At 39.6% G+C, this 72,089-nt stretch overlaps 1 protein-coding gene across 1 annotated transcript; it reads left to right on the top strand.

Moving 5' to 3' along the window:
- Positions 1-13,505: 13,505 nt before the first annotated feature.
- CENPF (centromere protein F) lies at positions 13,506-69,667 on the top strand. Its single transcript, XM_059904253.1, has 19 exons — positions 13,506-13,667; positions 14,656-14,852; positions 20,605-20,726; positions 21,145-21,236; positions 23,255-23,546; positions 24,676-24,878; positions 32,826-32,951; positions 33,900-34,028; positions 38,003-38,125; positions 43,956-44,091; positions 46,030-49,424; positions 50,718-53,459; positions 54,697-54,849; positions 57,775-57,951; positions 58,298-58,459; positions 60,717-60,879; positions 62,099-62,575; positions 64,001-64,179; positions 69,193-69,667. Exons 1-19 carry the CDS (start codon positions 13,506-13,508, stop codon positions 69,394-69,396), a joined length of 9,234 nt encoding a protein of 3,077 aa, XP_059760236.1. The 3' UTR covers positions 69,397-69,667.
- The last annotated feature ends 2,422 nt before the right edge of the window (positions 69,668-72,089 follow it).

Genomic DNA, 72,089 nt, shown 5'->3' with positions numbered 1-72,089 from the left:
TCTATGTGTCTCTGTCTCTGTGTCCAAATATCTCCTTTTGATAAGGACATAGTCATATTGGATTAGGGCCCATCCTAATGACCTCAACTAACTTAACTGATTATATTTGAAACGACCCTGTTTCCGATTAAAGTCACATTCTGATGTACTGGGAGTTAAGACTTCAACATATGAATTTATTGGGGACACAATTCAACTCAAACAGTATTAGACCAGCTACTTCCAGAAAAAAGTAGGATATGGTAGAACCAGCAAATCCCATGGTCATGTACACATTTCTCAATAAAATAGGTCCCTTGGCGCAAGGCAATATTATGCAGGATTCTATGACTGTTATCAGGTATTCTATAAGCCCTTCATAGAGTATTTCTGGCAGAGGCACTGCAGAAAAAGAAGATAAACCCATATCAGGAGTAGGTATCAATTCCTTCAGACAGGAAGGGCTCCAATACTATTGACTTGCCATCAAGAAGCTGGTTGGTTGTTTTTACTTGGGATACTGAGGACACAGTGTCAGTCTGATGATGACAGGTTGATTACTCAGCAGAAATAGTGGCTAGACCAGCTTTTTTGAGAGGGAGCCCATGCTGTTGGGCCCATCTATAGCCACATCCCTGACACCATGGCTATTCTGATGATGGGACCATTGTGCACTCGGGCGACTGAGGGCATCCACTGGGCAATCCACCAGACCAATCATCCTGTCCATCTGGTTGTGTCTCCTCTGTGGTGGTTGCTCTCTAGAGGGCACTGACATAAGACCCAAAGACTCAAACTCTTTGTTCTCTTTTCTGTAAGGTCTACCCAAAACCCTCTTCTCTAAAACTCTATGTCTCTAATAATTTAATCCTGCTCCTTCAAGGCCCCTGACCTGTCAGCCAAATCATTTGCCCAGAGGTATATCCTGAACTTGGGCTACCTTTTCTTCCGTGTGAAGCAGACAATCAACTGTTCTGCTCACAGCTCTGCACACTGGAATCCCCCCTTGTGGTGCTGTAGGGAGCAGCAATTTATTTTCAGGACACCCCAACATATTAAGCCAACCCATCTGTGAATGAGGATCAGGCATTTTCTCCTCTGTTGGCTTGTTTGGGGGAACCCACAATGAGACCATAGATGTGCATTGAGACAAAGCATTGGTGAAACAGAACAGGTGACTTGTGGCCACTTATTTATGTAAGTTATTTGTGGCTTGGGCTCCATCAGAGAATGGCTTGCTGCTGCACCCACTAGAACCCCTGACTTGGTGGATCTGACAATACTCAGCTAGTGATGGACATACCTGATATTCCAAGGTCAGGTGCTCAGTCTTTTATAAAGCCAGTAGCACATCAGGAGCCTTTTTTCAAATGGTGAGTCATTCTCTACTGGAGGAAACATGGCTTTGCTCCAGGATGTTAGGGAGTCTGTGCAATGAATTTCTCCTTGAGGCTTGCCAGAGGCTTGGCCTTATTGGCCACAGTTATCTCTAGTATTATTAGGCTTGCAGATGATATGGCCAAATGCAGGGCCCTGCCTTGATTTTGCACTGTAGTGGCTCTCAGCTTTCTGCTGGGCCAATGCTTGAATATTTCTGGTAATATAAATCAAGTGAAACCCAAGTGTGTTGGCCATTTATCTGTCACCTAGGAATACAATCTCAATCAAAATTCCAGAAGGCTTTTAGAAAAATTAATATTCTTATTCTAAATTTTTTTGAAAGATAAAGGCCCTAGAATAGATGACACAATTTTAAAAAGATCATAATGTAAATCAAGGATTTACATTACCTGATTTCATGACTTACTATAAGGCCTACAGTAATCAAGACAGTGTAATACAGGTGTAAAGATAGACATATAGATCAGTAGAACAGAATAGAGAGGCAGAAATATATCCATATTTGTATATTCAGCTAATTTTCAACAAAGGTGCTTTCAATAAAGAAAGGATAATCTTTTCAACAAACTGTGGTAGAATAACTGGATCTCTATATGGGAAAATGTAAATGTTAACCCTAACTTCATACCATACACAAAAATAAACTCAAAATGGATCATGAACTTAAATGTGAAAGCTCAAATTATATAATTTCCAGAAGAAAACAGAAGAGACAGTCTTTGCAAATTTGGGATAAGAGATTTATCAAAAAAAAGCATGATGTATAAAGGAGAAAACTGAATAGGCTCCATCAGAATCAAATGTTTCTGCTTTTCGAAAGACAGCATCAAGAAATTGAAAAGACAAGCAGTGGACATATATCTGACAAAGGCTTTGTATCCAGAATATATGGGAAATCATACGAAGAAAACCAACTTAATAAAAACATAGGCAAAATATTTTAATAGATACTTCACAAGATATACAACTAGATAATAAGCATGTCAAAAGATGCTCAATGTCATTAGTCATCAGAGAAATGCAAATTAAGTCCAGTGTGAAATACACACACCAAGTAGAATGACATAAAGACTGACTACCACATGTCGGTGAAGATGTGGATCAGAGATAGAATACTCATGCATTGTGGCAATGTGAAATATACAACCACTTCGGAAAAGACTGAGGATGTTTCTTAAAAAGTTAAACATCCGGGCTTCCCTGGTGGCGCAGTGGTTGAGAATCTGCCTGCCAATGCAGGCGACACGGGTTCGAGCCCTGGTCTGGGAAGATCCCATATGCTGCGGAGCAACTAGGCCCATGAGCCACAATTACTGAGCCTGCGCGTCTGGAGCCTGTGCTCTGCAACAAGAGAGGCCGTGATAGTGAGAGGCCCGCGCACCGCGATGAAGAGTGGCCCCCGCTCGCCGCAACGAAAGAAAGCCCTCGCATAGAAACGAAGACCCAACACAGCCAAAAATAAAAATAAATAAATAAAAGTATCTGGTCAATTTGGTAATTATTAAAAAAAAAATTCAGTTACTAATTGTGATATAAATTTTTAAAAAAAGTTAAACATCCATGGTAACTATACTTATTGTGGTGATCATTTTGAAATGTGTAGAAATATAGAATCACTACGTTGTGTAACAGGAACTGCTTCACAAAGATAGGATGTTGGAAATGGAAGCAGGCTTTTCAGTGCTTTTGTGGCAATCTCAGGATATTCCGCCTTGACTTTAATCCAGAACGTATGGAGATTTGAAGTTGTCTCAAACATATATTTTTTTAAATTTATTTATTTTAATTATTTTTATATTTGTCTGTGTTGGGTCTTCGTGCTGCACAAGGGCTTTCTTTAGTTGCGGGGAGCGGGGGCTACACTTTGTTGCGGTGCACGAACTTCACGTCGCGGTGGCTTCTCTTGTTATGGAGCACGGGCTCTAGGCGCACAGGCTTCAGTAGTTGTGGCTCGCGGGCTCTAGAGCACAGGCTCAGTAGTTGTGGTGCACAGGCTTAGTTGCTCCGAGGCATGTGGGATCTTCCCAGACCAGGGCTTGAACCCGTGTCCCCTGCGTCGGCAGGCGGATTCTTAACCACCGCGCCACCAGGGAAGCCCAGTCTCAAACATATTTTTAAGGCCACCATCATTTGCGATCTCAAGCAGTTGATCCTCTTCTAGGACGGACAAAGTCGATTCACCTGGCTTATTCACAAATGGGTCATGGATCCATTCCTTCCCAGTTCGGGGGTCTTTTGTGGTTGGGAAGTAATGCTCAAACTCTTTTGAAAGCTGAGATAGCTGATCATGCACCAGCTGGGAGAAAGAAGGCCCTGGCTCAGTCTCTTTCAAAATCTCTGCTAATGTTTGAAACATGTCAAAAATCCCAGTGTGCACTCATCGCCCCCAGAATTCCAGTTTGGCTTTGAATGCAGCCATTTTATCTGCTGACTTGAACACAGTTGTCGTTCTCCCCTGAAGTGACAGATTGAATTCGTTGAGTAGGAATATGTCACACAAGTAAGCAAGTTTTGCGACCCATTCTGTGCCACTGAAATGTGTTGCCAGTGGTGACTGTTTTTCTAAAAGAAATCTCTGGAGCGGCTCTCATAACTCAAAAACTCTGGCCAGTGATCTACCTTTAGAAAGCCATCTCACTTCTGTGTGTAAGAGAAGACGTGTGTGCTCTGCGTCCATCTCCTCACAGAGCTGCGCGAACAGATGTGAGTTAAGGGCATGTACCTTAATACGTGATAATATTAATTGATAATAATATTAATAATTGTTAATTATCAACTTAATCACATCCTGCAAACGTTGTTAAGTTCAGGTGACACTTTTCGGCTAGCCAGCATTTCTCTATGTATGACACAGTCTGTAGACTCACATTCAGAAGCGACCTCTTCGACCCGAGTAGTGAAACCAGAAAGCTGTCCAGTCATGGCAGCTGCTCCGTCCATGCATATATTGACACAAAATGACCAATTCAGTTTTCCTGATATGTAATCATTTAAGGACTTGAATAGTTCTGCAGCTGTGGTGTTGGTTGGCAACAAAAGTGCGCATAACATATCCTCATGCACATCCTCCTGAAAAATATATTGCACAAAAACAAGCACTGTTGCCTTGTTGTCAACATCGGTAGACTTGTCAACCTGGATTGCGTACCACAGTGACTCATTAATCCTCTCCAACAATTGTGCCTCAGTATCCTCTGCTATTTCATCAATTCCTCTAGTTATGGTGCTAGCCAAAAGAGGAACACGTGCCACCTTTTGAACTGCAGCCTCTCCTAAAAGTTCACGACAAATGTCCTTAGCAGCAGGCAGGATCAACTCTTCACCAATAGTAAAGGGCTTCTTAGCTTTAGCAAGGCGGTTAGCCACTAAGAATCATGTTCTCAGTGCAGACACATTTGATGAAGTGGTGGCCTTCAATAATTGCTTCTGTTCTTTGTGTTCACATTTTTTTCTTTTGGAAAACTCCAAAGGCTTGTCTTTTAATGCAGGGTGCTTGGTCTCCATGTGGCGAAGCAGTTTGGGAGGTTTCATGGCTTCATTGGATAGCCAGTCGCCACATATTATTCAAACTGGGCTTGGAGAATGTGAATCACCTGTTGCAATGAACCCGTAATTCAAGTAGGACTCTTGGTATTTTCTTTTAAATGCAGCTTTCTTTTTGTTGGCAGTCTTAGAGTCTTCTGCTGTCTCCTCATTGGGTCTTTTCCCCTTTTCAAAGAAGCTCTCCAGTGATGTTTGTTGTTTACTCATTTTGGCTAGGGTTAGCTTGTGGGCTTACCAAAACTGTGACTGAGACAAGTGTGCAGTGCAGGAAAGAGGCGCAGATGGAAATGGTAAATAAAATAATGGGCAGGCCATGTATGGACTAAAATAAGTGTCGGATTCTGACTTAAAGCCTGCCAGCACGGTACCAGTCCGTGGCCCGCGGGTTGGGGACCCCTAAGGTCTAGTGACAGAAAACAAATCAGTGGTTGCCTGTGTCAGGGAGGTTTTGGTGTAGATAACTGGGAAGGGGCACAAAGATACCTTTGGGCATGAAGAAATGTTTTTTAATTTTGGTGTTGCTTAGAGAGGTGTATATAGTTTTCAAAATTCATCCCATTATACACCTAAAATAAGTGTACTTTATATAGTGTATACCTCAATAAAGATTTTTTTAATAAGATCTAGATTTTCAGAATGGATAAAAACAAAATAAATTCATATGTTGCTTACAAGAAAAGCATCTAAACTGTATAGGCATATAAGTGTTGCAAATAAGAAGATGGAAAAATATATTCCATCTAATACTAAAAACAATTGGTTCCAAATCAAACCGACCACCATCATCACCACCACCACCACCCAAACAGGGTTCTTTCCTCATGGAACTAACATTGTAGTGGGAGACACAATCTCACAGTTAGATAGATACATGGATAATTGTAAAGTGCTTTTTGTCTTCACATAGCTGAAACATTAATATGAAATAATGAAAAATAAACTGCTGCTTAAAATAATAGGTTATACTGTCTTCATTATTTAGAGATAGAGACAACTTTCACTAATAGAAAGTACTTTTATGGATTTTTTTATTTTGAGAAAAAATAATGGATCAAAAGGAGTATCACAAATTTAGTCAAGTCTAAAAAGGAAATGAAATGTGATAAGAGTTACGATGATCACTGGAGGGGAATGTAGATTGAGAAAGCATTTCTTTTTTTTAAATGTATTTATTTATTTTTGGCTGTGTTGGGTCTTCGTTTCTGTGCGAGGGCTTTCTCTAGTTGCTGCAAGCGGGACCACTCCCCATCGCGGTGCACGGGCCTCTCACTGTCGCGGCCTCTCTTGTTGAGGAGCACAGGCTCCAGACGCGCAGGCTCAGTAATTGTGGCTCACGGGCCTAGTTGCTCCGCGGCATGTGGGATCTTTCCAGACCACGGCTCGAACCCGTGTCCCCTGCATTGGCAGGCAGATTCTCAACCACTGCGCCACCAGGGAAGCCCAAGAAAGCATTTCTTTTTAAAGGGAAAGATTTGAGTAGTTTAAGTACTATGAGGAAGACCCAGGAAAGTAGTAGTTAAAAATTCTTGTTTGCAAGTGCATAATTGAGAGTGAAGTTCCCGAGAAACAAGGGGCTCCAGAACACAGATTGTTTAGCCTTAGAAGGAGTCAGAAATATATTTCCTATGATTGTAACAGAAAAATGGAGGGAAGAATGGGTTTAGGTCTTGGCAAATTTGTAGATTTGGGTGGCAGGAAGTAGAAGATGTTCCTGTCAGATGTCTTACATTTTCTGTATACTAGGAGATGAGGTCATTTTCTGAGAGCCTGAGTGGAGATGGTGGCTAGAGGAGATAAGAGAAATTCTGGAATTGGGAGAAAGGGCTGGGGAGCAGCATTGAGGCCCCAGTTAGAACTTATACATTTAAAGGCTTCTATCTGCACAGTCCTGGGATTTTTCTCCCGCCTCATTTTACAGCAACAGTGCTCTTAGTTGGGGTATGGAGAGTTGCATGCACACAAGTTTGGGGAGATTGAGAGAACAGGGGTAAGAGAGTTGAGGACACTAGCAAAAGAATATTCATGGATCGGAAGAATTAATATTGTTAAAATGACCATATTTCTCAAGGCAATTCACAGATTCAGTGCAATCCTATCAAAATACCAAGGGCTTTTTTCACAGAACTGGAACAAATAATTTTAAAATTTGTATGGACACACAAAAGACACCAAATAGCCAAAATGATCTCGAAGAAGAACAGAGCTAGAGGTATCATACTCCCTGACTTCAGATTATACTACAGTAATCAAACAGTATGGTACTCACACAAAAACAGACATATAGATCAATGGAACAGGATAGAAAGCCCAGAAATAAACCCACCCACTTATGGTCAATTAATCTATGACAAAGGAGGCAAGAATGTACAATAGAGAAAAGACAGTCTCTTCAATAGGTGGTGCCAGGAAAACTGGACAGCTACATGTAAAAGAATGAAACTAGAACATTCTCTAACACCATATACAAAAAATAAACTCAAAATGGATTAAAGACTTAAATGTAAGACCAGAAACATAAAACTCCTAGAAGAAAACAGGCAGAACACTCTTTGACGTAAATTGTAGCAATATTTTTTTTTTGATCTTTCTCCTAAGACAAAGGAAACAGAAGCAAAAATAAACAAATGAGACCTAATTAAACTTAAAAGCTTTTACACAGCAAAGGAAACCAAAAACAAACAAAACAACAACCTATGAATGGGAAATATTTGCAAATGATATGACCAAGAAGGGTAAATATCCAAAATACATAACTCAACATCAAAAAACAAACAACCCAATTAAAAATGGGCAGAAGACCTGAGTAGACATTTTTCCAAAGGAGACATACAGATGGGTAACAGGTACATGAAAAGACACTCAACATAGTTCATCATCAGAGCAATGCAAATCAAAACCATGATGAGATATCACTGCACATCTGCCAGAATGGCTATCATCAAAAAGACCACAAATAACAAATGCTGGTGAGGATGCAGAGAAAAGGGAACCCTTGTACACTGTTGGTGGGAATGTAAATTGGTGCAGCCACTGTAGAAAAAACTAAAAATAGAAATACCATCTGATCCAACAATTCCACTCCTGGGTATATATCCAAAGAAAACAAAAACACCAGTTTGAAAAGATGCATAGAATAGATAAATAACAGATAGAGAACAGAGATAGAGAACAGAGATGGACAACAAGGTCCTACTGTTTAGCACAGGGAACTATATTCAATATCCTGTGATAAACCATAATGGAAAAGAATATGAAAAAGAATGTATATGTATAACTGAATCACTTTGCTGTACAGCAGAAATTAACACAACATTGTAAATCAACTATACTTCAATAATAAAAAAGAAAAAAAAGATACATGCATCCCGATGTTCATAGCAGCATTATTTACAATAGCCAAGATATAGAAGCAACCTAAGTGTCCATCCACAGATGAATGGATATAGAAGATATGAGACATATACCTATATATGTATACACACATACACACAATGGAATACTACTCAGCTATAAAAGAGAATGAAATTTTGCCATTTGTAACAACATGGATGGATTTTGGAGGGTACTATACTTAGTGAAATAAGTCAGACAGAGAAAGACAAATACTGTATGATATCACTTATATGTGGAAGCTAAAAAATAAAATAAAATAGTGAATATAACCAAAAGGAAACAGACCCAGAGAAAAATTAGTGGTTACCAGTGGGAGAGGGAAGCGGGGAGGGATAAGATAGAGGTAGGGGATTTAGAGGTACAAACCACTATGTATAATATAAATAAGCTACAAGGATATATAGTAAAACACAGGGAATATAGCCAATACTTTATAATAACTATAAATGGAGTATAACCTTTAAAAATTGTGATGGGCCCTGCATCTTAGCTGGAGAGGAAAAGTTAGAAAGGCTCAAGAGTTCTGATTCATAGGTAGAAAGCAGAGATGGAGGATGAACGGTCCAGAGTGAGTGGACTGGCCCAGTGAGGGAGAAGATTTTGAAAAAGAAGGGCAGGGAGCTGAAAATGGACTCTCCAAAAACATGTACATTGGGTTGGTTAGGTTTTACCCCCTTCTTCCCCTAAAAAAACAAAGCTGGGGAAAAATAGAGGCAGGAGAAGGGAATCATAAAATTGAAGTCACAGAAATATCACCGAAGTTGCTACAATAGTCTCCATCACATAATTCCCTTGTTCAAGAAGTGAATGTATTTCTTTATTATTTATTATAGAATAGTGTAGCACAAAGCTTGGCTATACAGGGGTCGCTAAGAGACATCTGCTTAGTAATGAATGAAAGAATAGTAACTGCAAATTTCTCATTCAAACCTTGAGAATCCTCTATTACATGTCTTTCTAGTTCTGTTTTCCTTAGGCAGCTAATACATAGTTGAATAATTACCCTGGGAAGCAACATAGTTGGAATTGTTGTTGGCATCAGAATTTGGTTCAAATCCCCAAACAGCCAGATACTAGACTGATAAGGAAAAGTGTCTCATAAAATTCTCTTCCCTTACCTGCTCCCTCCTCTGTCCTTGGGGCTTCAAGGAGACTGGAGAACAAGGCCTTTCTCCAGCTGGCAGTTTTACCTCCCAAGATAATTTTATTTTTAAGTTCTATGTGTAAAATTACTAGGGAGTTACTAGGGATGCAAAGATGAATTTAAAAAGATTTTACTCTACAGGAATTTCTGAGTCTGAAGGGGAGTCAGACATAAACATAGATATCTATATGTATAACTATATTTATCTACCCATCTATTATAAGACACGGCAAAAATCCTAAAAGTGAAGTATAAACCAAGCTCTAGGAAAGGCCTAGGAAATTATTATTTCTAAGGGGTGGGTGGGAATAGTGAAATTTTAAGAAGAAAGTGGCATTTGAATGGTGTACTGAAGGATGAGCAGAATTCAGTGAAAGGTAAGGGGCTGCAGGAACAGTCTAATGAAAGGTAAAGAGAGGGAGACAGAAAGACTGGAATCTATTGAGGAAGAAAACAGCATCAGAGATATATTAACTTAACAATTCATTGTTTTGCTCCTGCCTTTAGAAGCTTATTTTTAGTTGAGAGAAATAAAACGGGTACATAAATACCCACAATACTAGTGAGCTTCATAGAAAAGGAGGGGTTGCATCCTGTTTCGACGATTCTTCTGGCTACAGTGTTCTCCCCTGGAATCCCAGCTAACACATGTTCAGAATCACCTCTTTAGAATATGATCAATAGAGAACAGCAGTTAAGAGTGAGATCCTGCATGCTCTAGATTCAATTTCAAATGACTTAGCTTCTGTGTGCTTCAGTTAACTTTTAAATAAAAATAAGAATATTTTCCTCAAAGAATTGTTAAGAATGACACGGGATGAAGAACACATGGCAGCACAGTACTTAGTATTTATGTCCTAAGTTATGTATTTAATAAATAAGTAGATATGTGTGTGCAGTATTGAGTTTTCACCAGACAGCGCACTCCCGCGGGCTGTAGCCGATAGGCCTCACCCTCCTAATCATTCGGCCCATCCCTGGCTTTTGCGGAAAGAGCGGTTCATAACGCCTCCCAGCCTCAGCTACAGCACGTGGGCTCCGCCTCCCCACAACAACAAAAAACACTGTAGCACCAGCACCGGCCGCTCTGCTCTTGTGGCTTGATTTTTAAATCCATCCAAAAGGACCAATCAAAGACGGCAGTCCGAGTGCGCAGAAGCGGATTGGCTGACAGCTGCTGACAATGACCAATAGGTTTTGAGATGAGTTTGGTCTGGGCCGGAAGCGAGCGAATCGAAAACGGGTGTCGGTCGCGGGCAGTTTGAATTGGAATCTGTGCTCCAGCCCGCGGCGGCTGTACTAGGACCCGACTCTCTGAAGGGTTGTTTTCCCTTCTCTGCCAGCAAGGTGAGCGTTGTGCTTGGGTCCCGGCTCTGGCGGCGGGAGTGAGGGAGCTGTTGGCCTTCTGCAGGGGGTTACTGGGCGGGGATGCCTGTGGGATCGCGCTCCTAGGCACTGAAGGTGCAGCGGGCCGCCGCCTCCTCCCTCCTGACGGAACTGGGGAATCTGCCCCGGGCCAAGTTCTTTGTGGTGTCGGCCCCCCTCTGCTCCTGGTGAAAGTGGGCTCGCACTAGTGTCCGGAGGCCCTGCTCGGTCACGGGCTTGCCTTTGGAGGATCAATGTCCTCCTTTGTAAGGTAAAAGACTTGGGAGATCAGCAGGTATTTACTAGCAGCCTTCCGCGCCTATTTGAAATTTGGACATCGGTCCTTTGTTGCGTGGAGGAAATGCAAACTTTAGTTTTGAGGGTTTTGATCCGGGCAGCGGGTTGGTGTGCCTATTGTTAGTTGCGAGAGCATTTCTTTCTCGCCTTCCACGTTTATTTGGCTGCGCCTGTGTTCCTGGCTCCGCTATGGGATGAGGACTCAGAAATAAATGACTTTGAGCCTGGTCTAGAGGAGCAGGCAGAGTTTTCATTCACAGGCTCCGCGGTGGCACTTTAGGCGGGAACTTGGGTTTCTTGGTGGAGATGGGGAATTCTGATAAAGGGAAAGCGCAAAACGGGCCTGCCGTGCCGGGGGTGGGCGGGTCACACGGTCACAAAAGAGCTTCCTCGGGCACTTTCCGGGGTTGAGTGATTCGGGCATGGAGAGTGTCCTCCCCACGGTTAAGACAGAAAGAGCATTTTCTGGAAGGAGCATAGTCCTGCAGATCCTTTTCGCAGGAACCTAGATATCCAGGGCTTTTCTTCATCACCCACCCCCGCCCCCCACTCCCATCACTTTGCCCCTCACATCTTTGAGGATTGCATTTTTTGTCCTTTTCTCCCAGTGGCTCCATAGAGATTGTTGAATGGTTGATGCCTTAATCTGTCAAAGTCCCCTCTAATGAAAATTAGCTTGGGTCTGGTGATTGCTTTAACCATTTATTTGTTGCTGTATCTTAGACTTCGGAAGTGGAAAAGCATTTAACTTGCCAGTCTTCCTTCTGTTTATTTCCATCATCTCTATCATCTTTTTAAATTGCTCCTTTTAATATTTTGTTCGCTATGGCGTATGGATGTCATGATTTCAGTGGCTGGCAGAATTGTTTAGGAGTTGTAGTTGTGTGCCTCTGAGGTATGATAAACCCACCCGTGAACCCCTGAATGAGCAAGCTAGTTTGGAATAGAAGGAGTAGCCTATTGGGGCAGTGTAAATTGTCCTTTGTTGGTGGAGTGGCATGAGACTCCTTTAAGTAGTTTTTGGGTAAATGGGAATGGAATTTAAGATGTTGTGTTCAAAGAACTAAAAGGGTGGGGTGGGAGGTGGGAATGGCAGAGAAAACAGCTCTCCAAGGCTTGATACTAAATTATGTGTTTTCCGAGACCCTTCCTTCTCTTTTAATATTTGGAAAAAAGTTTTATTATACTTAGTACTTTCATCAACTATTTATTAATTGTTCTGATAAAAAATTTCATTGATAAAGTCGACTGAAACAAAACGCTAAAATGGTTGTGGACTTCATTTAGTAAAAAACGGATTCTCATCCTGTTGCTAAAATAACTGGAAAATGAATGCTTTTTCTTTCATTTAAGTTCTAAAGGCTAATCAATAAAGAATAATTGCCATACTTTTCTCCCAGCTGATTTAAATTTTCTAAGATATGTCTGAGAAAGAGGTAGGCCATTTCTGTCTTGGTGCCATAGGCATCAGTATACAAATGAAAAAGCATTTTCAGTGACTAATATAATAGCTAATATGTATGGAAAGCTTATCAGGAGATACTGTTCTAAAGCTTTAGGGAACCACCACCATTATTATTCCCATTTTACAAATGAGGAAACCAAGGCACAGAGGTGTTAAATAACATGCCCAAGGTCACACATCTTGCAGGTTGCTGAGCAGGGATTTGAATCACTAAGGCTATATACCTGATTCCTGGTCAGGGTCTGTCTGGAGAATGACTTTACTGCATTTTGCAGTGACTCTAGTGCTAGTATGGCATTCACCCTTTGTTCATGCATGCATTGACTCAACAAATGATAACCACTTGGGAGGAAAAGGAGGTACCTGTGCCATGAGAGACTCTGATGGGGAGATATGACCAGATTATGATGGTTGTCCTCAGGGAAGGCTTCCTGGAGGAAGAGGGACAGAGTATGAGTGGGAATTAATGACATGAGAGAGGAAAGAAGAGCATTTGCAAAGTAACTTATCATGCATTTTATTTGTCCTGTAAGACCTATTTCACCAGAAACCTTATAGCAAAATATTCATGTCTTGTACAATGAAAACAAACTGAGTGGTAGAAAGCAGGTAGCCATATAAGAAGTCAAAAATGAGATATAAGAAAACCAGAAAGCAAGGGGAAGCCAAACAAGCATATTGTGTACTATTGACACTTCACAGTCAGTTATTGGTAGTCACCTTGCAGAGGGTGGAGAAGATGGATGTTATACTTTGTCATCTTTTGAAACATGAAGTTTTGAAACTTGATTCTTAGAGGTGGTTATGTAGATTAGTTAGTCTCTGAGACTGTAAGTTTCTTTTTACTCTAGTAAGACCAACAGTCTGTTTATTCTTTTCAGTTTATTTATAAATGTTTGAATAATAAACGAGAGAAAAATGAGCTGGGCTTTGGAAGAATGGAAGGAAGGCCTGCCTACAAGAGCTCTTCAGAAAATTCAAGAGCTTGAAGGACAGCTCGACAAACTGAAGAAAGAAAGGCAGCAAAGGCAGTTTCAACTTGAAACCCTGGAGGCCGCGTTGCAGAAGCAAAAACAGAAGGTATCACTGAAATGCTGGTATTTAAAACTGTTCTCTCATTATTTGGATGAATGGTTCTGTCCTGGTCTTTTCAATTTAGAGAAAAATGATTTTGCGATCTTCAGGTGGTAATCCCCCCTCCTCTCCTTTATTAAGTCTTTTTTTTGGCCACACCACATGGCATGTGGGATCTTAGTTCATCGACCAGGGATGGGACCGCGCCCCCCTGCAGTGGAAGCTCAAGCGCTGAGTCTTAACGCTGGACTGCAGGGGAAGTCCCCTCCCCTATTGAGTCATTTTAATTTTAATTATCTCATTTTCTCCATTCTTTGTTTTCATTTCTGCTAACCTGCTAATGTGTAGGGCTGCTGAGTTCCATTTTCACTTCTGTTTAGGACCAAGAATTGGGCATTGCTTTTGCATTCTGCACCAACATGGCCGAAAGTCTCTGGCTCTGAATCTGGGATCAATATTAGAGCACTTTGCAGTCCAAATAGCTATCGCTTTCTGAGAGTGAGCTTTTCACCTTGGTATTCCCACCTCTCTCCAGGACTAGTAAATGGAAACTTAAATAGTACTTCCTTCATACATTTGCATTAGCCAACCCATAGTAATACAATTACAGCTCCTAAAATGTTTTTGCTAGTGGGAGAATTTTTCAGTTTCTTACAGTAACTGGTTTTAGCAGCTGAACTTGAAAATGAATAGCTAAGAGAGGGTTTATAAGATTTATTTTTGATTTTTTAATTCTCGAAAGCATACTAAAGCCTCTCTTTCTAGGATGGGTTTGTGTAGCCCTAACCAAAGACTGTAATACACGACTTTACAAAACTTTTCTATCAATAGGCTTCAAAGTGAGATCATCTAAAATTTCGGTGTACATCAAGCACTGACTTCTGGATTTTTACAACCGTATCTCAGAAAATTAGTCATCAGTGTTAGATTAACAGATAATATTTGGTAAATTCATGAGTAAGAGACCTAGTTCCTTTTGAATAATCCGCATTAGGTTGAGAATGAAAAAACTGAGGGTGCAAACCTGAAAAGGGAGAACCAAAGCTTGATAGAAATATGTGAAAATCTGGAGAAGACTAAGCAGAAGATTTCTCATGAACTTCAAGTCAAGGAGTCACAAGTGAATTTCCAAGAAGGACAACTGAACTCAAGCAAAAAGCAAATAGAAAAACTGGAACAGGAACTTAAAAGGTAACTTTTTTGGGAATGGTATTTATTATAGATGTCTTTGTATATATTCATCAGATGCAGCTATCTTTTCCTTTTATGGTGTAATTATTACACATTGCAATTTTTTCTTTCCAGTGGAATGAACAATGATTTGAGGAAGATTAATTCTTTTCTTATATGCTTCAGTCCTATTGTTGCATGGCTCAGTACTATATAAATTCATTAAATGGTTGCTAGCTTATTCATTCACTTATTCAGTATATGTTTATTAAGCTGCTTCATGTGCCAGGCACTGTGTTTGTTACTAGGGTATGCAGTAATAAATATTCCAAAACTATCAACAGTGGTTACTGAAAAGATGGAGGGAAGTTAAAGCATGGCTTATATTGACGGCTTCTGTTTCCTCTGCGTGGAAAAGCTGTTGTAGAGAATGAGAGAACTAGGGAACTTCAAAAGGACTGAGGAGTGCTGAGGGCTCAGCTGAGATTGGAGGCCAGGAATTTATAGTGGGACCAATCTATAGCGTTTAATGAGGTTTTTTTTTTTTTCCTTTCTTTAGTATATAAATGCTGAGAAGGTATACAGGAGGATCGATTTAGGGTTTTGGGGCAAGGGTGATGGGATAGAAGACAGTGGAATAATTCAGGATATTGGAAGAGAGTGATTGAAGTCAGGTGCCATGGAATCTCAGCTGGAGAGGAGGGAAGTGAAGTCTAGAAGACTTTCCTACTGAGATCCCCATCCGAGAGACCCATCTTCCATCTTAAGCATTACATAATCAATTCACCAATATCAATTCCATATTTAGGCAATAAAAAAAGTGTTTATTACTACTTTTCCATTAAAAAAAAAATCCCCCAAACAACTAGAGGCATTAATCAAAATAAATTTAATGGGCCTTGAGCACTGCTAGCTTATAAATGGAATCTTCTTCTTCTAGTAGTGGAATTTTGTCAAAATAACAAGGAGTGATAAACACTAAAAGCAAAAAAGACTTTAGCAAATTGCCCTATTGTTAATTCCATGAATATACACCCAGAAATTTTAAGAAAAAATTTTATTTTGAAATAACTTTAGACTTCCAGAAACAATTGTTAACATCTACATAACCAGAGTACAATGACCAAATCAGAAATAAACATTAATTCAATACTATTAACTAAACTACAGACTTTATTGGAATTTCGCTCATTTTTCCAGTAATGGCCTTTTTCTGTTCCAGGATCTGATCCAGGATTCCACATTGCATTTACTTGATGTTTTCTTACTTTTTTTTTTTTTTAATATTTATTTATTTATTTGGCTGCGCCGAGTCTTAGTTACTTTTTTTTCTAAGCTCTGATGGTTTCTTGTCTTTTGTGACCTTGACATTTTTTTTTTTTTTAATAAATGTATTTATTTATTTATTTATTTTTGGCTGTGCTGGGTCTCTGTTGCTGCGCGTGGGCTTTCTTTAGTTGTGGCGAGCAGGGGCTACTCTTTGTGTGGTGTGTGGGCTTCTCATAGCAGTGGCTTCTCTTGTTGTGGAGCCCGAGCTCTAGGCATGCGGGCTTCAGTAGTTGTGGCACACGGGCTTAGTTGCTCCATGGCATGTGGGATCTTCCCGGACCAGGGTTCGAACTCGTGTCCCCTGCATTGGCAGGCAGATTCTTAACCACTGTGCCACCAGGGAAGTCCCGTGACCTTGACATTTTTAAAGAGCACTAGTCTCCTTTATTGTAGAATAGTCCTCAATTTGGGTTCGTCTGCTGTTTTTCAACAATGGCAGAATTGACATTTTGGACTGGATTATTCTTTGTTGTGGAAGGCTGCCCTGTGCACTGTAGGGTACTTAGAATTCCTGGCCTCGACCACTAGATGCCAGTAGCACCTACACCATCTCCAAATTTTGACAGTCAAAAATGTTGCCAGGCACTGCCAAATGTCCTTTGGGAGGGCAAATTCATCCTGGATGGAGAATCACTGGGTCAGATTGAGGTTATGAATTTTTGCTAAGAATACCACGGAAGTAGTGACGCACCTTTATAGTGACGTGTATAGTAGTGACATGCATCATATCAGAGTGTACATGATTTAATTTGACTTTTAAACCGATGGCTTGTTAGGGTGTTTATCTGGGTTTCTGCATTATAAAGTTACTATTTTTCCATTTGTAATTAATAAATATTTTGATGCCAAGAATTTTTTTCCTGGCATAGCTGCAATAATCTTAATTCTACCTACAAAGGAAACATACTTTTGAAAGTTAAAACGTTTAAAAATTACAGTTTGCTCTCCATATCCATGAGTTCTGCATCCACAGATTCAACCAACCAAGGGTCAAAAATATTTGAAAAAAAATTCCAGAGAGTTCCAAAAGCAAAACTTAAGTTTGCTGTGTGCAGGCAACTATTTACATAGCATATACATTATATTAGGTATTATAAGTAACCTAGAGATGATTTAAAGTATACAGGAGTATGTGCATAGGTTATATGTAAATACTACCTATGTGATTTTATATGAGAGTTGAGCATTTGCACAGTTTAGTATTCAAGGGGGTCCTAGAACCAATCTTCTGCAGGTACCAGGGACAACTATATGCTTGTCTTTTGGTGAAGCTGATAATTTAAGTGCACAGAAATCTTTTTCTAATTCTGTTTCCTATCCATGTGGGAAGGTGGCTGTCTATAATTTGCAATGTTAGAATGATAAATAAATTTCTGTCTTGTTGAGTTCTTTGTTTTCCTAAACTCTATCCTGGTCTGTGTTGTTCATCACTGTATCCTAGCACCTGGCAATTGTAGGTCCTCAAATATTTGTTGAATGAATGAATGAAAGAGAGGCATTTATTTTGGAAAGCAGGTGCTCGGGAAGTAGGAAGCTCACTTCAGTATGCTAGAATAATTATTTCTTTGAAAAGAACATTTTGGCTGCCAATGTTAGAAAAATTGGTTTTAATAATTTATTAATTGGTTATTAATTGGTTTTAAAATATTAATTTAATTTAGACAGAAATGTTAGTATTTTTAACATTTGAGGAAAAGATGCTTTTGTATACATTTCCCTATTTCATTGAAAAGTGCCATTTGGTAGCAATGCCTGCAGATATAAAGTGTTCACGGTTGTACCTGACATGTAGCAACGGTTAAATGTTGGCATTAATATTATCATTATTATCAGTTGTTAGTTATTATCATCATCATCATGGGATTAGGATACCCTCATAGCACATTTAGTTTAAAAATATTTTTATTATCTATGATGTTGATAGATATAGATGTTTATAAAAGTTTACAAACTGTATAAACTTTAGACTATAAAAACTATTGAGTAAACTCTTCTATAGTATAAAAATTGTTAAGGGTATAAGACCTATAGATTACAATAACTATTGAGTATAGTTTTTTTTTTTTTAGTATAGTTTTAATTAATTAATTAATTAATTTAATTTTTTGGGCAGTGTTGGGTCTTTGTTGCAGTGCGTGGGCTTCTCATTGTCGTGGCTTCTCTTTTTGCAGAGCATGAGCTCTAGGCGTGCAGGCTTCAGTAATTGTGGCACACGGGCTCAGTAGTTGTGGCTTGCAGGCTCTAGAGCGCAGGCTCAGTAGTTGTGGCACACGGGCTTAGTTGTTCCGCAGCGTGTGTGATCTTCCCGGGCCGGGGCTCGAACCCGTGTCCCCTGCATTGGCAGGCGGATTCTTAACCACTGCACCACCAGGGAAGCCCTGAGTATAGTTTTAAAATTTTCACTGGTAACCTTCAGGTACAGGGCAAGAACTTATTTTTTCCATCAATGGCCACCGATTTCAGGTACATCTTGAACGAGTTAGGTTGAACGTTTGAAATGTTGGTCAAAAACTGGTGAATAATAGATAGACACAGAACACAGACTGGTTGTTGTCAGGGACTGGGGGAAGATGGCACTGGGGAGAAATTCCTTAATGGTTAAAGAGCTTTACTGTGGAATGATAGAAATGGCTTGTAAGTAGATAGAGATGGTGGTTGTACAACACTGTGAGTGTAATTAATGCCACTGCATTGTTCACTTAATCTGGTTAATTTTATGTTACTTGAATTTCACCTCAACAAATTATTTTTTAAAACAAAACAAAAACAAACAAACAAATAAAAACTGGTGAATATTAGCAATCTCATATAGTTAAATTAAACCTAGGAGAAAACAGCTTAATTTAGTGCTTTTTTTTGTTTGTTTTGGTGGTGGTGGTTTGTGTTTTTTCTCTCCCTAGGAGACAGGAGATACAAAGGTTTATAAAAATAATAGGGTATACTTTTACCTAATATTTAAAATTAAAAAATTTTTTTTTTTTTTTTTTTACTGAAAAGATGTGAATTTGAGAGGGCAAAGAAACATCAGTTTTGCAAAGTTCTTCAAAATTTATCTCTGGAGTTACCAACCTTTTTACACCTTTGGAAGTCTATAGACCTGCAGTGTCCAATATGGTAGCCACTGGTTACGTGCGGCTGTTGAACACTTGAAATGTGGCTAGTGTCAATTGAGGTGTGCTGGAAGTACACACAACACAGTCCAAATTCTGAAGATTTAGTACAAAAACATGTAAAATATCTTACTAATGATTTTTGCAATGATTATAAGTTGAAATTACAATATGGAAAATATTGAGTTAAATATTAAGATTAAATTCATTTATTTCTTGTTACTTTTTTCATGCTAATAGAACATTTCTGTTGGAGGGGGCTCTTACCTGTTGTAAATTCGAATGTGACAGTTTGATTTGCTGAGTAGCCATTTTCAGCTCATACATTACTTCTTCCTTCCCGGATTGAATTTGGAGCAGGCGGAGCTAGGGCACTGAGGCACTTTCTTCACTACTTTCTTCACTCCCTGCTTTGAGTAATGTGTCCTTGGCAAAGAGAATGGTGCACATCATTAGCCATTCTACTAGGGTGTTCATTTTACTTCTGGTGTTAAGTTAAAATCAGAGACATTGGAGACTTGCAAGAATTGAGTCCTCTCTTAGGTTTGCTTCTGAAGGGTGTTACAACGGAAATGGTAGGGATACTCTGTACACATATACAATACAGTCGGCCCTCGTATCCACAGGTTCTGCACCCACAGATATGGAGGGCTGAGTGTACGACTGCTGTTTCATATAAGGGACTTGAGCATCCCTGGATTTTGTTATGTGCAGGTGTCCTGGGACCAACAACCCACAGATCCCAAGGACGACTGTATATAGCTCACTTTCTCCAGTTCTTTGGATCTGTTTCCTGCCAGTATCTTTTCTAGATGTATTATGTTAACTTGATTTTTAATATGCGTTTTAAAAATATCACAAAAGACATGATATGTATATCAAATCTGTTTTTATAATGGCAATATTATAAGTAATGCCATCCAGTTTTATGATTTGAGCCCATGCTCCAATTTTCTCCTGTGTTTCTGAAATTCTGGGTTTTTTGTAGCACTGTGTCTTTCTTTGGCCTAGAATATAAAATTTGATTGGAATGTGTCCCAACCCTCCCAACTCTTCTTTGCTACTATGGCGGTTATTACAGATCTTCATTATTGTCTTATCACATTGTAATTACTGGTTTATATTTCTGTTTTCCTAACTAGACTGAGTTCCTTTGAAGACAAAGGACTGTCTCATAAATTAGTTCTTATTAAATGTCTGTTGGATAAATGAAGTGGTAAGAATTCTTAGAGGGTTGGTTTTTTTGTAAGTTTATCGCTTTCTGAGAATGTATGGTGTTGGTATTCTACAGCTGTTGCTCTGATTTGCCATCCTCTCGGGTCCTTTTCTCACAGGTGTAAATCTGAACTTGAAAGAAGCCAACAAGCTGCACAGTCTGCAGATGTCTCTATGAGTCCATGCATCACACCACAAAAAATTTTTGCAACTCCACTCACACCAAGCCAGTATTATAGCGGTAAGGATTTTTTCCCTTCGTATAAATAGCTCTTTTATTGAGATTTTAATTCTGCCAAAGAAATGAATTCATTCAACTTTGAATTCAACTTCTAATTTTAGCATTAAAACAAAAAGCAGCCATTAGTTACATATACATTTGTGTATCTGTTGAACTATGTTGAGCCATCAGTAAGCCTTTAAACTTTTCACTTTATCCTTCTATGGTATTTTAAAACATAATTCAGTTTTGGAATATTTAAAACGCCTATGTTTCCATGTATTTTGATATTTGAGTAATTTGATCAGTATCGGTTGCCTTAACCGAAATGTTCTTTCTATCTGATGTACTAAGATACTCATTTCTGGACGATCTATCATAATGATTCTTTGCAAAATCAGTGATCGAAGTAAAACTGTATCTCAATGTCTGTGTTTAGGTTCCAAATATGAAGATCTGAAAGAAAAATATAATAAAGAAGTTGAAGAACGAAAAAGATTAGAGGCAGAGGTGAAAGCCTTGCAGGCAAAGGTAAATTAATTATGGGCCTTTTAATAGAGTATGCAGTTGAAGAAGTACTTTGATATAGGATGCAACAAGGATAGAGAAAAATTTGCTTTACATAGGGCTGACACATTTTTCTTACACTGAGAAAATAAAATTCCTGGCTCATTGGTTATGGTATTTTTAAATTTAAAAATAGGTAAGAGTGGAGTAAAATAGATTGGGGAGATGACTTTATCCCTAAATATTAAATGTTCACCTAATTCCATGGAAACTGTGGTAATGTAATTATTTCTCTGTTAAGATCTAATGATAAAGAACAAGTTTGAAGAGGGTGAGGCCAGAGTCATAACTGACACTCACTAGCTTTGGAACCTGGAGGCGATTGCTTCCTGTTCAGGCCTTCTGATGGAATGTGGTGATTGCAACCAGGGACGTGAGGTTTGGGGGTCATTATTAATGAACTATTTATTTCAGGTGAGAATGTTATGAACGTAATCTCCCCAGTTCTTTTAAATAAGTTGCTGACAAGTGTTTTAAATTACATTTTGATAGGGGTAAAAAAAGCAGAGAGAGGTGGGTGAAAAGATTTGTTTAACATCAATAAAATAAACAAAATGCACATTTTGGAAACCCCAGCTTTTAGTTTCAGGACTGACCCTGAAAATACCTGGTGTCTATAGAATATACCTTTCCCATTTCTGCGCACATGATGTTATTTATTTTTTAAAAAATTCCAGTTTGGCACTTAATGGCACAATTCCACTAAACATATGAACTTGGTGAGATGGCACAACTTAGCAAACAGTTTAAGGCTGAATTTAGACGTAGATGCCTTAAATACTGAGGATCAAAAAAGTACCTATTGGAGCTTTAACAATTTTAATTCTTTTTACGCCTTTAACCCTTGTTTTGAGATCACCAGGGTTTTGATATGTAGCAAAGGCGTTGCTTACAAGATGAATAAAATTAAACAATAATTCTCTGGTCTGACTTGGAAATATGTGCTTTGTTATCCAGTTCAGTCATTGGCATCAATTCTGGCTCTGACATCTGTTCCCAGAGTTATTTTGTGGAGGACTATGGGTCTCCAGAAGTATTAAACCTTTCCCTGTGGCAAGAAAAGCCCTTGCTATAAAAAATTTAACTCAGCTTCTATAGCCACACCTTGATAGTTGTCAGAATGCAGGCAGAGAGAAGAACAAAAAGAAGAATTCAAAACAGCAGAAAATCCACAAATGTGTATTATATAATACCAAATACCTCATATGACATTTCTAGGGGGAGAGTGTTATGGTGGAACGTGAGATTCTTGAAAGAATTCTTTGGGTTAGTATTGAATTTTGAGTCTCTGTGTGCAAAGCTACAGGGGGAGGTGACCAAGGATGGGCAAAGGAAAATCAAATTTCAGAATTCAAAATGGCAGTGAGTACTCACATGTGTTTTTATGAAGTATATGAGGGATGCAGAATAAATACCAAAACTGAGCCCATTTGAAATAGATCGGGCCTCAGATGGTACTGGTTTCACCCTTCAGTGCTAAGTCTGACCGTTAGAACATTTCCTCACTGGTTATTGGGACTCAGTGGTTCCCTTGACTTGATGAATGTTCTTTCTTGGTACACAGTGGAAGTGTTACCTTCTTGGCATGGCTTTATGTTCTATTTGAAAATAAGTACATAGTCTTTTTTTTTTTATTGTAGTATCGCTGATTTCCAATGTTGTATTAGTTTCAGGTGTATATAGCAAGGTGATTCAGTTATATATATATTATATATACATATATACTTTTTCATATTCTTTTCCATTATAATTTATTACAAGACATTGAATATAGTCCCCTGTGTGTAAGACCTTGTTCTTTATCTATATTATATGTAGTAGTTTGTATCTGCTAATCCCAAACTCCTCATTTACCCGCCCTCCCACCCCCACTGCTTTCCCCTTTGGTAACCATAAGTTTGCTTTTTTATGTCTGTGAGTCTAGTACATAGTCTTAAATATTTTGACTTCTAAAGGGCTCTAAAGAGTTTCTGTTTTCACAGAAAGCGAGCCAGGCTATTCCCCAAAGCACCATGAATCACCGGGACATTGCCCGACATCAGGCTTCATCATCTGTGTTCTCATGGCAACAAGAAAAGACCCCAAGTCGTCTTTCATCCAATGCTCTAAAAACTCCAATTAGGAGAGATTTCTCTGCATCTAATATTTCTGGGGAACAAGAAGTGACTCCGAGTAGATCAACTTTGCAAATAGGAAATAGAGATGCTAATAGCAGTTTCTGTGATAATTCTAGCAATTCTCATCTTTTGGATCAATTAAAAGCCCAGAATCAAGGTAACTTCTTGAGCTAAATTAAATTTTCCTGAGATAATTTCAGAAGTCCAGAAATTTCTAGACATTTTTAGCCCTAGAAAGTGCTAATGTGTTTTGTTAGACCCATCAGTGATCAACATCCCAGCCTGGTGATGTGAAATACTGTCTTTGGGATAATGAGAAAAGATATCACCATTTGGAAAGGTATCTTTATTTGTACTATAAAGCTGGTGCCATGAAGACTTGAAAAGTAGGGTGAGTGGCTTTGACTTTCCAGAGCGGGGCAAGTAGGTGGGTTACAGTTGACACTCCCCACGGCTCTCCCCTGGCTCCTTTTGTGGCCCATGAAACAAGCCAGTTTTGGCCAGAGGTGTGGCATGTGTCTGTAGGACAGCTTTGCTGTGTGCTGCCAGGTTGTGTGTGTGGGAGAAACCTGTAACCTTGGCTGCTGCACCACGCTGCTGCTGACAGCCAAGGGTGCCAGGTGGTGTTTTGGAATCTAGTCTGCAGACTATGATAATTTCCAGTACTATGATAGATTGAAAATCACCATCTGTGTGCACTGGTGAGACCTGTCACATGGCCAGTGCCATTGGAACCAATATTGTGTATATGTGGGGGAAAAAAATGAAAAAAAACATTGTTGTTAATTTTGGCAATACTGGAGGTTCACACTGTCTTGCTGTTTACTGGAGGACAAGCTACTAGAGAATATGGGAGGGTGAATTTTTCACTGCTTAGCACTCATTTGCATTGATATGGGCACAAAAAAAAAATATTAGTTTGTGGGTGTATAAAACCAAGTGGTAATTTTAGTGCAGGGTGTTATATGTGGTACACTTTTTGCAGTCTCGATAAGATACAATTCACGATTTTAGAAAAACATTCCCCCCCCCCAAGTTTCTCTGTGAAAACTTAAAATTTGTTTCTCCTGCTTTCTGTAGGGTTTTTGAATACAAATAACAATAAAGACTAAACATTGAAATTAAATCCAATTAAAGTAGCTTCTTTGTTTAATGTGAATTGATTTATGTTTGACTGACCAAAGATTTCAGAGCAGAGTAACGTTGGTACATTCTGAGTTTAGTTTGTAAATGTCCTCGTGAAAAATATATATTAATTGAAGTGTGGGTTTTGTTTGTTATTTAAGAGCTAAGGAGCAAGATGAGTGAGTTGGAACTACGTCTGCAAGGACATGAAAAAGAAATGAAAGGCCAAGTGAATAAACTTCAAGAACTCCAACTCCAAGTGGAGAAAGCAAAAGCGGAATTAAACGAAAAAGAGAAAGTTTTGAACAAAAGCAGGGATGAACTGGTGAGAACAACTGCACAGTATGACCAGGCATCAACCAAGGTACTCGACTTTTCATGAGTTATTGATAAATCTCCATTTTTTTCATATAATTCTTTGGAAAGAGTACTCTGCACTTAGACTTGTGAAATAAATATTAGTAATGGACATTATTATATACTAGGCAGTATTGATGCAGTTGAACAGTAAGTTCTTTTAGAGTTGGGTAGATCTGGGGTCAAATCTGGACTGCACATTTTCCCAGCCAAGGGACCTGGGCAAGTCACTGATCTCTTTTATATCTCAGAGGGTGGTGAAGAATAAAGATTATTGTATGTACAGCGCCTGGCAGGTGCCTACTATATAAAAGAGGCACTTAAAGTCATGGAGCTTTAAAAGAGGTTTAGGACATACGATAGAATTGAATAGACCTACTCCTGGGATCCAGTGTATATACACTCCTACCATTTAATCTAAGGCTCTAATTAAGGCCAAGCTTCGTAGCCTGTTATTTGGGGGTTGTTTTTGTTGTTGTTGTTGTTGCTTTGCCCCCAACCTGCCTCTCTAGTCTTTTCTTCTCTTTTTTCTATGATTCATTCATTCACTGACTCATTTGACAAATATTTATTGACCGTCTACTGTATGTCAGCCACTGTTCTAGACCTGGGGATGCAGCAGTGAGTAAATAGACAAAAAGAACAGCCCTTGTGGAGCTTCATCATAATGGGGCACGTAACGAAGATGTACCAGTCACGTAGATAGTGTGCTATATGGAGAAAAGTGTAGAGCAAAACGACTTATCTTCTAGGACCACCTGCAGTTATTTGGTGTTTCTTGAACCTAATCTTTGTCTGGGTCAGTGTTCTGCTCACATTTGCCTTTCTGCTTGGCACACCCGCCTCTTGGAATACTCTTGACATGCTCTACATCCCGTGAGCTCCTTCTCTCATCTCTTAGTGCAGTGAGGTCTTTTCTCCTGGCTTCCATCCCCATTATGACCCTTTTATTGTCGTTATTTATGTTCTAGCTCTTGTAGTTCCCACACTTGGCTAATTGTCAGAATCACTGAGAACCTTGCAGAATTAATCTTCTTAGACTCACGTCTGAAGTGGGCCTATGGAATTTACCTTTAACAAAATCTCTAGGTAAAAACCACTGTAGTAGGTAGACCTGTATCTTCTATTTGCTTCCTGGGAACAGGCTGTTTCTTTTTTTTTTTTTTCCAAATTAATCTTTTTTATTTTAAGATAATTATAGATTCATGTAGTTGTATAAAATAATAGCTTGTTAATAGGATGGGTTACAATGATTGCTTCTCAGATATTTGAATGTCTTTCATCCCTGGAATAGACCATACTTGGTCACGGTGTATGATTCATTTTATATATTTCTGAATTTTATTTGCTAATAATTTGTTAAGGATTCTCGTGTCTATATTTGTGAGGGATGTTGGTCAGCTGTTTTCTCTTTTTGTACTGTCTTTGTCTGGTATTTGTATCAGAGGTAATACTAGCTTCATAAAATGCATTGGGAAGGATTCCCTTCTCTTCTCGGAAGAGATTGTGCAGAATTGGTGTTATTTCATCTTTATACATTCGGTAGAATTCTCTGTGAAACTATCTGGGCCTGGAGATTTCTTTTTTGGGAGATTTAAAATTATAAATTCAATTTTTAAAATAGTTACACAGCTATTAAAATTATTTATTTCACATTGGATGAGTTGGGTTAGTTTGTGATTTTAGAGGAAATTTGATCTAAATTGTCAAATTTGTGTATGTGGAGTTCATAGTATTTCCTTATTCTTTTGATGTCTGTAGGTCAGGTTTATTCCCTGTTCATTTCTGATATTTGTGTCTTCTCTATTTTTCTCTTTGTCAGTATTGCTAGGAATTTGTCAGTTTTGTTGCTCTTTTATTGATCTTACCAAAGAGTCAGCTCTTTAATTCATTGATTTTTCTCTATTTCCTGTTTTCAATTACATTGATTTTTTTTTTTTTTTTTCCTCTCTGTTATTTCCTTCTGCTTGCTTTGGGTTTATTTTGCTCTTCTTTTTCTAGGTTGTTGAGGTGGGGAGCTTAGCCTACTGACTTGAGACTTCTTCTTTTCTAATGCAGACATTTAATGCTACAAACTTCCCTCTCAGTACTGCTTTAACTGTGCTCTGCAAATTTTGATATATTGTATTTTTTTAAATAATTTTTTAAAAAATTTATTTATTTATTTTTGGCTGTGTTGGGTCTTCATTGCTGTGCACGGGCTTTCTCTAGTTGCGGGGAGCGGGGGCTACTCTTCGTTGTGGTGCATGGGCTCCTCATTGTGGTGGCTTCTCTTGTTGCGGAGCACAGGCTCTAGGTGCATGGGCTTCAGTAGTTGTGGCATGCGGGCTCAGTAGTTGTGGCTTGTGGGTTCTAGAGCACAAGCTCAGTAGTTGTGGTGCATGGGCTTAGTTGCTCTGTGGCATGTGGGATCTTCCCAGACCAGGGCTTGAACCCGTGTTTCCTGCATTGGCAGGAGGATTCTTAACCACTGCACCACCAGGGAAGTCCCTGATATATTGTATTTTAATTTTTATTCTTTAATGTACTAAAAAAATTTTTTTTTTTCTTGAAACTTCCTCTTTGGCTCATGGATTATTCAGAAATCCCTTGTTTAGTTTCCAAGGGTTTGGAGACTTTTCTCTTTTTGTTATTGATTTCTAGTTTGATTCCACTGTGTTCAGAGAATATACTTTATGATTTCAGGTCTTTTAAATTTGTGGGGGTTTGTTTTATGGCTTAGTATATGGTCTATCTAGGTACATGTTTCACAGGCACTTGGTAAAAAATGTATATTCTGTTGTTGGATGGAATGTTCTAAAAGTGTCATTAGCTTCTGTTGGTTAATGTTCTTTGTTGAATTCCTCTGTATCTTTCCTGATTTCTTGTCTAGTTGCTCTAGCAGTTGTTGAGAGAGGGATATTGAAGTCTCCCATAATTGTTGATTTGTCTATTTCTCCTTTCAGTTCTATCAGTTTTTGCTTCACTTACTTTGCAGTTCTGTAGTTTGGTCCATACACATTTAGGATTGCCATGTCTTCTTGGTGGATTGACCCTTATCATTATGCAATATCCCTCAGTGTCTCTGGTAATTTTTTTTATTCTGAAGTCTACTTTATCTGGTAGTAATATAGCCACTCTAGCTTTCCTTTGGTTTATGTTTCATGATGTATTTCTTTCTGTCTTTTTACTTTCAGCATATCTATGCTATTAAATTAAAAATTATGACCTAACTATAATTTACAAAATAGGCCTAATGTGAGTTTTGTGTGGACAGCGTATAGTTGGGTCATATTTTTTAATCCACTCTTTTACAACACTATTCCCTTTTAGAAACACTATGTGTCTTTTAATTAGTGTATTTAGATCACCGATATTCAATGTAATTATTGATATGTCATGGCTTAAGTCTTCCATCTTATTTTTTGTTTTTTATTTGTTTCATTTTTCATTTCTCTGTTTCATTTTTCCTGCCTTCCTGTAGTTTACTTGAACATTTTTTAGAATTCCATTTTGAATTATCGACAGTGTTTCTGAGTGTATTTCTTGGTAGAGCTTTTATAATGATTGTTCTAGATAATGTATATATACATACAATTTATCACAGTTTATTGGTGTTGTCATTCTATCAACGCTAATAAATTATCGAAAATTTACTTCTCTTTTTGTCCTTATACCCTCCCACATTTATAGTATAATTTTCTTCAGTGTTTTCTCTATATACATTTAGAACCACATCAGACAGTGTTATAATTTTTGCTTCACTTGTCAAACATAATTTAGAAAACTGAAGAAGAGGTGGAAAGCCTATTGTATATATGTTTATTGTTCATTAACTTATTGTTCCTTCCTTCATGATTCCTTCCAAATTTCCTTCTTTCATTATTTCCTTTCTGTTTAGAGAACATCCTTTAACCATTCTTTTAGTGTAGTTACAAATCCTCTAAATTTTCTTTTGTCTGGGAATGTTTTGATTTCCTCTTCACTCTTGGAAGATATTTCTGCAGGGTATAGGATTCTAAAGGTTAACAGTTTTTTTCTTTCAGCACTGTCTTGTTTTTCCTTGGGCCCCAAAGTCTCTTGTTCATCTTCTTTCTTCTCTTTTTTCAGAGATTTTTTATGTTTGTTTTAATGTAATGTGCAAGGTTTTGGATTATTCTTGGTGGGAGGTATAGGGAAATGTTCATCTCTTCCATCTACCTGGAAGTGGTAGTCCAGGTTCATTTTTAGAATTCTTCTAGTGCAGTGCTTTGCACGGAGAAATTCTTGATAAATATGGGTTAGATGTATGAACGAACATGACCTCCCTTGATCCATATATTTATTCTCTTTGTGCAGTCTGGGTTTGTAATTTGGTTTTCTAAGTTAGAAAGACTTGGATTCAAACCCTGGCTCTACTACATCCCAATTGTGTTGCTTTGGAGCTATTTAATTAACTTCTGAACTTCAGTGTCTTAATCAATAAAATGGTGTTAATAATAATGCCTTTGTCATAGGATTGCTGTAAAGTTTGTGATAATTTTTAAAAAATATTTATTTATTTTATTTATTTATTTTCCTTGTTTTTTCTGGCTGTATCGGGTGTTAGTTGCAGCACACGGGGTCTTTGTTGAGGCATGTGGGATCTTTTCGTTAACGGTGTGTGGTCTGCTGGGGTTTCTTTCTCGTTGTGGTGCACAGGCTTCTCTCTAGTTGTGGTGTGTGGGTTTTCTCTCTCTAGTTGTGGCACGTGGGCTCTGTAGTTTGTGGCACGTGGGCTCTCTCTTTGAGGTACACAAGCTCAATAGTTGTGGCACATGGGCCTAGTTGCCCCAAGGCATGTGGGATCTTAGTTCCCCAACCAGAGATTGAACCCGCGTCCCCTGCATTGGAAGGCAGATTCTTTACCACTGGACCACCAGGGAAGTCCCTGTGATAACTTTTATAAAGGTTTTAGCATATAGTGCCTGGCACATGGTGAACTTATAATAATAGTTGTTATTATTATATCAATTAAGTTCCTTGTCAATTAAGCTCATTTTCAGTTGCATTTCTGCCAAGTCACGCCTTCTCATATAGGAAAATTATACTTATCCTTTTACATTTTGTCTTGTTGGTTTTGGTGTGACAAGGTCACCAAATCCTTGTACTGACTAGCATATTTGATGAAGTCTCTTCTTACCAGATCATGAATTAGAATTTTTTACTAGGACAGTGTGGAGAACATAGCTCTGGCTTTCTTTCTATTGGAGACTTCCCTCCAGGTTCTTAAGACTCATTCGTTCAATGCTTTTTGTATTCCATTTTTTTCCTGTAAACTACAAACCCACCTAACTGAAAATTCAGTCCACCTTTCTCCATCTTGTCTCTAAAGATAATACGACCTTGTCCAATATGTTGCTGAAATCAGATTATGCTTTGTTTATGCTATTCCCTGATGTACCATTAGAACTACCTATTAAATAAAATGGAGCTAATTTAGCCAAAATCAATACCATGTGCTTTAGTGAACATATGCTGTTTCTCCTATGCTTCTTTTCCAAGTATTTACAAACCATGTGGGATGCAAGGTTTGAACTCACGTAGAAACAGAGTGCTGGGGCTGGCAGCAAAGCTGGACTTCAGCACCTGTATTTTACAGCTAAAAACTCATTGACCCAGAGCACTGAGTCTCCAGGGTCATATGCTGTGTATTTTTAAAGGACTTGAGCTCTGGACCCTTTTTTAGAGTATTACGGAGCATTCATGACACCTAGTGGCCAGGTATTTGCACATGGATTGTGCATCATAAATATCAGCATAAAAATAATCTAAATAAAATATAAATTACTCCTAAAGTCTCTTTTTGATTGATTGATTCTGAGATCCTGTAGTGGGACATGTTGCAGTTTGAGGGAGTGCCAGCAGAGGGTGCCAAGGGTTCATTCATCTACTCTGCCATGCATTTTTTTTTTCTTTCCCCTGAAAATTGTCAGAATTTTATTTTATTTTACTTTTTTATATTTATTTATTTATTTGGTTGCGATGGGTCTTAGTTGTGGCAGGTGGGCTCCTTAGTTGCGGCTCAGGGGCTCCTTAGTTGCGGCTCAGGGGCTCCTTAGTTGCGGCACGCAGGCTCCTTAGTTGTGGCATGTGAACTCTTAGTTGCGGCATGCATGTGAGATCTAGTTCCCTGACCGGAGACTGAACCTGGGCGCCCTGCATTGGGAGCGCAGAGTCTTAACCACTGTGCCACTGGGGAAGTCCCTGTCAAAATTTTAGACCATCATTTAGGCAATGATTTTTGTCTGAGTTTTTTACTGCTATATCCCCAGTGCCTAGCATGGTGCTAGACATATTTGTTGAGTTCATATTTATTATTATTAGAAATAATTTCTTTCATACTTTTCCTTAGGGATTTAAAAATTCAAGAACAATAAGGTTAATGACAAAGGTGTCTTAATGTTCAAAGCAGTGGACTAATTTGAACTACTGCTCAATATTTTACTTTTTGAATTCAGTATTTTAAAGTTAGGATATTTGCAAAATCAGACCAGCTTTATCTTTTCATCTTTGGTTAGTTAATAGTTGGTGTCTGGTCTTCCAGGAAAGTCTTATATAACGTTTTCTTTTCCTCTGAATTCTCTGTTAAATTTCTAATAGTTCTAATACTTCTAAATGGGACTATAATGAGTCTCAGAGAAATACATTAGTGGAGAGATTTGCCAAATTGGGGCACATTTCTTTTGGAACAGGAATTCTCCCCCACTAATGTGAGTTGTTCTTATTCTTTCCTGGGATGTTAGAGTTGCTTTGTAGAGCAGTTCAAGGATTTGAACACCACAGGGAAGCATCAGAGGAATGGGTTTTAACACTTGAAGATTTAATTTTAGAAGAGCATCCTAAATTTTGATGTAGTTCATGTTTTAAAAATTATTTTAGAGATAACTGGCTATGCATAAAAACGAATGAAATAATGCCATTTGCAGCCACATAGATGGACCTAGAGCTTATCATACTAAGCGAAGTAAGTCAGACAGTGAAAGACAAATATCACCTGATATCACTTATATGTGGAATCTAAAAAATGATACAAATGAACCTGCTTACAAAACAGAAACAGACTCACAGACACAGAAAACAAATTTATGGTTACTAAAGGGGAGAGTGGGAGGAGGGATAAATTGGGAATTTGGGATTAACAGATATACACTACTATATATAAAATAGGTAAACAGTAAGGACCTACTGTAAGGCACAGGGAACTGTATTCAATATCTTGTAATAACCTATAATGGAAAAGAATCTGAAAAAGAACATATATGTATGTGTGTGTAACCGAATCACTTTGCTGTACACCTGAAACTAACACAACATTGTAAATCAACTATACTTCAATTAAAAAAAAAGATAACTGGCTATGTAAAAAGGCAAATGCATGTTCTTCGTGTTGCCTCTGGCAGCTTGGTTAAAACCCATTGTGATATTCTTTGGCGTGCTGTGAACCTCCAGACATTTAAAATGGCATAGTGGGAGCATTGTGGAAAGATGCATATTAATATTTAAGTTTCCCACAAAATCTGTTGTGCTTGAAAAACACTATCATATGAAGATAATGGGTACCCTCTGGTTATTTTATAGCCTCTAAATTACGCAGGTCAACATCACTGCATTTTAACCTCTCATTCCTGTGCAACAAAACATTCGGTGAATCATTATTCAGACATGCTGATTTCTTTCTTCATGGCACAAGTTATGAAGTATTTATTTAAATGGTCTAATGCTTTACATCCTTGCTAATATTTCCCAAATATAAATTTTATGTGTGCTAAAATAATTGTAGTGGTTTTGGTATTTGACTAATTGTTTTAAACCCAACTTTTTATGAAATAAAAATGTCAAAACACTATGTTAAACTTGAGCCAGATCATGGGACTAATGTTTTCTAAAATTCAAAATGTTTGCTTCTTTCCAAGAATAATTTTGTTTTGTATTGAATGTCTTAATCTGTTGTTAGTGTATTGCTTTGGAACAAAAACTGAAAAAATTGACTGAAGATTTGAGTTGTCAGCGTCAAAATGCAGAAAGTGCCAGATGTTCTCTGGAACAGAAAATCAAGGAAAAAGAAAAAGAGTTCCAAGAGGTAAGGTAAATGGATTCATGAGGAGTTTGTCCAGAGGGCTCTTGTCGGCATTTCCTCGTTTGATCATTTGAAAAGAGGAGTGTCTGTCATTATTTGGGATGTTCCACTAGAGGGGAAATGCTTTGTGCGGAAAAGGCACTATATTTTCCTTCACACTTTTCCATCTTTTAGTTTTTGCCTGGAGAAGGGACTGAGAATGTTCTTTTTTATCCACATTTTTGATTTGTTTGAAATTTGATGCCAAGTAGAAAAGGATTGTATTTCTTATTTCAAACACTCTGTGTTGTAAAGGATATTGTATTACATTCACCAGGTGTTTTTAAAAGGCTGTGAGTTGGCAAATACATTAGGAAGGTAATTGATGGGGAGGGGAAAGAAGTTGGCAGACAAATTAGGGCTGAAGATGCCCTTGCATAAGGCTTGGTATCAGTTTCAGGTGAGTTAGCCTTGAAATGGGTCTATAGTCTTTCAATGAGAGTGACTGGAAATGTTAACGTGGTGTCCCTGTGTGATTATCCAAGTTAATTGGTGGCATCTCCTTCCTGTCATTCTCAATGGTCGGTGGCATAAGCTATTTGACATTTTAAACTCCATTTTTGAGTGTGTTGATTTCTCAGCCGAGCTGTGACCGGCTACAGCTCGGCTCTACTCTTTTGCCCCTGGATACTTCAGAACAGAGGTGATTCATTTAAGTTGGGGATGAGGCGGGAACAGGCCAGTTTCCATGTGTTCTCCTGGCGGACTCCTTCCTCTTCCGCTCAGAGACCCGGATCTGATGCCCGGGACCCGTGCTAAGGCTGCCTATATCAATCATCAGGTAGTCGCAGACCGGCTCCCATCATCTTCTGCTCTTACAGGAGAGCATTGCCTGGAGGAAGAATGGGTCTCGCCCTAGGATCTCCCTTGTTAACCGGCATCAGTTTGATGCATTTGTCTTTTGCTTTTTAGGAGCTCTCCCGTCAACAGCGTTCCTTCCAAACCCTGGACCAAGAGTTCACTCAGATGAAAGCCAAGCTCACCCAGGAGCTACAGCAAGCCAAGAACGTGCACAACATCCTCCAGGCCGAACTGGATAAAGTAGGGTGCTAACTGATTTCTCCCTCCTCCGTAACCTCCCCACCACCCCCTTTTTAATACATGTCATTTCTATACCACAGTGGGCATATGATACCTTTAAAGAAAGAAAAAAAAAAGCTCTATCCTCACTTTCCTTACTTATCAAAGTGGAGAGCAAACTGAACCTTTCTGGGTCTGGGTTTTCTTGTTTAGAGAAGGAGTACGGTGAGTGAGGATCTCAGATCTGAAGGTCTGTGGGCGTCTCTGACGTTCCAGTGGTTCTTGGTCATGCCACCAGGTGGGAGCTATCCCAAGTATTTATGCTTCCAAATAGTCAAAGCACTGAAGATTATAATTTACTTATTTAACACTCACTGCACAAATGACCTCATCTGCTTTTATGGCTTTCTGTATCATCCATGTGCTGATGACACCCGTGTTTACATCTCCAGCCTGGATGTCTGGTCTGAACTTCAGACTTGTGGGTGTGCATCTGATATTTCCACTCACACATGTAATAGGCATCCCACACTTAAAACATGTTATTAATGGAACTCCAGCTTTTTTCAGACTTGCTCTTTGCTTAGTCTTCCTTGTCCCGGTAAATAGCAATTCCGTTCTTCACATCGCTCAGGCTTAAACCTCAATGTCATCTTCACCTCCTCTTTTCCTCTCAACACCTCAAAGTAATCCATTAAAACTCTGCTGGCTCTACCTTTATTTATTCACACACACACATATACACATGTGTGTGCACGTGTATTTGTGTATTTCTGTGCATATGTATATTTGCATGCATGTGTATATGTGTGTATTATATGAATAGTATAAACTTTTTTGTGTGTTAGAACACAAAATCTATATAGAACAAATGTACAACAATAAATTACTATAAGGCATGCCTCTCTTGTGACCATTATATATGTCAGAGGATAGAATCTTGTTGGCCACCCCAGAAACCCTTCATGTACCACATACCTCCCTGCTAAGAATAAGCCTGACTTCTCTGTTTGTCTTTATGTTTTATACTGGATCTGACTGCTTTCACCATCTCCAGCTCTTTACACATCATCTCTCACCTGGGTTTCTGTACCAGCATCCTAACTGGTGTCCCTGCTTCCACCCTTCCTCCTCACAGTGTGTTTTCAATCAGCAGCCAGAGTGAGTCTTTTCAAGTGTAGGTCAGATCATGTCACTCCTCTGCTCAGAAGTCTGCAGTTACTCCCCATTTCTCAGAGTAAGAGTCGAGTCCTTCCAAACGTATGCAGGAGCCTAGGTGGCCTTCCCACCACCTCACCTGCTCACCCCATCTCCCACTCTCCCCTTGTTTACCTGTCCATGTGGCCTCCTTGCCATGGGGGGACACACCCAGCAAGTGGCAGCTTTGGGCTTTGCTCTTGGGGGTGCTCCGTCCCCAGACAGATCTGTAGGGTGTGAGCCTTCACTTTCTGAAGGCTTCTGCTCCAGTGTCACCTTATGAATGACATCTTCCCGTGGTCACTACATAGACCCCTGCCCTCAAGTACTTTCTGTTTCTTTACCTTGCTTTATTTCTCTCCATAAGGTCTATCACCTGACGTATAATAGAGTTATTTGTTTATTTAAATATTATCTTCTGGGGCTTCTCTGGTGGTGCAGTGGTTAAGAATCCGCCTACCAATACAGGGGACACGGGTTCGACCCCTGGTCTGGGGAAGATCTCACATGCCGTGGAGCAACTAAGCCCGCGTGCCACAACTACTGAGTCCGCGTGCTACAACTACTGAAGCCCGTGCACCTAGAGCCCATGCTCTGCAACAAGAGAAGCCACCTCAATGAGAAGCCCGCGCACTGCGACGAAGAGTAGCCCCTGCTCACCACAACTAAAAAGAAAGCCTGCGCGCAGCAACAAAGACCCAATGCAGCCAAAAATTAATTAATTAATTAATTAAAAAAATATTATCTTCCTTCCATCACTCAGATCTTTGCACAAGGACAGGGTCTCGTCTGTTTAGTTTCCTGCTCTATCTGCAATGCGGGAGCACTAAATATCCAGAGCTTTAAACTGTCAGAAGAAGCAATGTGGTCATTCATTCTTTTCTTCTTATTTTTTTTTTTTGGCCGCGCCCTGAGGCTTGTGGAATTTTAGTTCCCCAACCAGGGATTGAACGTGGGCCCTCAGCAGTGAAAGCGCAGAGTCCTAACTGCTGGACCACCAGGGAATTCCCAATTCATTCTTTTCTTGACTTCACCCATTTTCCCTGAGAGGGTGACACATTTTAGAGTTTTACGCTGAATATGTCAGGTATTCACCTGTTGTCAGAGTTATACTTATTTTCTTAGTGTTTATTTCTTTATTTTCTAAAAGTGAGGATTTACCAATTAGGTTGTCTCATTATATGAAAAATACAGGTTAATTCCCAAATGCAAGATATAGCAGTGTAGGACATGTTGATTTCTAGTAGCAGAGGAGCTGGGGATGGGGGAATGCAGGTGAAATGTGGAGAGCCAACATTTATTGACATCTCTTACGTACAAGGGATTATCTGAAGTTCTAATAGAGTCATTCCTTTATCTATCCATCTGTCCAAGTTGGGAAAAAAGAAAAAAAATTTTCCTGTGCCAGGATAAATTGTTATGAACTATTTATTGGATGTCCTCCAAGACTTTTAAAAATATACATTTGCAAATATATAATTTTTGTTTTGTTTTGTTTTAACTTTTGTTTAAAAGGGAACATTCTGTTGGTAGTGTCTGAGCCTTGTTTTTATCAGATGTTTTGTAGTTTATTTAGTCATTCCCCTACTGATGGGTATTTAGGTTCATGTAGCACCATTGGTAGTATCATTGGGCAGGTAAAGGTGTGTGTTGCTGGTGCTTCTGTAGGACAGCTTCCTACATGTGACATTGATGGCCTTGAGGGCATATGTGTTCTCACGTGTGATAGGTACTTCCAAATTGCCCTCCAGAAAAGTTGTAGCAGTTCACCTGACACCAGCTGTAAGAGGCCTGTTTCCTCCCATCCTCCTAATAGGAGATAGTCCAGGTTTTAAAAATTTTGCCAACTAAGGAGTGAAAAATGTTATCACTGTTTTAATTCACACTTTTAAAATATATTTATTTATTTATTTATTTGGCTGCCTCGGGTCTTTGTTGCGGCGTGAGGGCTCTTCGTTGTGGCGCACGGGCTTCTCTCTAGTTGTGGAGTGCGGGTTTTCTCTTCTCTAGTTGTGGCGCATGGACTCCAGAGCACGTAGACTCTGTGGTTTGTGGCACGTGGGCTCTAGTTGAGAGATGCGAGCTCAGTAGTTGCGGCGCGTGGGCTTAGTTGCCCCGCAGCATGTGGGATCTTAGTTCCCTGACCTGGGATCGAACCTGCATCCTCTGCATTGTAAGGTAGATTCTTTACCACTGGACCACCAGGGAAGTCCCAATTCACACTTTCTTGATTACCACTGAGGTTATTTCTTTCAGAACGTGATTTGCCATTTGTATCTTTTGTATAACATTTCTGTTTCTGTCCTTTGCTCTTTTTTTAAATGGGCTTGCCTCTTTGTATATTGAATCAGATATGCTTTATGTGCTGTATTTTGGAAATACCGTTTTTATTCTGTTGTATTTATTGCAAATATGTTCTCCCAGTTTGTTTTCTCAACTTTTGTTGTTTCTTATCTCATTTTTTAAAATTTAATTTATTACTATTTATTTTTTAAATTTAGTTTATTACTATTTAGCAGTTTTATTTTTTGTGGTTAATTGTTTTCCTTGTGGCTTCCTCCTCAAACCCAGCCTTTTTCATCAGCATATGCTGCTGCCAAGTAATGTCACAGTTTGACATGATGGTATTTTAAGTTCAACTTCTAGGGCCTTATTAAGCTGTGACATATAGTGTGTCTCAACCAAAATAGATGGCATCAATTCTTATATTCCATGACCTTTTTATTCTTTAAGAATAAATAGTTATTTAAAAAGTAAAGAAAATAAAAATGAAGCTTTGCTTTGTTTTCTATTCGTAGGTCACATCTGTAAAGCACCAGCTAGAAAAAAAATTGGAAGAGTTTAAGGAAAAGTTCAGTAGAACTGAACAGACCTTACAGGCGAGTCAGACCAAGGAAAATGAGCTGAGGAGAAGCAGTGAGGTAAGTGAGGGGTAGAGAAGAGTATTTGTCCACTTCTGTACAGGAGGAAGTGGGAGGGTTAAAGAATTTCTATACCATTTTCTAGTAGTTTATTATAGCTACATTTTTGTTTTTGATTTGCCAGAAGTATATATTACAAAGTGTTTTGTGTATAATCTATGACATAGAACATGTGGTTTTTTTTTTTCACTTTCTATTCTGATATAACTTACTAATATGCATCTAGCAATTATAGGAAAGTATGACTCATATTAAGACCATGTACTACTCTTGGTTTTTTTTAAGATTGTTTTAGACCACCTGTGAGGTGGAAGGATGGAAGAAAGCAAGGGATTTTCTAAATGGAAAGAAACAAAACTGGTGATGGGGGAGGTATAATTTAAATCCCTTTTCCAAGGGTTGGCTTTTGAATCATCAAATATTAAAAACATTGTGCAAAGTGATGGACTTAAATGTAAAATTGTTTTACAGATAAAGAGTTTCTAGATTTAATATTGTTATAAAAGCATCAAGTAACTGTAAATTATATTACTCTGGTTTTAGCAGTCAACATTAACTTTCATGTTGAGTGTGTACAGGCATGGGTGATGGTGTCTTTGCTGGTTTTTTTTTTTCTTTGGCCACACCGCATGGTATACGGGATCTTAGTTCCCCCACCAGGGATTGAACCCGCGCCTCCTGCAGTGGAAGCGTGGAGTCTTAACCACTTGACCACCAGGGAATTCCCGTGACGGTGTCTTTGGAGAGTCATGGTAACAATACAAAATGGTGGATGAGGTTTCCCAATGGCACGGATTACAAGGTGTACCCTGATGTTGCTTCTACCGATAGGAGTTTATCTGTACTTACTTACTTTATTTATTTATTTATTTATTTTTTTATTTATTTATGGCTGTGTTGGGTCTTCGTTGCTGTGCATGGGCCTTCTCTAGTTGTGGTGAGTGGGGGCTACTCTTCGTCGCGTTGCTCGGGCTTCTCATTGTGGTGGCTTCTCTTGTTGCGGAGCATGGGCTCTAGGCACACAGGCTTTGATAGTTGTGGCACACGGGCTCAGTAGTTGTGGCTCTTGGGCTCTAGAGTGCAGGCTCAGTAGTTGTGGCGCACGGGCTTTGTTGCTCCGTGGCATGTGGGATCTTCCCAGCCCAGGGCTGGAACCCATGTCCCCTGCATTGGCAGGCGGATTCTTAACCACTGCGCCACCAGGGAGGTCCCTGTACTTACTTTAATTTGCTTCTCTCTTAATATATTTAGTTGCTTGGAGTTTATTTTAAAGGGCTTAATTAAGAACAATTTAGGGACAGTTAATAGACTGAAACAATATGAATAGAGTCATAAATCTGCATTGTAATTTTATGAAAAAGCACAGAACAGTAGAGGTTTCTTTTCCATCAAATGTCACAGGAAAGAATTTGTTTTCACTAATCTTTTAACTATTTTGCAATTACTTTTTAGATTGTACGGTTTTTTGTTTGTTTGTTTGTTTTTTAAGTTCTCTGTAAAGAAGTGATTTATCCAGGTGAGGCAAGTCTAAATATATTTATCCCCTCAGCTTCAAAGAGTGTATTATGGTTATAAAATCAGAACGTCTGTCAGTAGCAAAGAAGAGGTTGTTAAAGCAGCTATGGCCTCAGAGGGGTAATACTGCTGGAGAGAGGAGGTCACAGCCCCAGAAACCCGAGTGGAAGAAAACTTCATATCAGATGATGGTTTCATCAGCAAACGTTTTTAAATGAAAGCGTTTGTTTCAGCAAAACAAATGTTCGCCTTTTGGCCAGTGGGGACCAACCAACAGATGCTTCTGCTAACACTTCCACAGGCAGACTGGCACCGAACTCTTCCCTCTGTGAGCCTCCCTTTCAGCCAGGAACTCTCCCGTGACTCCACTGGCTGCCTGGTGGAAACATTTTGTAAAATCGATCGACTGGTTAAGAGGGTCCAAACACTTTGCAAACGGTTTGCTTGGCCAAGCCTCCGTAGTGGGCTGGACATTTCTTGCAGGTGTTTCTGAAAACTCATGCATCCCTGCAGGGCCTGGTTTGTCACCTGTGCAGCTGTCCACCATGAACTCTAGCTCAATGCCCGTCATGTTGCACTTAATATTTCATTGATTTCTGTGTCCAGTGAGGGCAGTCATTGGAGGTGCGTAGCTCAAGGCCAGGGAATTCATTTAGTATTTGTCTTTAACGTACGTTTGTGTGTGTGTGCCTTCTTTTGAGGATGATATCAAGATTTCAAAGGGTTTAGCTGGCTCTTGCAGTTTGAATTGGTATTGGAATCAGAAAAGCAATTTACCCAGTTAGACTGGTGGTATAACTTCGAGGTAAAATTTTGGTGGCTTTAAAGTGAGCGAGATCTGAAATTGCATCACTTTTCTGCCACCTCCCTGCTGTGTGACCTTGGGACAATGATTACCATTTCTGAGTCTGACTTTCCTCATCTGCATATGGGGACTAATACTAACCCTCCCTTTTCAGAGCTGCATTAATGATTAACTTAAATATTGTATGTCAAATGTTTAGACCCGTGCCCAGCACATAAGGGCTCTATGGTCTTCACAACTGTTGTAACTTTTTGATGCTACCACTGTTTGCTGTCACCCATAGGCACAGAAAGGATGGGCAAAGGAAAGGGCATTTGAGATTTTTCACATATAAAATTACAGCCTATTCTAGTCTTATCGCACTGGGTATCTTTCTGTATCTAATTATAAGTACAAACAAGTTTAGCACGCTTATAGGTTTTGGATGCCGAAAAAATAAGACAGTTGTACTGAAATTTTCCTTGTCCATGTTTAGCAAACTAATATGCTGCTCACAGTGAGAAATTATCAGTAGTGGAAATGTGATTTCATGGCCCAGTCAAGGGTAAAGTTAGCATTTAGTATCAAAGTGAACGGAAGGTTTAGATAAGCTGCTCATCCAGCATCCAGCGCCAACCCCACAGCATTGGGGTTAGGCAATCATATACCATCATTTGACAGCCAAGATGAGGGAACACTTGCTTGGGGACCTTCCCGAGCGTGGGGACCTGTATTACAACGGGGTCCCCCTAAGGGGCCTGGTCTGGCAGGCAAGAATGATGAGGTAGAAGGGGAAAAACACATCCTTTGCATCCATCCCTGGTTCACCATATAGACTTCGCCCAGCAGGGGACGTATTAAGCTTCATTCATGGATGGGATCACGAAATGCCACACAGTAACTGAAATTTGTTTTGTCTGGTCCTAGGAAATGATGCTTCCCTGGCTGCTCCTAAACTAAAGTTGATCTGGGTGGAATTGCTCGCTAAGCTCTAAGGCTGGCTTGTGGTTATAGGGTTTTTTGTTGTTTTTCCAGACTAGTGCCCAACTCTGCAAATCACATGAGGTTGCAAGAGATGCCTAGGAGAATATATCCTTGTATGCTTAACGCATCGTTGGCAATGAGCTACCCAGTCAAGTCTTAAGTGGCTGTAAGCTGTGCAGAAAACTAATTGCTGATGGGTGGCAGCCTACAGCTCCATTTTCAGGTGTTCATTTTCTAAATTCTGGCTTTTTAAAATTCTTGGGTTGGCCATAGCCATAGCATGATAAGCCTGCTGGGTCCCAGGATTGGCTGAACATTTCTTCATTTGAAACAAGTATTTATGGAACGACTGCCAGAATAGACAAAGACATGTTAATCTTTTCATTGAGTTTAGTATTCATTTAAATGTCTCCAGTTATACACAGAGATGGATAGAGATGAACAGACACATAAGCATAAGTTGCACCCTCCCTCCTGGGGTCCCTCCCCACCTCTTCTCCTCCTTTTCACCTTCCTTCCTCCTACTGGGATGCACCCAGCTTTGTATACAGTGTCTGGTCAGCTTTCTTGTCACGCCTCTAGATGTAGGTGCCATTTGACTTGATGATTTTTTTTAGGGTAAAAAATATAAGTTGCAAAATAAAAATGCTAAGTCAATTCAGATGGTTACATTCTAGTTACTCTCTTATGTTGAGCTCATTTAGCTGATCTTAGCATTGATCACACACATCTAGCTGCTGTTAAATTTTAGGAGGAAACACTACTGATAATGCTCCATTACCCTTGTTAAAGTGCGTTCAGGTATTTTTCCTTTCACATCTGTGATCTCATTTGAGTGGTGATTATTTGGAGCCTGAAGAGCAAACAAGCAATTATAGATTCTCTAGCTGAATGATGCTAGTATAAGTCAGTAACATCATTGCACTTTAGTGATCATTCTTTGCAGAATTTCACAATGGCTGGTATGAACGTCAGTCTTGAGACGAGTTGGAGCGGGCTTTTAGTTCTGGTTGATCTCTTAATTTGATAGCTTGTCAGTTGAGCTCATGGAAAGGAGGCAGGATCAGGACAAAGGAGACAGAAATATAACTGTAACGGACTCTGTCTTATTTTGATGATGAAATGAACATATATACATGAATACAGCAGCTGCCAGCAAGTTTTCAAGTGCTTTCTACCAGCCAGATTCTCCCTCTTCTTGAACTTGGCTTTGCTATGTTGGTACCCATCTGCTGGTAGTAACCAGACTGATAATTGAAGGCAGGCTTCCAGCACTGAATTGCCAGGGCCATCTGTTTTCCAACAGTGCAGTAGAGTTTTGGAGGATGGGTCTTAATTGTTTCTTTAAGATTCAAAAATTTCCCCTACTTTTCAGCTTTTCAGAGGGATATTTTTTAAGTGTGTGTGTGTGTGTGTGTGTTTTAAAGTCAGGCTTATGAATCCCACCGCCCCCACCAAGGATGGGAGTTGCTTGATTCTGTCAGTTTGTAATGATATATGCCAATTCCCAGTGGTCCAGAGGGTGGCATATAATATAGGTTGAAATACTTATCAGCTGAGCTGTAACATCATTGAAGGTTGAACAGCAGGTTGAGGAATATGGATAGAGGATTTATAATATTTATTATGCAAGTCATGTGGTTAATAAGAAGCATTTTTATTCGGCATGCAAATATTGCTTCATTTTAAGACTCAGAAAAATAGACAGGTCTCCCTAGAAAATAGAATGGGGCTGCATATGTATCTCTGCTACTCTATGGCACATCGATGCATGGGTCCTTCATTTAATCAGGTACCCAAAGGACCTGTTTTCACTGTGAAATCTCAGATTCCTCCACCTAGAATTAATTCTTCCATGCTCCAGCCCTCTGATTTCCCATAGCACACTTCATCTCTCTTGAGGATGTAGTGCATCTTGGTGTGTATTAAGTGATTGGTGTTACATCTTCCCCCACTGGCGGGTACCTGGTCCTGGGGGCAGAGACTCTCTTAGTTTGTAGCTGCATCTTTCATAATGCCCATTCCAACATCTTTACATTGCAGACTTTCTTAATAAACATTTATTAAAGGTAATTTTACTCATAAAGACATTCCCATAACAGTGAACCTTAAGATGGTTTTACAACGAAACATCAAAATTTGTCAAGTGAATTTTTTGGTTCGATAGCACCTCAGAACTTTGCAAAGATATATTTGGTCATTCAGGTGTGATGGGAACTTGGAGCATTTGTGTCTTTGGGGAGCTTGTAAATAGGGTTTTCCTTTATGAACGAACACTTTCACAACCATAGGGACATACAGAAAGTTCAAAAAATATATTTCTTGAAGTAAAAAATTATCATCCGTTTTGGGTTTTGTGCTTTTGACTTCTATTTATAAAATCATTTTATTGAAGTAAAACTATGGAACTTCATTGCTCAAAGGGAAAGTGTGATTCCTCCCCTAGTGAGATACACACACAGTCCCATTAGGGACCCTCACCAATGCAGAAGTCCTAAGCTGCTTGAGCATCTGCTTGGGTGATAACTAACTAAACCTGTGCTTTAGGAAATGAAGAGGGAAAACAGCCTCCTTAAGAGTCAGTCTGAGCAAAAGGCCAGAGAAGTCTGCCACCTGGAGGAAGATCTGAAGAAGGCCAAGCAGCGTTTGAGTCAGAGCCAGAACTTTGCAGAAGAAATGAGGGGTGAGTAAACGTAGCGTTTTTGAGTTCTTTCTCTAGGCTAATGTTCCCACGAAGGAGGATGGATATCATTAGAAGCTTCTTTGAATTTTTCCATATCTTCTCCCAGAGAGATGCCTGCAGTTGATGTGGAAAAAGTTTTTGCTTTTCCACTTTTTCGTTTCCAGAGTGATAGTTGGACTTTTTTTTTTTATTGGAACACACTGAGTCCCCAGATGCCTGGTTTTCAGCACTTTGAAACCAGAAGGGTAAATATTTTCCACACAAAAGTAAATTGTCGGGGCTGTCTCTCGCCCCAGAGTGCTATTTTGTGTCTCAAGTGTGTCTGTTAGTTACATCCAGACGGCGCATCTTCTTACCCATCACCATTTCCCTTATAATGGAAAATCCTATGTTAAATGCATTGTTTTCCCAGCCCTTAGTGACCATTGTTTTGGGATGGCTTACTTGACTGAATGATTTTATTTCCTTACTCTCTGTATAGCCATAGAATGATGCTGTATACACCAAATGAATCCACCGTTTGTTTCACATTTATGTATATGTGCCTTGAGTCTTTACTTACATTTATGTTCTCCCCTGAGGTATTTGCACATCTTGGATTTCTTTTAACTTGACTTGTGGAATGGGTGTCACACTTCTCTGTGACTGTTTTCTTTTTAAATTCCAGTCTCCCTAAGACAGCTTTCAATTTTTCCATGGCAGGAGGTAGAAATGTCAATCTTCAGCTTTTGTGAAAGAAAACTATAGGAAAAGAAAGGGTTAGGGTGTTTTTCAGTGTTGGTCATCAGTATCATTGTTTGAGGTCCTCACACGCAAAGTGGATTGATATCCCCTGTGGTGCTGTCTCCACCAGCCTTCCACTCTCAGTATGTAGCCTGAGATTAGGGGGCTAAAAATAGGAATGATTTCTAGTTACATCTGAGTTTATAATACATGCTACCTTTTTCATCTACTATTGAGATTCTCAACTTTTATTCTTCCTCAACATACTTGGGAAGCCTTCCCGTCATTGTTGAATGAAAGCAGTGTGGTTATTCTCAACTAGGAGGGGCCGGTGGGCAGAGGGGAGTTTTTAGGCAGAGGACAGGTGGTAATGGAGTTTGTGATGTCTTCCTGATGATTCTCATCTTCACAGGCACCACCCTCACTCTGAGGGGCTGGGATGTGGGGGGATATTGCTTCTCAGTGATAGTCACACGTAGGCCTCAAGAGTTACTGATATATAGCACCATATACTATTAAGATATATATATATTAGTTGAAGTATAGTTGATTTACATGTCAGTTTCAGGTGTACAGCACAGTGATTGTGTTTTTTATACACACACACACACACACGCATATATCCTTTTTCAGATTTTTTTCCCCTTATAAGTTATTACAAAATATTGAGTATAATTCCCTGTAGCACTTTATACTCTAGTACTTATGCCTGATCCTATGGATTTTTTGGCTAAAATGGCAAAGAAGTTATTTACTTTTCTGAGAAATCCGGAATACTCCATAGTATTCCTGAGATATTTCCATTTTAGTGCTGCTCTTGTCACACTTTTCTCTCCTTGAATAAGTATTTCCAAAGGGCAAAAGTATGCATATACATAAACACATACAAGGAAAAAGAATAAAAGAAGGTTTCATGTGCTTAGGAAAATAATCCCTTGGTATTTTATACAACAACACTTTATTAAGCTGCTGAGAAAGAAGACAAACAAATGTACTGCCATCCTGAAAGGACCATTTTCTCATTGTCTTTATATAAGCTTAGATAATTATCAGGTGATCTACTTTCAAGGAGGTATGCAGGCAATAATGCCAGTTTTTACAGGACTTGAGAAGCTGTTAGTTTGTTTGGATTTTTTTTTTTTTAGAGTTTAGAATTCTTGTAGAGTAAATATTTATTAAAACCATGACAACTTAAAAAAATTTTTTTTTTAATAGCTAAGAATACTTCTCAGGAAACCATGTTAAGAGATCTTCAAGAAAAAATAAATCAGCAAGAGAATTCCTTGACTTTAGAGAAACTGAAGCTTGCCTTGGCTGATCTGGAAAAGCAGCGAGATTGTTCTCAAGACCTTTTGAAGAAAAGGGAACATCACATTGAACAGCTGAATGAAAAGTTAAGCAAAACAGAGAGAGAGTCCGAAGCTTTATTGAGTGCTTTGGAATTAAAGAAGAAAGAATATGAAGAATTGAAAGAAGAGAAAACTCTGTTTTCTCGCTGGAAAAGTGAAAATGAACAACTTTTAAATCAGATGGAATCAGAAAAGGAAAGCTTGCAGAGTAAAATTAATCACTTGGAAACCTGTCTTAAGACACAACAAATAAAAAGTCACGAATACAATGAAAGGGTAAGAACATTGGAGATGGAAAGAGAAAATCTAAACGTCGAGATCAGGAACCTTCACAACGTGATAGACAGCAAGACTGCAGAGGCAGAGACACAGAAGCAAGCTTATGGAGAACTACAACAGAAAGCCGAGTTCTCAGATCAGAAACATGAGAAGGAAATAGAAAATATGTGTTTGAAAATTTCTCAGCTTACCGGGCAAGTTGAAGATCTAGAAGATAAGCTTCAGTTACTCTCAAGTGAAATAATGGACAAAGACCAGCGTTACCAAGACTTGCATGCTGAATCTGAGAGCCTCAGGGATCTGCTAAAATCCAGAGATTCCTCTGTGGTGACAAATGAGTCTCATCAGAGAAGTCTTTTGGCATTTGAACAGCAGTCTGCAGTGAATAATTCCTTTGCAAATATAACTGAAGAACAAGAAAGTGTGCCTTCAGAAAGGAGCAAATGCCATTTAGAAACAGACCAAAGTCCAAAAAGCTCATCCATGTTACAAAACAGAGTCATTTCTCTTGAATTTTCATTAGAGTCTCAAAAGCAGATGAACTCAGATCTGCAAAAGCAGTGTGAAGACTTGGTGCAAATCAAAGGAGAAATTGAAGAAAATCTCATGAAAGCAGAACAGATGCATCAAAGTTTTGTGGCTGAAACAAGTCAACGAATTAGTAAGTTACAAGAAGACACTTCTGTTCATCAGAATGTTGTTGTTGAAACTTTAGTTGCCTTGGAGAGCAAGGAAAGAGAGTTGCAACTTTTGAATGAAAAATTAGAAACTGAGCAGGCAGAGATTCAAGAATTAAAAAAGAGCAACGATTTACTTCAGGAATCTCTAAAGGAGCTACAACTTTTGTCTGAAACTCTGAGCTTGGAGAAAAAGGAAATGAGTTCCATCATTTCTCTTGATAAAAAGGACATTGAAGAGCTGACCCAAGAGAATGGGACTCTCAAGGAAATTAATGCAACCTTAACCCAAGAGAAGATGAAACTGCTCCAAAAAACTCAGAGTTTTTCAAACTGTATAGATGAAAGAGACAAAAGCATTTCAGAGCTATCTAACCAGTACAAACAAGAAAGACTTACTTTACTCCAAAGATGTGAAGAAACAGGAAATGCATTTCAGGATCTTAGTGAAAAATATAAAGCAGAGCAGGAAAAGAACTCTAAATTAGAATGCTTGCTGAATGAATGCACGAGTGTTTGTGAAGATAGAAAAAATGAACTGGGACAGCTAAAGGAAACATTTGCAAGGGAACACCAAGCATTTGTATCGCAATTAGCATTAGCTGAAGAAAGAAACCAGAGTTTAATACTAGAGTTGGAGACAATGCAGCAAGCCCTGAGATCTGAGATTACAGATATCCAAAGCAATTCCGAGAGGGAGGCTGATGGTTTAAAGCAAGAAATCATGACTTTAAAGGAAGAACAAAGTAAAATGCAACAGGAAGTTAATGCCTTATTACAAGAGAAGGAGCACCTGATGGAATTAATGAAGACGAAACATGAGCATCAGCATCTAGAATTGGAACCAATTCAAGACTCTGTGAAAGTAGCAGAGAGGAAGATAAATACATGTCACGTTCAACTTCCGATGGACCTTGAAGTTAAAGATGCTTCTCTAGACACTTATAATGCGCAACTGGCACAAGTAGAAACTAAAGTGAGAAACATGGAATTAAAACTTCAGGAGAGTGAGAAGGAGGAGTACCTACATCACAAATTACAAATTAGAGGAGAATTAGAAACTGGAGATGTGCAACAAGGCACTCAGTCACAAGATATTAGCGACCTTGGAAACTTTGAAATAGATCCAGAGGAAAAATATATTTCAGTGCTTCACGAGTTGTCAACCAGTCAGCAGGACAATGCCCACCTGCAGTGCTCTCTACAGACGGCAATGAACAAGCTGGACGAGTTAGAGAAGATGTGTGAGGCGTTGCAGGTGGAAAAGCTTGAACTCATATCTGAGCTGAATGACTCAAGATCAGAATGTGTCACAGCAACTAGCAAAATGGCAGAAGAGGTAGGGAAACTAGTAAATGAAGTTAAAATATTAAATGACGAAAATGGACTTCTCCAAGGTGAGTTAGTGAAAGAAACGCCAGAAAGTGAATTTGGTGAACAGCAAGATGAGCAGACGTCTGTGTCCTTAAATCCTTTGGATGACAGTAATTCCTATGAGCACTTGACAGTGTCAAACAAAGAAGTCCACATGCACTTTGCTGAATTACAGGAGAAATTCTCATCTTTACAGAGTGAACACAAAATTTTACATGATCAGCACTGTCAGATGAGCTCTAAGATGTCAGAGCTACAGTCCTACATTGACACATTAAAGGCTGAAAATTCAGTCTTGTCCACGAGTCTGAGAAACTCTCAAGGCGACTTGGTAAAGGAGGTGATGCCAGAACCCGGGGAGAAGCATTTACTGTCCTTGTCACTCTCTGGTGTGACTGACAGCCCTGGTAATGCAATAGAATCCTCTTTTTACAAAGATCTTTTAGAGCATATGGGAGAAACATCCCTTTTGAATACTTTAGACAGGACTGTTTTGGCAAACCAGTCCAGTGTAGAGGAGGTCTCTTGCAGTAGTCTGGAGGAGGAGAATCTGACTGAGAAAGAAATCCCCTCTGCCCCGGTGAGGAGCATTGAAGAACTTGAGACTGTCTGTCAGATGTACCTGCAGTCCTTCAAGAAGCTAGAAGAGAAAATTGAAAGTCAAGGGATTACGAAAAATAAGGAAATTGAAGAACTCGAACGGTTACTAAGTTCTTCAAGGGAAGAGCTTGACTGTCTCAGGAAGCAGTATTTGTCAGAAAATGAACAGTGGCAGCAGAAGCTGACAAGTGTGACAGCAGAGATGGAGTCCAAGTTGGCGGCAGAAAAGAAACACACGGAACACCTTACACTTGAGCTCGAAGTAGCACGACTCCAGCTTCAAGGTCTGGACTTAAGCTCTCGGTCTCTGCTTGGCACCGACATAGAAGATGTAAGTATGTGCGATTGACATGCTATTTCTCTAATCGAGTGCCTAGTAGGCACGTAATCAATGTTTGTTGAATTGACATCGACATTAAATCTAAACTAAAATATTTTTAGGGTTCAAGGACATAAGAACAAAATATAACAAAGTTTTGAAAAAATAAACCAGAACTTTAGGAAAGTGAGACAACTTTATTTGGGGAGTACATTTCTATCATGATTATCTTTAAACACTATTATATTGGACATTACTAAAGATGTTTTTTAAAGACTCCTAGAGAAAATCATGTTACAGAGTCAGAGCATGTTCTTCAGGACGTCTGTGTGTTTTCACTCTTTGTGAGTTAATAAAGCACATTAAATATCAAATTGGAACTTAGGAATGGTAAGGTGATATGAATTTTAACCTCTCTTGCCCTTTTCAGACTGTTTTTAACATTACAGTTATAGTCATGAACCTAAATATTGGAGTTTATTATGTATTTCTAATACTTTTCTGACAATTTGCTTGGATACAAATTTGGATATCAAATCTATGATTTGATATCAGTCATTCAAAGAGACATTTCTTTCCTTATAGAATATGAAATTGTTCAGTTACTTATAACTTTCTCTTTTCTAGTCTACCAGCTAAACTAATAATGGTGTACAGACAATGAGTCTCACTTAATTCCCTCCCCCTACCTCTCTAAGGTAGGGAGGGCAGGTGAGAGGTGACAGCGGTTGTAGTCAAAGTAGCAGATCCCTGTTTTACAGAGAAGAGAAAGTGAGGTTCAAACATGTGATTTATCCAAGAATATAGTAAGTGCTGGATCTGTGATTAAGTCCTTGGGCTGGGAATCTGGTCATGAAACCCTACTGCCTTCTCTTGTCGAAGAATATCATAAATGCTGAAGATGGAAGCCGACCATTTTATGTGGAATTTGTTAGCCTCTTATTTGATAATCCCAAAGAAAATTTCATATTTAGGTTACCTAGCATATTGCTAGCAAGGAAAAAATTTTGAAATGTAACTACATCACAATTTAGATGATCATGTAACTGACCCTGAAGGGTTTGTCTTCATGATAAATACCCAGTACCTTGCCCATAGAGAACACTTACTGAATGTTTGTTTAATTGTGTTGAATATTTGGACGGAGAGAGGTGAATTTGGTGGGAAGAATGCCCTTTGAAGAGATGTGTTTAGCAGAAGCAAGTAGCCAGTTTCTCAAAAATAATACTATAATTCAGCCGATTTATTCTATTTTGATTCTTCTTGAAAAATAAAGTGCCTTCTCATTATATCTTACAACTACAGGCCATTCGGGGTGGAAACAATAGCTGTGACATAAGAGAATCAGAAGAATATACTTCAGAAACTAAAGAGAGGACACCAAAGCATGAGATTCATCAGATTTGTGAAAAAGATGTTCAGCAGGACCTCAGTCTAGAGATGGAGAAAATAACTAAGACGAGTGCAATCAAACTTATAGGAGAATGGTCCAGGGAGCAGTCCCCAGAAACCAGTCATGGGACCCCAGTGGAAGACACAACCCAGGGCTGTTCAGAATGCATTTCCGAATTGTCACTTTCCGGTCCTGATGCTTCGGTACCTATGGATTTTCTGGAGAATCAGGTAACCATTCAGAATCTCCAACTGCAGGTAAAAGAGACATCAAATGAGAATTTGAGATTACTTCATGGTATAAAGGAACGTGACCAAAAAGTTGAAAGCTTGCTAAATGAAATCAAGGAGTTAGACTCAAAACTCAATTTACAGGAAGTACAACTAACTACCAAGATTGAAGCATGTATAGAATTGGAAAAACTAGTTGAGGAACTTAAGAAAGAAAAATCAGATTTCAGTGAAAAATTGGAATCCTTTTCTCGTGATAACCAGAGAGTAGAAAGTTCGGGAGGCCTCACTTCTAACTTAGAAATGGGCACAGATAAATTGTCACATGAAGGTATTGAAGATGAGGTAGCCAAGGTGACCGACAACTGGAGAGAGAGATGTCTCAGTGTGGAAAATGAGCTGCAGAGGATGAAAGCTGAGAGAGGTAGCACAGAGCATCAGGCCCTCTCTGTGGAAGCCAACTTAGAGGTAGTTCAAACAGAGAAGCTGTTTTTAGAAAAAGACAATGAAAATAAGCAGGAATTTATAACCTGTCTTGAGGAAGAACTCTTGGTGGTCACAAGTGAGAGAGACCAGCTTCGTGGAGAATTAGATACTTTGTCAAAAGAAAATCAAGAGCTGGATCAGATGTCTGAAAAGATGAAGGAGAAAATACGAGAGCTCGAATCTCATCAAGATGAGTGTCTACATCTCCAAGAGCAGCTGCAGAGTTTGGAAAAGGACTCTCAGGCACTGTCTTTGGTAAGAAGTGAGCTGGAAAACCAAGTCAGACAACTGAATAAAGAGACAGAATCACTCGTAAGGGAATCCGAGAGCCTGCAGACGAAACTGAGTGAATTGGAGCATGAAAAGCTGACCGTCACCAAGGCCTTGGAGGCTGCACTGATGGAGAAAGGCGAGGTCGCGGTGAGGCTGAGCTCAACGCAGGAGGAAGTGCACCAGCTGAGAAAAGGCATTGAGAAACTTAGGGTCCGCATTGAGGCCGATGAAAAGAAGCAGCTCCACGTCTCAGAGAAACTGAAAGAAAGCGAGCGTAGGAACGACTCGCTTCAGGATAAAGTTGAGACCCTGGAAAGGGAATTGCATATGGCAGAAGAAAACCAAGAGCTGGTGATTCTTGATGCTGAGAATTCCAAGGCAGAGGTGGAGACCCTAAAAACACAAATAGAATTGATGACTGAAAGCCTGAAAGCTTTAGATTTAGACCTTGTCACCATACGGTCCGAAAAAGAAAATCTGGTGAAACAACTACAAGAAAAACAAGGTCAGGTGTCTGAATTACACACGTTACTCTCTTCATTGAAAAATGTATTAGAAGAAAAGGAGCGAGAGAAAATACAGATGAAAGAAGAATCTAAAGCTGTGGTGGAGATACTGCAAACACAATTGAAAGAGCTAAGTGAGGAAGTAGCAGCCTTGTGTGATGAGCAGGAGACCTGGAAGGTGGAAGAACAGAGTCTGGACTCCCCAGTGCAGGAAGTACATCAGCTGAGAAATAACATTGGAAAGCTGAAAGTCCACCTAGATACTAATGAAAGGAAGCAGCTCCATATCTTAGAAAAACTGAAGGAAAGTGAGCATCAGGCAGCTTTGCTTAAGGATACAGTTGAGAACCTTGAAAGAGAACTAGAGGTATCAGGAAAAAACCAAGAGCACGTGATTCTTGAGGCTGAGAAGTCCAAAGCAGAGGTAGAGACCCTGAAAGCAAAAATAGAGGAGATGGCCCAAAATCTGAGAGCTTTGGAGTTAGATCTTGTCAATACAAGGTCAGAAAAAGAAGATCTGACAAAAGAATTACAAATAGAGCAAGGTCGAGTGTCTGAATTAGAAACATTAAACTCTTCATTTGAAAATCTACTGCAAGAAAAAGAGCAAGAAAAAGAACAGATGAAAGAAGAATCTAAAGTTGTGGTGGAGATACTGCAGACACAACTGAAAGAGCTAAGTGAGGAAGTAGCAGCCTTGTGTGATGACCAGGAGACCTGGAAGGTGGAAGAACAGAGCCTGAGTAGTCAGGTAGATTCCCTTGAACATGAGAAGGCTCAACTGCTACAGGGCCTTGATGAGGCCAAAAGTAATTACATGCTTTTGCAGTCTTCTGTGAATGGCCTCATTCAAGAAGTAGAAGATGGCAAACAGAAACTAGAGAAAAAGGATGAAGAAATCAGGATACTAAAAAATCATATTCAAGACCAAGAGCAGCTGGTCTCTAAACTGTCCCAGATGGAAGGAGAACAGCAACTTTGGGAGGAGCAAAGAACAAAACTGGAAAATCTGATGGTGGAATTGGAGCAGAAGACCCAAGTGCTGCAATCCAAAAATGACACTTTGCAGGACGCCTTAGAAGCTCTGCAGAATTCTTCCAAGGATCTGGAGAAAGCGCTTGAATTGACAAAAATGGAAAAAAAGTCCTTTGTTGAAAAAGTAAGTGGCTTTATCTCTACATTTGAATGTGTTGTCATGCGGGAGGGTCAACCACTGTGTGAATTCTGTTTCCTTCTGGACAGTGTTTGCAGTATTGGACCAAACTTTGTAAAGGCTTTAAATTTTGGGGTCTTGAACTGTGGGGACATTGAGTTGGCTCTAGCAGTGGTGACCCTTTGCTTTGGCACACACTTCCATGGGGCACTTCTATGGACTGGCATGGTTTTCACTGTGGCACCTGGACAGGGCAGAAGCTTTTGGGTTGTGTGTGGTTCCTTTCTCACAGTACATCAGAATAGTAGCCCCCATACCCATACTCAGTTGAGAACCACTGCTGTAGAGAGTATAACAGATATCAGTTAGAATCAGTAGGGATCCCCTTTGCTGCTGCCCTGCCTTTTTTTGCCTTTAGGAGAAAGAACTATTAAAGATACTGATACGATTGTAACCGATAGAACCCTCATGGCTCCCAGGGCATGTCCTGGGGATTTTTATGCTTTCAGCCCCTCTTTTGTACCTTCTCTTCAGGCAGTCTCCTGTTCTGTTAGCTGATGTTTAAAGGGAAAATCTGCCATCTGGAAGCTCAATTATTAAAGAAAAATTAAGTTTTTGCCCTATACTTACTGACCTAGGAAAGTGATTCCTTCAAATTAAGTTTTTACTGGACAAATATTAAGAAACTGTCCAGAAAATACAATCAGTCATACCTCTCTATTTTCCAAGAATTTCAAGTTTTTGTATGGCAGTTATGGGTGGAGACAATTAGACAAACTACACCAGGCTGTTTCAATCTGATATAGGGACGAATGTAAATAATACTGCTTTAACTGGTTTTAACGAATCATAGTCATGTTTCTTGCATTTTAGCATGGTATTGGAGAATTAGTAAGAGATCCAAGAGCTGATAGATTAAGTCACTGCCTCGTACAATATTCTCTGATATTTAAGTTTAATTCAAATCATTACTTCTATGAAGGATTTTAAGACTTGGTAATATTATCTTTCTTTGTCATTCCTTTCCTTATTGTTGTCTTTTATTAAATCTTGCAGAGAAGAAAAGGTAAGCTTACCAGTAGGTTTTGAGAACATTAGTTGAGTGGATTAGTAAAGGGAGGATTAGCTGGGTTTTATTTTATTATTGGAAGCTAAAGCGAATGTCGTGAATATGCTGTATAAGAGTGATTAATTTGATCAAACAGACAACCATAAGCAGATCCTAACGAAGACGAAATTTCAGGTAAACACAATGACTGTGAAGGAAACTGAGCTGCAGAAGGAAATGCATGCGATGGTACAGAAAACGACGGAGCTGAAAGAAGAATTTAGTAGGGAGAAAAATAGGCTAACTGAAGATTTAAAATTAGTGTCGGAAGAAATAAAGAGCAGAAAAGTAAGTTTCTCTGTGACAGATTCATTACACTCCTCTGATAATTCTTGTGCACTCTCTCCTTGTTTGTTTTTGTAAGACCTTCTGTAATGTACCAAACTTTTTTTTTAGCTTTTGAAAAGAGTAACCCAAGCTTATGTCATGATCAGACCTGCAGTAATTTTCGCCATCCAGCACTGTCATGAGCCCGGAAAGAGTCAGGCGAGGCCCATGAACACATGGAAATACCTGTCACAGAGCCCAAATAGTTCTTTCATAGAAGACGACCCTTGTAACTACATTAACACATACCAGAAATGGATTTCATGCCACTTTCAGTAGGCTGTTGTCCTAGCCTGCCACAGATTACAAGCCAGAACGTTGCTAGAGACAAATGCACTGATCTTGCAAAGAACTAACAAAGTAACAGAAAGAAAGTCATAGTAAGATGTAAAGTTGGAGCAGTCTTGGGGTGCTATTTTAGGGCAGGTTGTGGCAGAACTATAGCATTTGGGCTGCCGCCCCCACTGCTGGTTCCCTAATAGACATGGCTGATTCATGCGCTTTCTCCTGAATCTCTTAACACCAAGTCTTAGGTAGCAGCTACCATGCGTGCAAATGGTAAACACTCCTATATTCATGTAGTCCTTGTGCAACTTCATCCCTAAGTAATTCTCAGAAAAGGACAGCAAGATATAATTGTGATTATGACCCAGAGTAATCAAAAAAAGTTGAAACGATATTTGTAATGGCCTGTATAAGGAGTTGGGGAAGTTAGTGCTTTTCTTTAAATGTGGTATTTAATCTAATGAAAATTGAAAAGTTTTGGCATTTAATCTCAGCAACTGGCTCATGGAATTTTCTGGCAATGCTGTGTGGAAGGAGTTCCTATGGATAATATTTGAGTCCTGCGTCTGCTAAAATCTCCTTTGGTACTGAGCAGCTTGGGAGTATCCCAAGTATATTGTTATTTGTCTTTCATTTATAGGCTCTACTAAAAAGGAAAGCTATGTGTTCAGCCTCAAGGCCATACATATGAGTGTGTTAGTCTGCAATGGCTTTATTCATTCTATAAACACGGCTAAGGTCAGAGGATAGAATGGTGAGCGATAGCTGTCCTGTGGTTCTTCCTGCACTCATAGAACTTACCATCTTGACATACAGTAAATCATTAAATAGGAAATATATCAAATAATCATAAACTGTTAAGTGCTATAAAGGAAGCAAGATTCTTCACTGCAGAATATTTGGGAAGTGGAGTGTGGGGTAAGGAGGAACCTAATTTAGATGGGGTGGTCAGAGAATGTCACGTGCAAGGCAAGGAGTCAGCCATGTGAAGAACAGGGCAGACAAAGGAGCCTTCTAGGTCTAGAAAGCAGTGTGATAGCATCTCTGAAATTAGAAAGATCTTTGTACATTTTAGAAATGGAAAGGAAGCCATTGTGCCTTGAGTCAGATGGAAAATAATAGGAAAGAAGGTTGGAGCAGTAGAAAGGCATGGTAGAGAACTGGAGTAGAATCTAAAGTGACACCAAATACATGAGGCTGGAGATTGAAGGGAACGTTTAGGGTGGATACATGAATTTGGCTAGTTCAGAATATAGGTAGTGTTTAAAAATTATGGGAATGGTAGAAAATATAGATGGAGAAGAGAAGATGGCTCAGGGCCTATAGCCCAGATGCCCTCCAGCATGTAGGGTGAGATGGAGGAGGAAGAGCCAGCAGAGAAACTGAGAAGACAAGATGAGGCAAACCAGGAGAGTGTCATGTTCTAGAAGCCACACATGCAGGCTCTCTCAAGACCGAAGGAGTGGTCAGCGGCAGCAGATTCTACTTGGAGGTCGCATGAGATGAGGGCTGAAGAATGCTCCTTGGGTTTGCAACATGGAGCTTAACGACGCCGTGAAAAGCCATTTCAGGAGGAGCTGGGATGAAAGCAGGTTGGAGTGGGTTGAGGAGTGAATGGTTGATGAGGAAGTGGACACAGCACGTATATAAACACGTATAGAAACAGCTGTTTGGGGTCAGGCACAGAGAAGCCAGATACCTCTAGGGCTGCAGTGTTGATAGTCCTGCACAGTGAAGGGAGAGAAGGGCAGAAGGGTGGGGGGCATTGGGAAGGAAATTCTTAAACTGATAGAAGATGGAACCTAAGCTGGCCAAGGAAGAAAACGTAAGTCTGGAGGGGCTTGAGTGTGAAGGTGGTGGTGATACTGCTGATGAAGTCAAGAAATTACTGCACTAGAAGTACTTAAATAAGTGAGCCTGGGAGCCTAGGAGGGTTTGGTCCAGAGTGTTTCAGTAGCGAAGTCAAGGTTTCAGAGATTCTATGTTCCCCATGGATGTAACCTTGGGCTGGAGCAAAGGAAATTGCCACTGGAGGTGAAATCGCCATTTAAAGTGAATACAGTCATCCCTTGGTATCCACGGGGCATTGGTTCCAGGCCCTCCACAGATTCCAAAATCCACAGATGCTCAAGTCCCTTATGTAAAATGGCATAGTGTTTGCATATAACCTGCACACCACCTCCTGTATACTTTAAGTCATCTCTACATTACTTAAAATACCTAATACTACCTAAATAGTTGTAAATACAATGTTAATGCTGTGTAAAAAGTTGCTGGTACACAGCAAATTCAAGTTTGGCTTTTTGGAAATTTCTGGAATTTGTGTTTTGGAATATTTTTGTTCTGTAGTTGGTTGAATCAGTGAATGTGAAATGTGGGGAAACAGAATGTCGACTGTACATTGCTAAGGATTATAGCACTAATTCTATATAGATTGTCTTGCCTGTACACTATGACAGGCAAGACAGTACTCAGTACTCAGTATTTTCTAGATATTGATATATATAACCAGTACTCAGTATTCAATATTTTCTAGATGTTGATACATATATATCCAGGTTCTTAATTATCTTCCCATGATTTTATTATTTTTCTCATTAGGGTCAACTGAAGGAGCTCATGCTAGAAAATAGTGAACTGAAGAAGAGTTTGGATTGTGTACACAAAGACCAGATGGAAAAGCAAGGGAAGATGAGAGAAGAAATAGCTGAATATCAGCTACGGCTTCAGGAAGCTGAAAAGAAACACCAGGCTTTGCTTCTGGATATAAAAAAACAGGTAAAAATGTGTGGTCTGGTGACTGGGGGAACTGGAGAGAGTGTGTTGACCATGGTGATGAGGCATTTTTTCCAAGAAGGTCAGTGTTCTGCATTATTATTATGACATGTAATCCTGTGAACATCCCATCCTATTAAGTTCCCTATCTTTCCCCCAGTTACTTGCACATGTCTTATTTTATGACTTGATTTTTTTAAAAATACATTTCCGTCTTGGAGTAGAATAGTAAGGGAGTTGCAAAGACCATTTGAAATGGTCCCCGGAACAGCAGTTTTCTTTTTTGTTTGTTTTCCTTACAATATTTGCACCTGAGCCTCCTGGCTAAAGTAACATTTTTCTGCCCTAGTATGAAATGGAAATCCAGACATATCGAGAGAAATTGACTTCTAAGGAAGAATGTCTCAGCTCACAGAAGGTGGAGATAGACCTCTTAAAGTCCAGTAAAGAAGAACTCAATAATTCTTTGAAAGTGACCACTGAGATTTTAGAAGAATTGAAGAAAACCAAGGTATGTTCACTTATCATTACTTCATGACTTAGAATGGTTCATACATCTAACAGTGGTTTTAACAGTATGAAATTAAGTGCTTTCATTTTAATTTTCATGAAAAAAGTTTTTTGTAATCATAAATAATATCATTCATCAGTTGTCTGCTGAGTTTTTTAAAAAAATTAGAGGATAGCTTGCAGTTCCATAGCTTGAATAAACTTCATTCATTGCTCAGTGAATCCTCTCAAAGTAGAGGATGTCAGACTTCTTGAGATGGATATGAAGATCAAGCCAATAACAGATCAGGGCAGGCCCCTCCAGGTGTACATAATAATTTGGTGGTGACAGTCTTGCATGACTGGTCTTCAGGTTCACTGCTGTCACCAAACCCACTTTACCATGGCTTATGGGGAGATCAAGGTGAACCAAGCACTTGGTCAGGTACACGTATGTGTATGTTCTCCTTTTCTTTTCCATGCAAGGAACATAAAACTTTTTTCTTTATAAAAAAAAAGGAGGTGAGCCCTAATCTCAGTATTGTTAGACTGTAGAAGGTGCTACAGTAATTCTACCTGGAGAGGGAGGCTGTTTTGATACCCACAAAATTCTTTTCATAAAACGAATACCATCCAGAATGTAAAATATGAACCTGGAAAATAAATATTTTTCAGTAAAGGTCAGAAAACTAGGCATAGATTTCTTATGTTTACAGCTCTTATACAATTATCAAGGTGAAGGAAATATACCAATAAAATACAAACTAAGTGCAAAATAATATTAATGATCAATAATGTTCTGTTGCTACAAAATGAGAGATGTTAGGTTTAATAACAAGACAGAAGTAGCTTCAGGTCTACGTTTTAATTTACTCACTTTCTCCTTTTTTTTAATCTTCGACAGTTGTACTGTGGGGAATGTCTATTTATATATATGCCGTGTACAAAATGGTACATTGTTAGTTGAGTCTATACAAATCTTATATAATTTTAATGAAGTAGAAGTTGATAAGCATTGTTTTATTTATTTATTTATTTAGGCTGCTCTGGGTCTTAGTTATGGCACGTGGGACCTTCATTGCAGCATGCAAGATCTTTAGTTGTGGCATACGGGCTTCTTAGTTGCGGCATGCATGTGGAATCTAGTTCCCTGACCAGGGATCGAACCCAGTCCCCCTGCATTGGGAGCGTGGAGGGCTACCCACTGGATCACCAGGGAAGGCCCAGCATTGTTGAAATTGAATTAAATCTATCTCTAATCCAATTACTGTTGGAATCAGAAATAGAAAGTTCTGAAAGTGCAGATTTACTGCAACATTGCTAATAAATTATTTCAAGGTGAAATGTGCAAGGAATGAAATCTACTTGTAACATGAATGTGATGCTCAGGTTCTTCTTTTTTTTTTTTTAATAGTTTGGTCTGCCTTTATATGTTCATGATCTCTTATCAGAAACTCTTAGAGCTAGATTGTTTTACAATTCTGCATTTCTTAGATATTGCATAATGCAATGCATATGCCACATATTACATAATGTCCCATCAGAATCTTGGGGTAATACTTCATAATCAAATTCATATTTCTACAGCAAAATGTATGAATATTTTTACAAGGTGGGATAAATAAAGGAATAAATTCCTCCATATCTGTTCAAGTCAAGTTTTGCCTAGAAATCATTTTCAGAGCTTTTTTTTGATTTTGCAATTGTGCTTAAGGAACTGTGAACATGTGCTACTGAGAAGTGCTTGATGACATAATTCTGCCACCATTCTATTCACTTTTTGTTTGAGCTGCTATAGAATTTAAATTTGTATTGTAAACCGTAATATCATTTGGCCTTAAATTTGTGTGGTGAGCTGTAGTATCACTTGGTGTGACTAAACAAATGCCATCTTAGGTATTGAAATTGTGCAACAGCACAGATCACAAAAGGGAACAATTCTGTCATCTAGAGTGTTTGGCCTACCAAGAATATGTGCATGGACCCTTGGCCCCTACCTCCCGGTGTGATTCCTATTGGATAAACACAGACATAGTGGGCTACTTAATAGGGCATTATATTAAGAACTGTGACTGATGCTTGCTGATACTAAGAAAGGGAGTGACAAAACCACGGTGTCTACTGGGGGGACTTAGGACACTGAGCAGAGAAGATGAATTGTTTTGAAGATAATAGTTCTTAAATTTACAGCATATGATTCTTAATTATATCTTATTATTTTTCCATATGCATATGAAAAGCAATTCAAGGTTTTAAGTGGAATCACTTCTGTTTTGTAGATGGAAAATCTAAAATATGCAGATAAGTTGAAGAAGGAAAACGATCGTGCCCAGGGGAAAATAAAGTTGTTGATCAAATCCTGTAAACAGCTGGAAGAAGAAAAGGAGATGTTGCAGAAAGAGGTGTCTCATCTTGAAGCTGCACAAGAGAAACAGAAAGCAGGTGGGTGTTAACTGGGTAAATCAGTGAACCCAAACTGTCTTCCACTAGTGAATCATACACGTATGGTGTGTCTGCATGGGAAGTGTCGTTAGTGCCCTGTTCTATGACTGCATGCTGATTTTCAGCAGTTAGCCATTTTCCAATTTCAGAATTTTGTGCTTAGCTTGGGGTCATTAATAGGATTCAGAATGAAGCCTGCATTTTAAAAATAGAAGTATTGCATCTTCTGTTCTATAAAACATACAAAGAACTGGTAGCCCTTTCTGCCAACGAGCCTTTCCAAGAAGAGTTTTTCATGTGGATGTCCATGATGTAGTTCTAATGTAAAGGAAGACTGGCATCTGAGCTGGCATTGGTAATTTATAAACAGCTGATTCTGGTTGTCCTTGGCCCATCCTGGTGGGTCAACTAAATGGAAGGGTTGAGGGCTATATTTTTGGGTGTGGAGGTGAAATAAAAAAGAAATGACAACTCTTCCTGTCACTTTTCTCCATGTATGCCCCCAGAGTGGAATGCTTTTTCTGTGTGGATAGATGATGGCAAGCATAGTATAAGTGGCTCTTCTGGACCATACATAAAGTGGCACGGGTGGGAGGTCAACAGTCTTGCCTGCTGAGAAGAGTACTCAGAATGGATCGGGGCTCCAGGGAGTTTCTCTAATGGAATCAGTGCCAACCAGGCAGCTATAAGTTACTGAGACCTCTTCCCTTATAGTATCCCTCAAGCCCTTGTCCATCAGATCCTCCATTGCCTCCAAATGGTTTTCAGAACTTCTTTGGCCTTGTCTTGTCACTGGCCCCTTCCTATCTCCCAAAGCCATTACAGCAGTGACTTTATATTCTCTGTCGACTTTTACTGTTCATTCCCTTACAATAGAAAGGATGGACAGGGGAAAATCGGGGATGTAATAATTTAATTCATTTGATGTCATATGATAACTACAAGAAGGTTTGATGGATTGGCTGAAGTATGAGTTTGAGATTTTGGTGGGTTATGTTTAAGCTGTCCCAATAAGTATGTAAATCACTAGAATATGTATGTTGATATGATCCCTCCCAAACAAGAACTATAAGAACGTATACAGATAGATCTTCCGCCACTCTTCCCAAAAAAAAAAAAATCAAGAAGCAAGTCTAAGGTTAACTGCTTGCTGATTGATGCCCAGTGTTAATCAGAGAAGCGTCAAGTTACAAATGATGTGTCGTTTTATTTTTGACAGGTACTGTTGTGGATGTTAATGTTGATGAATTAATGACCGAGATGAAAGAACTGAAAGAAACCCTTGAAGAAAAAACCAAGGAGGCAGACGAATACCTGGATAAATACTGTTCCCTGCTTATAAGCCATGAGAAATTAGAGAAAGCCAAAGAGATGTTAGAAACACAGGTTGCCCGTCTGAGTTCACAACAATGTAAAGTTAATCTTCGAAGTTCTCCTTCGCTGAATTCAGTTGTTCCAGCACCATCCCCAGTCCCTTCTGCTACTGAAAAGAAGTTATCATCTGGCCAAAATAAAGCTTCAGGCAAAAGGCAGAGGTCCGGTGGGATTCGGGAGGATGGGGGAGAAACCACACCTTCTACACCAGAGAAATTTTCTAAAAAAAGCAGGAAAGCGGTCAAAAGTGGTATTCACCCTGCAGAGGACGCAGAAGACGCAGAGTCTGAGCCAGAGGGACTTCCAGAAGTTGTAAAGAAAGGTACTCATAATTCAAAAAGTATTTGTGTTCTTTTGAAAGTGCTCATAAAAATTCACATACAAAAAGACAGAAGCATTTATTTTTTAGGTTATTGCATAACAGTACTCATTGACCTTCAGAAGCAATAGTCCACTGTTAAACTGGTTAGGTATATACTTTCTTTTCTGTCATGAGAGAATGGCTAAGATCTAATTACTCATGTCACAGTACCAAAAGTACTAGGAGATTTGAAAAATGGCTGTCAAAAACCTGTTTAGAAATTGGTATTTCTGTGTTGAAAAATCCCCAAATCAAAGACACCCTTCGAGCTTTCCCACCTTTAGTCATGTGTGACCCAGGTAGTGGGTGAGCTAGAGGATGGGCCTGATGATGCTGGACCCCTGGCTGAAGCCACTTACCACTTTTTTTTTTAAAACCCACCGGTCCTCCAAGTGCGGACCAGAGATTGGGGGCCAGTCTAGGAACGTTTGTTACACTGCTCCATGATCAAAACAATGTATAGGAATCAAGAGTAAGAGTTTGAAATTTTCATAGCCCTTTGCTATTGTTGCAACATTCAAGCACATAATCAGTTTTCTATTAGATTCATTCTTATTGTACTATACAAAAGTATCATTCCACAGCAGATGGGAAATTACTTCCCACCCCTCCCCCACAAAATATCAAAACCGATTTTTTGCCATAGATAATTTGAGAAGCACTGTTCTGAGTAACTCTAGCCCTTAGGAAATCTAACCCCTAAATATTTAGCTATCTCTTTCTCGTTTCTGTTTTTTATTTGTAGTTAAAGGGTTAAAAACAAAGCAAAACCACATGCTGCTGTAGTTACTGTAGTTACTTTAATGCTGTGTGTGACATGCTTTCTTTAAGTATCCTTGGCATTGCCCTTCTCCTCTCGGTCATCACAGGTCCTGTCAGTTCCCTCTGTGGAAGGTGATGAGGAGTGCAGAGGAAGGTCAAATCTTTCCTCCCACCTAGTTTTTCTACCTCAAGTAGCTGTTACCATTTCACATTTTCCCCCTTTCAACAAGAGCAGACCTTTTCTTTTATCTCTTTCCTTTCCATTTCACCCATTTTTTCCCCCTCTAATCCAAATCTTACAGGAAGGCCTGCTGGTGTGTTCTTCTTAGAAAAGTGCGAGTTAAGACATCCACATAAAAGGAGCAGGAAGAATTTTTTCTGTTTAATGTTATTTTCCCCATGTGGTTTCTTATGATTCTAATAAGAAAAAAAAACCTGTTACTGATTTATTCAATTTGATGACTCCAGGGTAACTGAATAAAGTGTGTCCATTGTCCACTGTGGCTAGGAGAAAGTGTTTTCGGAGTCACCCTTATCCTTGCTCAAACTTCACCTAGTGAATAGTACCCCCACCGTAGGTAGAATTAGAGCCAGCAGTGTTGACAGTCAACTTTTTGCCTTTAGGGTTTGCCGACATCCCAACAGGAAAGAGTAGCCCATACATCCTACGGAGAACAACCATGGTGACAAGGACCAGCCCCCGCCTTGCTGCGCAGAAGTTAGCACCATCCCCCCTAAGTCTCGACAAAGAAAATCTCGCTGAGACCTCCAAATCAACAGCTGGTGGCAGCAGATCACAAAAGGTAAACTACAGTGAACATGTATCTACCGTTTGAAATCCAGGAAATGACAGCATCATCTGGGCGAGGGTTTGACACTGCGCCTTCTGACTCAGGAGCTCTTCAAAGTCTGACCTTCTCCCTGGGGTATAAAGAAGTCAGTAGTGAGGAAAGTAGCGAGCAGATGCGAGGATAAACATCACATTACCCTGCCGCACAATCTTGTCCTTGACCCAGCGGCCACTTATAAATCGTTTGACCGGAATTGGCATTGTTAGATCAGAACTCAAAGGGTCCGTAAGAAAGTTTCAGGCAGTACCATCGAAGGATTTGGCACGGGTACTGGTCATTGCTTGCTTCACAGTTTTCCCTCTCACCCATCTGCCCCCCAGCTGCTGACTCTTTGTGTTTTATTATTCCTTTACTTTCTACAAAGAGCACATATTTCAGTAGACGTCTGGAGAAAGTAGCTCTGTTTATGAATGTCTCTATTTTGATTGTTGAGGGTAGGGAGGGCTGGGATCTTAGGGACCTCTCTGCACCTTGCAAACAGCCCAGTCCCGTTATTTAAAGCATAGAGGATATTTGCTTCACAGATCTTTGTCCCATTACAATAATCCATACCACATCTACCACTTATGTATGCAAAGTATATGTATTTTATGGAACTCAAGTTTTATTTTCTTATTTTATTGTACTCTCCTAGTAAGTAGTATTATAAAAGGAGGAAGAAAGTAAGACTTACAAAGATTGAACCTGCCCAGACTTAATACTGACTCTCTCTCTCAGCTCCAGTCTTGCTCTTTTCCCACTGTTTCTCAAACTAGGGATTGCAGGAATCTTGTTGGAAGTTTCTAGAATGACTCACAGATTTTTTTTTTTTAATGTTGTGATTTTACGTTGATTGCTTACTTGTCAGAGTTTAAGTATTCAATATGATTACCTTGAACCAGCCAACAAAGCTTTGAAAGTGTAGTAATCCTATTTGTGTAATGTAGTAATTCTTAAGTGGGCAGGCATGCTCCTCAGTAGGATTTTAGACACCAAATACAAAGACACTGGTGATTAGTTATATCAAAGCAAGAACATATATGCACATTTGCTATGTTGATGTATAAGGGCTTTAAGGATTAAGGAATTTATGCCTACTATTAAGTTTGTTCATAACTTATATTATAATAAAAATTTGATTAACTCAGGAGTGAGGAAGAAGGGTCTGAGGTTTTCTTTCACTCATTAAAATGGGCCCATTCATGCCTTGTATTAGAAATATTCTACTATTTTGTGCAAATTTCTTCCCCATCCCCACCCCTCCACCCACCTTTCTCTCTCTCTTTTTTTTTTTTCTCACTCATTCACTCACTCACTCACATTTGGATTTCACTTTTGGATGCTGGTAGCAATCGAACACTGAAGAGTACACTGGAGTAGGTCCTGACTTTCCAAGGGACCATAAGAACAGCTTCTTTTCCATAAAGCAACTAGCACCTTTAAAGAGTGAAAGCTTCCAGGTTTGACTAAAGCTATTAACCACAAGCTAATTCCTGAAATGAAGTATTTGGCTCTTTTAGAACAGGAAATCATGACACATAGGTAGTACCCTGTACCTCCTGCTATTTCATGGCAGCTCACTTCACTGTAATTACTTGCCTAAATATCTGCCCTCTGAGTTCCAGTATGACTTCTGTGATGTTCCTGGTTATGTTCACAGTTTACCTGTGTCCTCATGTCTAATACAGATATTTGTTGAATGATGGAGCTGTGAATGTCCTGAAGTGATTGCAATAATAGATGTTTAAAGGTGTGTTAGGAAATCACCTCATGAAATCATCATATGGGTCATTTTTCCCTTCTTTCATGAGGAATTGATGTTAAAGCAGTTTCCATGTGGAGTTTAGACTTACTATCTAAGAAAGAGAGCTTTGCACGCTAGGGGGCCTGCTCTCCACGCTGCTGTCGCATCTGCTGAGGACAGAGCGATAACCATGGCTGCCTGCAGACTTGTGTGCTTGCCTTAGCTACAGGCTGCAGTAGGCACCAGCGGTTATGAATTGCTAAGCAATTTTGTGCACTTGTGCACATGAATGGAGGGTGGTTCCTCTTGAAAGAAGGTTATAGGGGACTTCATGATTAGATGCAAGCCTTTGAAACCTGGCCTACTGATTTTTTTTTTTATATATATAAATTTATTTATTTTATTTATTTATTTTTGGCTGTGTTGGGTCTTCGTTGCTGCGCGCGGGCTTTCTCTAGTTGAGGCAAGCGGGGGCTACTCTTCGTTGCGGTGCGCGGGCTTCTCATTGCGGTGGCTTCTCTTGCTGTGGAGCACAGGCTCTAGGCGCATGAGCTTCAGTAGTTGCGGCACGCGGGCTCAGTAGTTGTGGCTCACGGGCTCTGGAGCACAGGCTCAGTAGTTGTGGTGCACGGGCTTCGTTCCTCCGCGGTGTGTGGGATCTTCCTGGACCAGGGATCGAACCCATGCCCCCTGTGTTGGCAGGCGGATTCTCAACCACTGTGCCACCAGAGAAGCCCCAGCCTATTGATTTTTAATTTAATTCAGCATTTTCTGAATCACCTTATAAAATGCTTACCTCATGTGTTGAGCATATTTCATCATTCAGTTTGAAAAAAGAGAGAGCAAGGTGTCATTTCCTAAAGCAGTAGTTTAGAAACTTGGGATTATGAGCCTTTGCCTGAAGTCACTGGCTGAGTGTTGAGAGATTTCCTAGATCGTTTAACGGAACCTTTAGTGACATCTGACAAGTTCAAATGGGAACATGGGTAAAATGCAGGTTAGGTGAGGATTGTTCTCTGTTATGTCTCTGGGGTGAATAAGCCCAGAGCTCCCAGTTTGCTGGGAACAAGGGAGTCGTGATTGTGTGTAGACTTGATCTGAATCTGGGGTTGGTAGTCAGCTCCAGAGGAACATCCACTAATTGTAGAAGATGATGGTGAAGCTGTCACCACAGAGTCGGTCAGCAGTTTTGTGGGGTCTTAGCCATTATTCCTACTAATGAGGTTCATTTCCAATGAGCCATTTGCATACCTGCCCTCTCCCCACTGTGGCTGCAGACACAGTCTGTAAGACAGTTAGGGCATGGGTGCACTTAATAGCTTAAGTACCTGGTAAGTCCGACCTCACCTAGTTATGGATAGGTCTGAGGCTAACTAACCAACCTGAGGATCAAATCCAGAGTGTAAACTCTGATCACCGGCTACAGTTTCCTCATTCAGAATCAAAGAAATTGAGTCTAGAGGGGGAGGCCAAAGGGTGGACTTTGGCTATTTAACTGGGTTTCAGGAATTGAGTAGCTTAAATTCTCTTTCCCCAGCATGATCTCTCCACCCCCCACTCCCCCATCCCCCTGCTTTTAATGGTGAATCTAAAGGTTTGATTCTCCTGCATCTGTTGGGTTCAAGAGAAGTCTGTTTTTGTATCACTTTCTACTTTTAAAAAAAAGAGAGAAAAGAAAAGAAAGAGGAGTGCCAGTAAAACTCTGTTTTTTTTTTTCCTTCAGCTTTCCATGGACAGTAATTTTCCATTAAGTCCTGAGCCTTCAAGGCTGCTCCTTTTAAATGTCCTGCACATCATCTGAGGCAGAGGCAAGCTTTCCAGGGATCTGATCTGTCGGCCAGATTTACTATGTTTTCTGTAATGAAGAGTATTTAGCTGCCTTTTAAGACCACGTACTTCCTATGGAAAGAATATAAACGGGGAAATAATTTCCATTCTTTCTTCTTACTGCTTCAGAAGGAGGTCACTGGCAATCCGTTGCGCAGGGAGTGATGTGTCCCATAGCCGCTTCTCAGACTTGGTACTGAGCACGTTTCACCCTTGTTAAGAGTCCTTCCTCTTTTTCTTTTACAAATCTTCCTACCTGAATTGTCTGCTCTTGCCTTTCGCTTTGGTTAAGTGACGTTTTTCTGTGCTTCCTCTGTCTTGCTCCTCTTTCTCTTTCCCGACCCCATATCTTTTTTCGCTACCGTGGAAACCTCAAAAAAATCTCGACTTTACCAGCTACCCTGCCCTTTCATCTACTTCTTTTTTTTTTTTAATTTTTATTTATTTATTTATTTTTGGCTGTGTTGGGTCTTCGTTTCTGTGCGAGGGCTTTCTCTAGTTGCGGCAAGCGGGGGCCACTCTTCATCGTGGTGCGTGGGCCTCTCATTATCGCGGCCTCTCTTGTTGCGGAGCACAGGCTCCAGACGTGCAGGCTCAGTAGTTGTGGCTCACGGGTCTAGTTGCTCCGCGGCATGTGGGATCTTCCCAGATCAGGGCTCGAACCCGTGTTCCCTGTATTGGCAGGCAGATTCTCAACCACTGCGCCACCAGGGAAGCCCTCATCTACGTCTTAAAGTCTCACATTTTTGAGATTCCCTCTTTCTCTTAAAAGGTAGGACATCAGAAAGGGAATTTACTTTTTTCTGGACTTTATTATTAGATAGCTGCCCTTCTGCCATAAACCAAATATGGAAATAAAACAACAATGTAAGGGGAATGATTAAAATGCTGGTATGTGAGGAGGAGGCTCTAGGTCTTTTAAATGTTGTAAATAAAGCTTCCACTCTATGAAGGTGGTACTACTCATCTGGAATACGTTCATTTGAATGACAGCAGGGGCTCAGATAAGATAAATGGAAGCTGCTTTGGGTTCTTATTTAGGCAAATATTGAATGTTTGCCAGGTAGGCATATTCTGGGCACTATGGACGCAAAGGTAAAGAGGACATAGTCTTTGCCCTCAAAGAGCGTACCTTCTGACCTGAGAATGTCACACTGGCCTTGGGAGTGAGTTTGCGGCCGTCAGAGGTGTCAAGGGAAGCTTGCAAGGCGGCTGGTCAGAGGTTGTGTCCGACCCTTTTCTCTAGCTTCTCTGTTAGATGGGGGCCTGTTTTCAGGGAAGAAGAAAGAGTAAAACTGTGTATAACTCCTAGAAGAAGAATTTAACTTCAAATTTGGTGATCTAAGTGCTTGATTTTTCACGTTGTAGAAATGTGAACGGGATTTAAACCTCTAACAACGACACTTGTGTTGCAGGTCAAGGTTACTCAACAGAGCCCAGTGGATTCAGGCACTGCCCTCCGAGAACCCACCACCAGATCTCTCTCCATCAGTAACCTTCCTGAGAGAAGTTCGGCTGACAGCCCCAGGGAGGGCCTGAGGGCCAGGCAAGGCCGGCTGGCTCCCAGCCCAGAAGCTGGCCCCGAGTCCAAGGGCAGTGAGAACTGTAGGGTCCAGTAGAAGGGCCCTTGTGTGTCAGCACCCCTGGAAGGTGGCTGTAGTTGAATAGAAGGCAGTGCGTCTGTGGGGTTTTTCTTTATTCAGGGAGCACATTATCAGAGGGAAGAAAACAATTCCTTATAAATCTAAATATGTTGGACTCTTTAGATCTCCCCCTGTATAACAGTTAGAAAAGTTTGGAAGCACTGATTACCTCTTCATTGATATTCCTCTTCTGTAATGTATAATAGTCCTGTATAAAGCTTTTTGGTAATGTTAACACAAATGGCAAGCACTATATAACAACTCCTGTTTCTATGCGGATTTTTACACTGAAAAAATGCAAAACATTTTTTACTGGCAACAAACAGCTCCCAGGAAAATGTAAACTTGCTTTATGGTATTTCCTTTCTATAGTGTTAAGCATGAAATAATTTTAGATCAAGAATTTCTTTGAGTTGAGTAAAACAAAAGAAAACAATGTTATATGTTTTCAAGGAAAACATGCACACAAATACATATGTGGGTGTGTCCCTCCTCTTTCAATGTGTTTTCTAAATCTTGGCTTATATAACCTGTACATATTTGTGTGTGGGGTAGTGGGAGTTGTGTGTTGATTTCCAATTACCCTGGCTGCAGACTCCTCAGAAGTGTAGCATATCGAGTTTTCTGTCATTGTGCTGTTTCTGTTGAAGACCAATTTGTTGCAGTATTTTGGTATGCATTCTGATAAATGGTGATCTTCTATTAAAATATGGCATTTTTTTCTATTAAAAAATTCACCTTTGTTTTCTGTATAAATGATTCCTAAATATAAATATACTATGAACATTGGTACCATTTCTTGCTAACTTCACCAGCCTCTTATAAAAGTAAAAATGTTTTAACAAACGATACTACTATATTTAGTGAACGTATTCAGTTATATTAAAAGATGTGATTTGGAATACGGGTCATGAAGATTATGTAGGCATATAATACGTCCAGCCAGCGCTTAGCACATTGTGTGTGCCCATTAAATCCCATCAGCAAGGATACAAGTATGTGGTATTTTCCAGCTCATTTACGGATGACAGGGCTTTGAAAATATGCAGGCATTATGAGCCATATCAGTTCCAAAAACTTTGGAACAAGTCCTTGTGTCCTTGAATCAGGGTAAAGATGTTTTCCAGGACATGAGCTAGTAAAAGATAATTTGCTCTTGACTTTCAGTTCAGATTGATGTGTAAACCTTGACAAATACTATCATTTATCTTTTAAAATTGTCCTTTGCCAGATGGCCTCTATTGTTGGATAATGCTTCAATAATATTAAGCTACTTAGCATTCATCCACTGAAAGTGGTATCCTGACTTTCCTCCTGTTTTTTCTGTTGCTCGAGGTTGTGGTCTGGTGCAATATCCTTATCATAAATCATCCCAAGGCTGCCATGTGCTCAAGGGCATGGCCCAGAGTAGACATTGCTGGGATCAGGCCATCAGCTTTATTGGCTGTCTCCAGTTTTTGGAAGATTCCACTCAATAGGCCTGGCTGGGTGGTTTGGTGGGTCCTTGAAAGCATCTTCACCTTTTCCTAGGTGGACTGTCGTTGCTGTTCCTTGTTATAGGAAGTACTCAGCATGCCTTCCATTTTCATAATTGTGGAGAATTGTTCACAGTCTTATAAGTGGACAGCCAGGACATTAAATATTCTTTTCCTTGAGCTAATAATACTTATTACACTAGGAGCTGAGCTGCATATAGGATGAAAACTAAATACACTACAGTCCCAACTCTGAAGTACCTAATAAGCCAGGTGAGTCACAAATAAGATCCCAGCTGACAAATCATATGGGGAAATAACCAAGTCCAGAGATCTAGGGATTTGATTCTCATCTGTACAATGAGGGGCTTGGTTGAGATGATTTTTCCCTCTTGAATATTCTGTAGGAACTGAGATGGCCCTTTGTGTTATTGGGAGTTATCAGGAGTCCAAAGGGGACTATGCTCTCCCTCCCACTTCTACTCACATAAGCTGCCTTCCCTTTAGAGGAAGGGGCTTTACGCTAAGTTCACTGACTAGAGAGAACACTGAGGGAATAGAACTTGGGTAGCTTCAGAAGAACCAGGCTGTTCGTTCTAATTAGAAAAACCTGAGGACCTGAAACTAGCATCCTACCTCCAGGTAGAGCTATGTATCTAATGGCACTATTCACTTGAGCTATGGCTCAGCTACTTAAAACAGTGTGGAAAATTATAGTCATTTCACATGTTTGCTCAAACCTTACACCTTTGTGAGGTAGACATTAGGATCTCCATTTCATAGGCTAAGATTAAGTAAGAGACACGGAGCTTCTGACTCATGTCTCGAGAGAGCTTGTTAATAATAACAATGTGCCTCACAACAAGCTTGCAAAACGGGGATTATCCTTATTGGATAAAAGATGATGTAGGCTCAGAGAGTTGAAGTATTTCAACCATGGTGTTTGTGAACATAGAGCCCACTCTCTTTCTTGTTTATATTGTGCCTCTCTAGGAGCAGTCTGTTCCAGAATAATTCGGATAGCACAAATGTTCCTGTGATAGAAGTAGCTTTTCCTCTCTGTGCAATGGAGATGTCCTTCAGTCTAGGATGATGGCATCTGACTTGTGTTACCTTCTATTGAATTTTCAAAACCATAAAATGAGACAAGGTATATATTTCAACTTCTAAAAATTGTAACTACTAACTCAGTGC

Source organism: Balaenoptera ricei, chromosome 1 (assembly GCF_028023285.1).
Source record: "Balaenoptera ricei isolate mBalRic1 chromosome 1, mBalRic1.hap2, whole genome shotgun sequence".
Taxonomy (NCBI): domain Eukaryota; kingdom Metazoa; phylum Chordata; class Mammalia; order Artiodactyla; family Balaenopteridae; genus Balaenoptera; species Balaenoptera ricei.
Note: the sequence above shows the minus strand (reverse complement) of the source record. Positions and strands in the feature narration are given on the sequence as shown.

Excerpts from the sequence above, each read along its gene's own strand:
- CENPF (XM_059904253.1), top strand. The coding sequence starts at position 13,506 with ATGAGCTGGGCTTTGGAAGAATGGAAGGAAGGCCTGCCTACAAGAGCT. Across the intron at positions 13,668-14,655 it reads TGCAGAAGCAAAAACAGAAG|GTTGAGAATGAAAAAACTGA; the intron begins GTATCACTGAAA and ends AATCCGCATTAG. Across the intron at positions 24,879-32,825 it reads ATGACCAGGCATCAACCAAG|TGTATTGCTTTGGAACAAAA; the intron begins GTACTCGACTTT and ends ATCTGTTGTTAG.